Below are 72,089 nucleotides of genomic sequence, written 5' to 3'. Positions count from 1 at the left end.
CCGTAGTGAACGCCAACGCAAACTGCACCAAGTACGCGCACGCGCGCCATGCAAAACCGTAATTACCACCATGGCGCAACGGTACGCGAATGCTGACCCTAGCGGACATTCACTTAACGCCATCAAGCATGGCGGAAAGTACCATTCCGCCATGGTGAGAATTACGGCATCGTGAACCAACCGTAAATGGCCCTACTGAGTGCCTGTACACCACTCCCTGCCCACATTGCACAACACCTCGTAGGTGCAATGAAGTTACACAATGCAACCAGTGAAATGTACAAGTCACCCATGCATGCCAACGAACAAATGAATGTAGGGGCTCCAAGTGCCTTGTGAGTGGCCATCCATATTTGGCATGTCACCATTGCCGTACTGATGCAGCACAGGCACGTGAAGGTTCAAGTGCAGCAATATGAACTGAAACATGAGACAAAACAACAACAGGCCCCCATCGCTTGACACCAGTGTAAGGCAACATTCAAAGCAGTATCCTGAGGGAGACTGCACCAGCCCTGTACCCTTGCCAGTAAACAAACCAACCATCAGCATAAGCATGTACCACACAAGTTGGCAGAGTGACTGAGCAGCCAGGCTCATCTCAAGAGGGGCCAATGGGAGCTGCAGGGCACAGATGGCACGAATACAGAAGCTATTCCAATGGACATGACCTCAGTCTCCCTCCAAGAAACGCACGCAAACACAGGCACCTGTGACCAGCCATTTACTGATAATCACATCATTTCACCAATCCACCTGGCTGACCGGCATCTGTTACACAAAAGCTAATCCCCCGCCCCTGAGCATGACATCATTAAAACAGTCATAATGGCAGGCCCCATCCCTGACCTTACTGGGCTTCGTAGGCAAACGCGGCCAGTACAGTACCACGCAACTATACTCAGAAGCCGGAACCCAATGCAGATCTCCTCACAATACACCGCTCCACAAATAGGAATATGCTACATTACTTGCAAAGAATAACGCTACACGGTTGAAATCAGAATCAAATTTTAATGCACATCAAATTCACCAAGCCCATACAGCTATTAGGTCATAAACTCCAAAATATTTTTCATTACTGTGGGCTGCATCCGCAATAAATGACCAGCTTCTTCTTGTGTGACGCCCTGTTCCTTCATGGTACACAGGGGCTACATTCACGTTCAAAAAGGCAACATGGAAGCGCCGAGAACCGCAGGGCCGTCCCATTAGGTAGGCACTAGTCCAGCTGAAAGGCTGATATGTAGCTCCTAGCCACTAGTACTGCGTAAGGGCATGTGGCCCATTGGCGATCGTCCCATAAGATCGTAATGGTGCTCCACTGATTAACTCGAAGCAGCAGGTGTCGGGAGTAAAAGCCATCTGCAGGAGTGGCATACAGATGGCAGCGGCAAAAGGGGAGGAGATACCTGTCACCCAAATGAAATGAAAAAGAATAGCATGGGCATCAGAACTTCATTTGTATTACTCACTTCAATGATCACACTAAATCTACAGCCATATGCATGCTAGCCCACTCAAAAGGATTATTTCCACCCAAAAATCACTTGCGAATCATAACTATATAAATCGAGGTGAAAACACTATTACAAACGAGTGTTTGTGTGCATGCGTCTGTTAAGACAGAATCCATTAGATGGGATTCGTAACGTGCATAGACACAAGTGTTTGAAGGCGCGTCGAGACAGGGAGGGTTCAACAAGGGCAGATAGACGATGGTCCCACTATGGCAGCTCTGCATCACATAGCGCAGGGGAAGGGGATAGATCCCGAAAAGCCATGTACATGGCAAACTCTCAATTAAATCATCTGTCCATGCATCCATACATCATTCCCTCATCCCGGTATGAAAACGCCTGATTATTTACTCACATCACATTTGAAACTTCCATTGAGTCTGTGCGTAATGCAGTCTGCAAAATCCACTGTGCTCCAGCCCGGAATTCTAGTGTTGTGAAGTAACATGTATTTGGGAACGTCCTGCCTTATCGTCCACTACGCTATTGCGCATCCCATACTATTCATATCAATCATTGCATTCTCGCCATGGCCCCTGTCCCAAGGACATTAAACAATAGAACGTTATATTTGCAGTCAGACCTGTGGGCGTCTCCTCGCCGCTAGCTGAAAACCGAAAGCGCTGTCCTTCGAATTCCTCATTTGCAACATCACGTCGATAAGGCATCTGTGACCGCTTGAAATCACAAATTCATCCATGTAGTGCGGCAGTGTGTGAAAATGGCAACTGGCTTCACTCACAAATGGGACGCCCCGCCCGTCGGTGAACCTCGGTACAGTGCTGCATGAGGGTCCACCGTTAATCGAGTACTACATTCCACTGACCCTTCACAAATTTGTTCGCGACTGCAAAGATAGTATGTGAAACAATGGGACCATAGCAGAATGAACATATAAACCAATATTTCACTGCCATCGGGATTAAATACATGATTGTAATAGCAAGATGCCATGCGTCACATTGCAGCGTTGTGTGCGGGACGTGCTCGCCCAAAGGGGATTGCAGCTGGCACAGGTGGAATGAATCACCACAGGTGGAGACTATACAGCCTGAAAACACATAAATTGCACACCCAACCCCATCCCACAACCACACCCACTCCAAAATGCTACCGGCAGGACTAGCGATGTTGGCCCTGGGGGACCTGATAGCACTGCAAGTACTACAACTTCAAGAAGAAGACGAACACCAACTACTACAACAACCGGCCGCACAGAGGAGACGCAGGAGGAGGAGGAGGGCAAGGCAGGGCCAGCAAGGGCCACCAGCACAGCCACTACCACCACGCAGGCAGCCCGCAATCCCACGCCTCCGAGCTCATCCGTTCAACCTCACTGCTGAGCAGATCCACACCCCTACCGTTTGGACGGGGACACCATAACCGCCATTGTGAACATGACACACGCTGACCTTGTCAGCATGATAGATAGCCCAACCGCCATCCCACCCCTACTGAAGGTGGTGTCTGTACTCCACTTCCTGGCCACAGGCACCTACCAGCACACAGTCGGACAGTTGCATGGCATTTCACAGCCACTGTTGTCACGGACACTATCGCAAGTGCTTGATGCCCTCCTGAAGCACGCAGACGACTACATCTCTTTACCACGCTCGGAGCAGGAGATTACAAACACAAAAGTGGGATTCCATGCACTGGCCGGCATACCGGGTTGCATTGGTGCCATCGACTGCACCCATGTGGAATTGGTTGTCCCACATTCCATGGAGGCCCAGTACCGCAACCGGAAACAATATCATTCTCTTAATGTAAAGATGGTGTGTGACTCCAACAGGATCTTTACACATTGTTGTGCCCGATTTCCTGGATCAACCCATGATTCTATGGTCTTGAGGAACTCTACAATACCACGCTACATGGAGCGACACGCAGGGAACAGATCCTGGCTACTCGGTGAGTCTCATTTCATGCATGATAATGTGGGGTATGTGATGCGGCAACGACCTGGCAGGAAGGGGGGGGATGCGTACGTAGCAATGTCATTCCACAAACATCCTTTATTGTCCACATACAGGTGATGCCGGGTATCCACTGAAGAGATGGCTCCTTACACCACTCCGGAACCCACAGAACCAGCATGAGGAGGACTACAACCATGCCCACTCACGTACCCGTGTAGTCATTGAACAGGCATTCGGCCTACTGAAGGCTTGTTTCCGCTGCCTCAGCAGGTCTGGCGGGGCACTCCTGTACCGCCATGAGAAGGTTGCAAGGATGGTCATGGCATGTGTCATGCTACACAACATGTGCGTACGTAGAAATGTGCCCATGCCCCCTGACGCAGAACTGCAAGCACCTGAAGATGGTCATGATGAGGGTGGGGATGTGGCAGCACCTCAAGGAGTCCGCGAGGCACAGGAGGCCCGTGAAATTCGTCAGAATATCATAGATTCATGCTTCTAGCACTCACGCCTGGTGGCTGATACATGGACAAGGGACTTGTGGCACTGTGTGTGTCTGGAACATGCACAATGTGGACTGTACGCTAATAAAGGCCTCGTACACAAAGATCAATGTCCACACATCTCATTGGGTGATTATGTAATGTTTATAGCATATGTGAAATTATATTACACACCCCATCGACCCGCCACCCAAGAAAGCCCAACACCCCCCCCTCCACCCTCCTACCTCCCCCCCGAACACCAGTGTCCAAAGATGCTCATTGTCAGTGGGCAGACGCTATTGCAAGCCCCCTCTCCGGGTATCAGGGGCACCCCTGCCTGTGGAGCGCAGGTTCCTCCCAGATGTACGTTGGGGGCTGCCCTGGACGGAACTTGCAACGGATGATGTCTCTGCCTGCTCACGTCCATGCATGTCCCTAAGGGTTTGTGAGAGCTCAGTGAGCACACGGCGCACAGCGGCAAGTTCACCACATACGTCTTTGGACGTCGCATGCAGTTCCCCCCTCAGGCTCTTGGTGCTTCTCTCCATTTGTACCCTTAGTGTCTCTGTACTTCTCTCCATTTGTACCCTTAGTGTCTCTGTACTTCTCTCCATTTGTGCCCTAAGTGTCTCAGTAGATGTTTCTATGACTGCCTTAGAACCCCCACATTCATCAGCATGCTCCTTGAGGAGCGTGGCCAGTTGCTGCTGTTGCACGATCACCTGGTCGAGGGACTGTTGCCTCTGCTGGGCCATGGCCATTTGCGGTGGTGTCACAGAGGGGCTGATCACCTCATGTTGCCTTGCCACAGGGCTTGTGGGGGGTGGCCAGTCGTCGTCTTGTGGGTGCCCCTGCGTGGTATCCTCATGGTGTACGGGATGAAACAAACAGGGGGATTGAGACAGGTCATGGATGGGTCCTACATCGACAGCACCGTTTTCTGTGTCGGAGCATGCTGTCATTATTGCAGTGTCACCTATGGTGCTGCTGCCACCAGAAGCAGTGCCTTCTGTGGCATCCATTGGGGGGACCTGTGGTGCTGCTGTTGTGGGCATGCTGGCTGCTGGGGTGCCTGTTGAAGTCCCCTCCTGTGTGCTGCCACTTGATTTGTGCTGCTGCCGTGTCTTGATCCGTGCAGCTGAGGTGGAGGGTCTTTGGCCGTTGGTCTTGGCCCTCTTTGCAGGTGTGCTGGTAGGGGTGTCCTGGAGCTCGTCGTTTGAATCGGACCCTGTGGTGGAGTAAAGGAGGGCGAGCGTTATTTATGGGTCTGTGGAAATTGGAATGGCAATGTATCACATGCATTGGGGTGGTACCTGAGGGTGATTTGGGTCAGGGCCTTGGAGGTGGTTTCATTTTTGTGTGGATTGAGGATGCAGTTGTTTTGCAGCCTGCAGTTAGGGTGTGCATGCTGCACGTGTAGAGGGTGTTTTTAGGATTTTTAATTATTTATGTATTTAATGTGAGTTTTAAAGTGCACTATCAGGCCAATGTATGTGGACGTTCTCCTGGACATGTGTTTCTGTTGCACTATGTGGACACATGGTACTTCACATGATTGGACATTGTGGATTTAGCATTGTTTTATTTGGCCCACCTACCTGATTCTTCGGATGTCTGCACTCCTTTCTCCATCCCTCCGACTCCCTCTATACTCTCCATTCCAATGGTGGAGGCACAGATTTCTTCCCAGGGGGTCAACTTGATGGGTGATTCCGATCCTCCCCCGGTAGCTGTGGCAATGTTACGGTTGGCAAATAGTATGCTCCGTTCGCGTATCCGCAAGTCGTCCCATCGCTTTCTGCATTGCTGTGGGTTGCGGGGTGCGGTCCCCACCGCACTTACCCGCTGTGCCACCAGGGCCCATATGGACTTCTTGTTCGCAAGTGCCGTCCTGGTCATTTGCGTCGAGAAGACGACGGCAGCATTCTCCTGGAGGGTCTCTGTGAGCACGGTGAGTTCCTCATGGGAGAAGTGGACCTGCCGCTTGCGGTCGCACGCTTTTTTAGCAACTTTTCCCATTTTGATTGTTTTAACTAGGGTGGCTAACGGGTTGGGATGTGTCTCAGGGTCGGATTTTTAATGGTTGTGTTGGGATTCTGATTTTATAGGTGTACGGCGTACTGTTTCCCGTTCCGGCCCCATGTTTTTACTTCCGTTTCCGTATATTTATGGTCACCGTATTTTGCGATTACCGCTCATTACGGTGACCGCTATGATGGGTGGCGGAATTGCACCTAGGGCGCCGTACGACGGCGGTGAGGGGCGTTTTGGGGACATTTCCGCCATCGCGGACTTTGCACTTCCGCCATGGCGTAATGCTCGTGCCCGATGGGTCGGAATTAGCCGCACTTTACTCCATCGTGCAATGGCAGAAACGCTATTTACGCTATGGCGGTCAGGTCAGTTACTTTCCGCCAGGGTCGTAATGAGGGCCTTTGTACTTAGGAAAATCAACAATGGCAAATATATACAATTCTAAAGTGGTACCACCCTTTGTATTAGATATCATTAAAGTGCATCAACAATACTGTAACAATGTCACACAGATCAATAGAGTGAAACCAGCAATAGAGAGAGGAGAGAAAATAAGATGGTTGAGCAATAGGCAGAATACTGGCCCTATCACTAGACACAGTTCTGTGTGGAGATCCCCCCCACCTGGGCAACCTGTAAAATAAGGATATAGCACAAGCCCAGTCCATATATTGTTCTGCAAGTCTTATTCCCTCCTATAATGTTTTTACCCCCCAATGTACCTGGTGGAGTCGAGTTCTTCGAAGAGGCGTCGACAGATCCTTCTTGAGCGACCCCCTTTCAAGGGGGAGTCACGGATCGTCGAGAGGCGTCGAGAAGCGTCGAGGAACTCGGCATTCGGCGGCGGGGAATCGACGGCCCTTCTTGAATGCCTTCCCTTTCAAGCGGGAGACACGGGGCGTCGAACGTCCGTCGAGGAACTCGGCGTTCGGCGTCGGGGAATCGACGGCCCTTCTTGAATACCTTCCCTTTCAAGCGGGAGACACGGGGCGTCGAACGTCCGTCGACAAACAGGGTAGAACGGCTTCGATGAGGCGGCAGCTTCGTCCGAGCGGTGCTCGTCGGCGTCGGAGCGTCAGCGTCCTGCAAGACAGAGGCGTGCGGGGCACCTCGGTGACAATAGTTCTGGACCGCAAAGATTGTGGAGACGGAGGCCCAGCAAGGGCGTCGAGTCGTTCGAGTCTTTGTGGTCTTCGGGTGGCGGGAACCCCACCGGCAGGTTTCTCCTCGGCGCGTTGGTCGTCCTCGACTTTCTCCGGCAGGATAAAGCGGTCGACGGTGCGGACGAGGGAGTCCTTCGATTCGAATGTTCTTAGGCAAAGGAGCGGGCGGCTCCGGTCGTCGGCGGTACGGCGTCAAGTGGTCCCCACGGCTGGGCAACACAACTTCGACGGGCCTCCAGCGGTTACACAAACCTGCGAACCCTGGTCGACGGCAATGGACTTCGACGGCGGCGATGTCCGGGTGCTTCACTTCGATCTCCTCGGCGGTCCCGTCTCGGGTCGGCAGCCTTTCGAGGGTCTGTCTTCCAGGGCGCTTCGGCGAAGATGGAGCGGTGCTCGATGGTCCCTCGGAGCACGGGAAGAGGGCGCCTTACCAGGTCCTCTCTCGGGTCAGTCTTCGACGATTTCGGCAGCCTTCGGATCGGTCGAAGCAAATGCAACAGCAAGTCTTCTTCTTCCAGCTGGACGTCGAGGATCAGCAGTTCCAGTTACTCTTAGAGTGGAGACTCAACTCCAGAACGCTTCTGAACGCTTCTGAACGCTTCTGAACAACTACCAGTGGTGAGAGGTCACCAGATATACTATTCTGTCTCTCATCCACACTGCTGGCACACACTCAGCAGCCAATCATACAGAAGGGCATTCATGCAGTCAGTCAGCCAATCAGGCACACAGTGCATTCAGGCCACACTCCTCCCTTTCAGACACTCACAACAAGGAATGTGGATTGGGACAAGTGCCCAGCCATTCAACACTACACACTGCATTCAGGCCAGTTTCGGGCAGGGCTGTCTCAGTCTTTGTCTCTCATGCCAGAAACCAGACAACCACAACAAGGAGTGTATATTGGTCACACACTCCATTCACCCAGGTCCCACCCACAGGAGGTACCCACAACATACAGTCACTGGGAAGGCAGTCAGTCTAGCTGGGCCTTCACAACAACACCATATATGGAACTTCCACCCAACAGCCAGTCAGGGGGAAGGGACAGAGTCAGGGCTTCCCAGGACTTTGGGAAACAAGGTAACAGGCAATGGAAAGCAAGAGGCCACAGGGGCCATCTTGTTTCCTATCAGGAATCAACTGATCCCAATGGCAGGGCCTGGGTATCCCAAAAAGGAGGACACCCAGAGCACCTGTCAAATTCAGCATAGAGCTGCCACCAGCCCATACCCTGCTCTGTGGGCCACCTACAGGTGCCCAAAAACATACACTAGGGGCACAGGGTTGTACCCCTACCCATGGGTGCCATAAGGGTATCCCATGGGTCTGTTCACCAAACCAAAAAAGAGAGAGCTGCACTGCCAGGAGTCCCACATGGACTCCTGGGCAGAAAACATGACAGAACACACGATAAAAAGCAGTAAAGGACAAGGATTCAGAGGCCCTGTCCCTCTGATGCATTTCCAGCAGTCGCCCCACAGTCGCCCCCCCCAGACTGAGGTGGAGGGTGTCTAATCTCCCACGGGATAGACACCCTCATCCAGACGGTCAACATACCTTCTGGAAAGGCCATCTGCATTATCGTGACTCTTCCCTGGTCTGTGCTCTATGGTGAAGTCTAGCCCTTGCAGGCTAATGGACCACCTGAGCAATTTCGGATTCTCACCCTTCATCTGCATAAGCCACTTCAGGGGCTTATGATCTGTTTGGACCTTGAAGGTAGACCCCGTAAGGTAGGGCCTAAAACGCCTAAGGCTCCAAACTATGCTAAAACACTCCTTTTCAACAGTAGCCCACCTAAGTTCTCTACCCTTGAGTTGTCTACTGATGAATATGATAGGATGTTCTCTCCCTTTCTCATCTAACTGGGACAAGACAGCTCCAATTCCGGTGTCGCAGGCATCCGTCTGGACGATAAAGGGTTGGCTGTAGTCAGGCGCACACAACACAGGTGCCCTACACAGACTTTCTTTCAAGCCATCAAAGGCCCTCTGACAGTCTTCGGTCCAATTAACCTTCCTAGGCTGTTTGGGTGAAGTTAGAGCTGTCACGGGTGCTGCTATGGTTCCATAGTCTGCCATGAAATTGCAATAGTACCCAGTGAGACACAAAAAGGCTCTCACCTGGGTTTGAGTAGTGGGAGTCTCCCAGTTCTGTACATCCTGTACTTTACTGGAGAGAGGTTGGATTTGACCCCCTCCTACCTCATGACCGAGATATGTAACTTTCCCCTGAGCTACTGGCACTTGGTGGCCTTGATAGTGAGGTTAGCCCTTTTCAAGGCCTGCAACACCTTATCCAGATGTGTCAAATGCTCTTCCCAGGTGGAACTGTAGACGGCAATGTCGTCTAAGTAAGCCACACAAAAGGCTTCCAGCTGACTGAGCGCATGGTTGACCAATCTCTGGAAGGTGGCAGGGGCATTCTTCAACCCAAAAGGCATGACCCTAAACTGGTAGAGTCCCTCAGGTGTTGAGAAGGCCGTCTTTTCCTTGGCATGGTCCGTCAGAGCTATTTGCCAATAGCCTGAGGTAAGGACAAAGGTGCTCACAAATTTGGCAGCACCTATGGTGTCCACAAGCTCATCAGCCCTGGGCAATGGGTGCGCGTCAGTTTTGGTGACGGCATTGACTCCTCGGTTGTCCACACAGAACCTCCAATCCTTGGTACCCGCCTGGGAACTTGCCTTGGGGACAAGGACCACTGGACGGGACCAGGGACTGGTTGAGGGTTCAATAACACCCAGGTCCAACATCTTGGCGACCTCAGCCTGGATGTGGTTCTTGACGGTATCTGACATACGGTAGCACCTGCTTTTGACAGGCACACTGTCACCAGTGTCAATGTCATGCCTACACCACGGTGTAAGGCCTGGCGTCAGTGAAAACAGAGAGGCATACTGTTGGAGCAAAGCCCTGCAGGCCCTCTGTTGCTCTGTTGTCAAATCCGGAGAGAGATGTACTCCCTCCACTGAGCCATCCTGAGGGTTGCTATGCAGCAAATCAGGGAGGGGCTCACTCTCATCCTCTTCTTGCCCTGAAGCTAGCAAGAGACATGAGACTTCTGCTCGCCGGTGGAAAGGCTTGAGCCGGTTGACATGGAATATCTGAGGGGCTACCCCAGAGGCTCCCATGTCAACCAGATAATTGACTTCGCCCATCTTGGAGATGATCCTGAAGGGTCCAGTCCACTTGTCTGCCAAAGCTCTAGGCTTGGTAGACTCCATCACAAGGATTTCCTGTCCCGGAGTCCAATCCACTTGCGAGGCTTTAAGGTCATGCCAGTACTTATTCAATTCCTGGCTGGCCTTGAGATTTCCTGTTGCCTGACCCATCATCTGTGTCATCCTCCGTCTGAGGCCTAACACATAGTCCCCCACTTGCTTGGCGGGACCTTGAGGGGTGGCTTCCAAGCCTTCTCTGATCAAGGCGAGGGGCCCCCTCACGGGATGTCCAAAGAGTAACTCAAAGGGGCTGAAACCAACACCTTCTTGAGGTACCTCTCTCTAAGCAAACAGCAGGCATGGCAGCAGGAGATCCCATTTCCTCCTTAGGGGTTCTTCCAAAGCCCCTAGCATGCCCTTGAGAGTTTTATTAAATCTCTAAACCAGACCATTGGTCTGGGGGTGGTAAGAGGTGGAGAACTTGTAGGTTACCCCGCACTCTTTCCACATGGTTTTCATGTAACTAGACATGAAGTTGGATCCTCTGTCAGAGACAACCTCCTTGGGGAATCCAACACGGGTGAAAATGCCCAGGAGAGCCCTGGCAACCACCTTGGCAGTAACATTCCGAAGGGGTATTGCCTCAGGGTACCTGGTGGCATGATCTACCAAGTCCAGGATGAACCGATGTCCACCTGAAGTGGGAGGGTCAATGGGACCGACGATGTCGATGCCCACCCTCTCAAATGGTGTGCCAACCACTGGCAATGGCTGCAGTGGGGCAATGCCACTGCCTCCAGTCTTGCCAGACAACTGACAAGTTGGGCAGGTCCTGCAGTGGGACTCCACCTCTACTCCCATCCGTGGCCAGTTGAAATGGGCAGAGAGCCTCTGCTTAGTCTTCTTGGTCCCAAGATGACCAGCCAAGGGCACCTCATGCGCCAACTGCAGTAGGAAGGGCCTGTAAACCTGGGGTACCACCAACCTCTTGAGGGCACCAGGTTCAGGCTTAGTGGGCTCACTAACAAGGAGCTCACCCTCCCAATAAATCCGGAATGTCCTAGGCACTTCTCCTTGTGCCTGGGACAGGGCCTGTTTCCTCAGTCCCTCGAGAGAGTGGCACTCTCTCTGTCCCTTACAGAAGTCTTCCCGGGAGGGTCCCCCTTCAGCTAACAAGCATTGAAGGTCGGGATGATCCTCCGGGTTGAGAACCTCTCTTACAGGAGAGTCTTCTGTCTCTTCTCCCACAGGAGTTGAGTTTGGGTTTTCCACTGGACCCAGCCCGTCCGCAGCATGGATCCCAATGGGTGCTGTCGGAACAGCAGGAAGAGGAGGTGTTCCCTCCACAGAGGTGGCCTTCTTGGTCTTCCTTCTTCTTGCCTTAGGCCTCGTCTTTGGCTCGGGTACCTGACTCACAGCCAGACCCGGTGTCACCTGTGACCTAGTGACTGCAGCAGCAGTCATGGGAAGACCATCCGAGATCAACCCCAACTCTACTAGATCATTTCCTAACAGAATGTTAGCAGGGACATTGTCCTGAACCAGGACAGGAAGCTTTGCTGTCTTGTCTCCAATCATGAGTGTGACTAAGGCTACAGGCGATACTTTGGGAGGCCCACCAGCTAACCTGGTGGTTCTCAGAGGAGCACCTACATAGTCCTCTGGCTTGAGCAGGGTCCTGTCCACCACTGTCATGCTTGCCCCAGTGTCCCTCAAACCAGTAGAAGGCTGGCCATTCAAGAGGACACTTCTCAAAAACCTACGGGTGTTCTGTGGGATAGTCGCCAGTACTTCTGCATACTGGTCCCAGGCCCCAAGGGACACTAAGGAAATCTCTACCGGAGCACCAAATGTGATCCCGGTAGAGGAGGCGAGGACAGTGGCCTCCACCTCAGACACGGGGTAAGGGTAGGTCAGGCTGACAGCCTGTACTGCAAGTGCCTTACCTTTACACTTGGAGTCACCCCTTCTGTGATCCAGAGCCCCACAGTCCCAACAAGCGCCAGGAGTGCGGGGTACGGTACTGGAACCACTGGGAGCCTGCTTTGCAGCAGGTGGACCACTACTCTTATTCCCACCCACAGATGACTTATCCCCACTAGATTTTTGGGTCTTGGGAGAGGAAGGTTTGGGTTTACCCGACTGTGACTGCTTGTGGGACTCCTCAGCGTTCTGAGAGGCCCCCTTTTCTTTGTCCTTGTCCTTCCCACTGGAGTCCTTAGGGGACACCCGGTGGGAGACCCACTTGTCAGCCAACCTAGCCAGCTTAAAGGGGTCCAAAATGTTCTGGTCAGCCACATACTGACGCAGCTCTGGTGAACAGGCTTCAGAAAAAGGCTCAAAAAACAAGAGGTGGGACAATTCAACAAAAGTCTTAACCTTGTATCCATCGATCCACCCCATCATGTTCATGTGCGCAGCACTCACCCAGTTAACCCAAGACACATTCTCTCTTTTCTTAAAATCCCTGAACCTTCTAAGGTATTGGGTAGGTGTCTTGCCAAACTTGGCAATCAAAGCAGACTTCATACACTCATACTGACCCCTTTCTTCCACACTCAGCTTCAGAATACAGTCATATCCAGTTTGAGGCACTCTGCTTAACAAACACTTAGCCCAATCTCTTTTTATCAACATCATGAATCGCACAAGCCATTTCAAACGCTTCAATCCATTGGAGGATATCTGAACCCTCCACAAATACACCAACCAAATCTTTCATAAACCTGGTGGCTGGGGACCTGACACTCTCACTGGTTTTAGCTGAAGCCTCCACTCTAGCTTTCTCTAGCTGGATTCTCTGACATTCAGTGTCCTGGCTCTTGAGTTCAAGGTCCTTATTTCTGAGTTCAAGATCCCTATTCTTGAGCTCCACTTGTTGAGCCAATTCCTCTTTCTTAAGTTCAGCATCTATTTCCAACTTGCGGTATTCAAAGGCCAATTTCATCCTTAATAACTCAAGCTCCAAGTGTAAAGGACCGGTAGGGGGTGTCTGTACTTCTGCTCTCTATATGGTAGAAGAGAGGCACAGAAGACCCCAGCCAAGATTCTCTATTACGGTAGCAATGGGCGAGCAATCAAGGCCTAGCTTCTCAGGAGGTGATGCAGGCTGGTTCTTAAGTACAGTGTAGTCCCCAAGCCCCCACAAAGGAATGTCCACACTCTGTATTGGTTAGAACACAGTCTTTATATAATCAATATTCAAGGTTATGTACACTTATCATAATAACTCACTTTGTACTTAGGAAAATCAACAATGGCAAATATATACAATTCTAAAGTGGTACCACCCTTTGTATTAGATCTCATTAAAGTGCATCAACAATACTGTAACAATGTCACACAGATCAATAGAGTGAAACCAGCAATAGAGAGAGGAGAGAAAATAAGATGGTTGAGCAATAGGCAGAATACTGGCCCCTACCACTAGACACAGTTCTGTGTGAAGATCCCCCCACCTGGGCAACCTGTAAAATAAAGATATAGCACAAGCCCAGTCCATATATTGTTCTGCAAGTCTTATTCCCTCCTATAATGTTTTTACCCCCCCAATGTACCTGGTGGAGTCGAGTTCTTCGAAGAGGCGTCGACAGATCCTTCTTGAGCGACCCCCTTTCAAGCGGGAGTCACGGATCGTCGAGAGGCGTCGAGAAGCGTCGAGGAACTCGGCGTTCGGCGGCGGGGAATCGACGGCCCTTCTTGAATGCCTTCCCTTTCAAGCGGGAGACACGGGGCGTCGAACGTCCGTCGACAAACAGGGTAGAACGGCGTCGATGAGGCGGCAGCTTCGTCCGAGCGGTGCTCGTCGGCGTCGGAGCGTCGGCGTCCTGCAAGGCAGAGGCGTGCGGGGCACCTCGGTGACAATAGTTCTGGACCGCAAAGATTGTGGAGACGGAGGCCCAGCAAGGGCGTCGAGTCGTTCGAGTCTTTGTGGTCTTCGGGTGGCGGGAACCCCACCGGCAGGTTTCTCCGCGGCACGTTGGTCGTCCTCGACTTTCTCCGGCAGGATAAAGCGGTCGACGGTGCGGACGAGGGAGTCCTTCGATTCGAATGTTCTTAGGCAAATGAGCGGGCGGCTCCGGTCGTCGGCGGCACGGCGTCAAGTGGTTCCCACGGCTGGGCAACACAACTTCGACGGGCCTCCAGCGGTTACACAAACCTGCGAACCCTGGTCGACGGCAATGGACTTCGTCGGCGGCGATGTCCGGGTGCTTCACTTCGATCTCCTCGGTGGTCCCGTCTTGGGTCGGCAGCCTTTCGAGGGTCTGTCTTCCAGGGCGCTTCGGCGAAGATGGAGCGGTGCTCGATGGTCCCTCGGAGCACGGGAAGAGGGCGCCTTACCAGGTCCTCTCTCGGGTCAGTCTTCGACGATTTCGGCAGCCTTCGGATCGGTCGAAGCAAATGCAACAGCAAGTCTTCTTCTTCCAGCTGGATGTCGAGGATCAGCAGTTCCAGTTACTCTTAGAGTGGAGACTCAACTCCAGAACGCTTCTGAATGCTTCTGAACGCTTCTGAACGCTTCTGAATGCTTCTGAACAACTACCAGTAGTGAGAGGTCCCCAGATATACTATTCTGTCTCTCATCCACACTGCTGGCACACACTCAGCAGCCAATCATACAGAAGGGCATTCATGCAGTCAGTCAGCCAATCAGGCACACAGTGCATTCAGGCCACACTCCTCCCTTTCAGACACTCACAACAAGGAATGTGGATTGGGACAAGTACCCAGCCATTCAACACTACACACTGCATTCAGGCCAGTTTCGGGCAGGGCTGTCTCAGTCTTTGTCTCTCATGCCAGAAACCAGACAACCACAACAAGGAGTGTATATTGGTCACGCACTCCATTCACCCAGGTCCCACCCACAGGAGGTACCCACATCATACAGTCACTGGGAAGGCTCCAGTCAGTCTAGCTGGGCCTTCACAACAACACCATATATGGAACTTCCACCCAACAGCCAGTCAGGGGGAAGGGACAGAGTCAGGGCTTCCCAGGACTTTGGGAAACAAGGTAACAGGCAATAGAAAGCAATAGGCCACAGGGGCCATCTTGTTTCCTATCAGGAATCAACTGATCCCAATGGCAGGGCCTGGGTATCCCAAAATGGAGGACACCCAGAGCACCTGTCAAATTCAGCATGGAGCTGCCACCAGCCCATACCCTGCTCTGTGGGCCACCCACAGGTGTCCAAAAACATACACTAGGGGCACAGGGTTGTACCCCTACCCATGGGTGCCATAAGGGTATCCCATGGGTCTGTTCACCAAACCAAAAGAGAGAGTTGCACTGCCAGGAGTCCCACATGGACTCCTGGGCAGAAAACATGACAGAACACACGATAAAAAGCAGTAAAGGACAAGGATTCAGAGGCCCTGTCCCTCTGATGCATTTCCAGCATCACACCAAGGAATTGCTGGGGTTTGGAACAGAGGCAGCAGGAATGGCGGCATTCCCAGAAACAGATTCAGCAGAAACCTCAGGGGCAGAGTCCTCATTGGTTGCTTTCCCCCTCTCATCAAGAGTTTCACCATCAGTCTGGTAGTCCACCAGGGCAGCTATCAGCTCAGCCCTAGACTTATCCACAAAGTCTAACTCCCTGGCTTCACAAGCACTCTGGAGAGCCTCCAAGCTCATCCGAGTCAATTTGCCATTTGCAATAGACTCCATTGTTTGTAATGCAGTTATCTTGTACACAACTAAACCTTAATTTAATAAAGTGCAGATATTTTGTAAGTGGCACGGTTATACACTGATTCTTAAAACCATAAGCATCCCACCGCTGCCACCAGCTGTAAAGGACCGGTAGGGGGTGTCTGTACTTCTGCTCTCTATATGGTAGAAGAGAGGCACAGAAGACCCCAGCCAAGATTCTCTATTACGGTAGCAATGGGCGAGCAATCAAGGCCTAGCTTCTCAGGAGGTGATGCAGGCTGGTTCTTAAGTACAGTGTAGTCCCCAAGCCCCCACAAAGGAATGTCCACACACTGTATTGGTTAGAACACAGTCTTTATATAACCAATATTCAAGGTTATGTACACTTATCATAATAACTCACTTTGTACTTAGGAAAGTCAACAATGGCAAATATATACAATTCTAAAGTGGTACCACCCTTTGTATTAGATCTCATTAAAATGCATCAACAATACTGTAACAATGTCACACAGATCAATAGAGTGAAACCAGCAATAGAGAGAGGAGAGAAAATAAGATGGTTGAGCAATAGGCAGAATACTGGCCCCTATCACTAGACACAGTTCTGTGTGGAGATCCCCCCCACCTGGGCAACCTGTACAATAAAGATATAGCACAAGCCCAGTCCATATATTGTTCTGCAAGTCTTATTCCCTCCTATAATGTTTTTACCCCCCCAATGTACCTGGTGGAGTCGAGTTCTTCGAAGAGGCGTCGACAGATCCTTCTTGAGCGACCCCCTTTCAAGCGGGAGTCACGGATCGTCGAGCGGCGTCGAGAAGCGTCGAGGAACTCGGCGTTCGGCGGCGGGGAATCGACGGCCCTTCTTGAATGCCTTCCCTTTCAAGCGGGAGACACGGGGCGTCGAACGTCCGTCGAGGAACTTGGCGTTCGGCGTCGGGGAATCGACGGCCCTTCTTGAATGCCTTCCCTTTCAAGCGGGAGACACGGGGCGTCGAACGTCCGTCGACAAACAGGGTAGAACGGCGTCGATGAGGCGGCAGCTTCATCCGAGCGGTGCTCGTCGGCGTCGGAGCGTCGGCGTCCTGCAAGGCAGAGGCGTGCGGGGCACCTCGGTGACAATAGTTCTGGACCGCAAAGATTGTGGAGACAGAGGCCCAGCAAGGGCGTCGAGTCGTTCGAGTCTTTGTGGTCTTCGGGTGGCGGGAACCCCACCGGCAGGTTTCTCCTCGGCGCGTTGGTCGTCCTCGACTTTCTCCGGCAGGATAAAGCGGTCGACGGTGCGGACGAGGGAGTCCTTCGATTCGAATGTTCTTAGGCAAAGGAGCGGGCGGCTCCGGTCGTCGGCGGCACGGCGTCAAGTGGTCCCCACGGTGGGCAACACATCTTCGACGGGCCTCCAGTGGTTACACAAACCTGCGAACCCTGGTCGACGGCAATGGACTTCGACAGCGGCGATGTCCGGGTGCTTCACTTCGATCTCCTCGGCGGTCCCGTCTCGGGTCGGCAGCCTTTCGAGGGTCTGTCTTCCAGGGCGCTTCGGCGAAGATGGAGCGGTGCCCGATGGTCCCTCGGAGCACGGGAAGAGGGCGCCTTACCAGGTCCTCTCTCGGGTCAGTCTTCGACGATTTCGGCAGCCTTCGGATCGGTCGAAGCAAATGCAACAGCAAGTCTTCTTCTTCCAGCTGGGCGTCGAGGATCAGCAGTTCCAGTTACTCTTAGAGTGGAGACTCAACTCCAGAACGCTTCTGAACGCTTCTGAACGCTTCTGAACAATTACCAGTGGTGAGAGGTCCCCAGATATACTATTCTGTCTCTCATCCACACTGCTGGCACACACTCAGCAGCCAATCATACAGAAGGGCATTCATGCAGTCAGTCAGCCAATCAGGCACACAGTGCATTCAGGCCACACTCCTCCCTTTCCGACACTCACAACAAGGAATGTGGATTGGGACAAGTACCCAGCCATTCAACACTACACACTGCATTCAGGCCAGTTTCGGGCAGGGCTGTCTCAGTCTTTGTCTCTCATGCCAGAAACCAGACAACCACAACAAGGAGTGTATATTGGTCACACACTCCATTCACCCAGGTCCCACCCACAGGAGGTACCCACAACATACAGTCACTGGGAAGGCTCCAGTCAGTCTAGCTGGGCCTTCACAACAACACCATATATGGAACTTCCACCCAACAGCCAGTCAGGGGGAAGGGACAGAGTCAGGGCTTCCCAGGACTTTGGGAAACAAGGTAACAGGCAATGGAAAGCAAGAGGCCACAGGGGCCATCTTGTTTCCTATCAGGAATCAACTGATCCCAATGGCAGGGCCTGGGTATCCCAAAAAGGAGGACACCCAGAGCACCTGTCAAATTCAGCATGGAGCTGCCACCAGCCCATACCCTGCTCTGTGGGCCACCCACAGGTGCCCAAAAACATACACTAGGGGCACAGGGTTGTACCCCTACCCATGGGTGCCATAAGGGTATCCCATGGGTCTGTTCACCAAACCAAAAGAGAGAGCTGCACTGCCAGTAGTCCCACATGGACTCCTGGGCAGAAAACATGACAGAACACACGATAAAAAGCAGTAAAGGACAAGGATTCAGAGGCCCTGTCCTTCTGATGCATTTCCAGCATCACACTGACCCCCTGGTGGGGGCAGATCTTTGAACCTGGGCCCTGCCTGATGGTTGTTTCCTTATGGCGCTTTAGCACCTTGCTATTTTGAGGAAAGGTGCGATGACTGTTCGCACCTTACCCTTCCGTGGCTTTTGTGCTGCCGAGACTGCGTGTCTCCGTAGCTGGGGGGAAGGAGAGGAGCAGGCGCGGGGGGTTGGGGCTGCCCCTCTCCCAGCTGCCGATGGTAACAGCAGTTACCCTGCCTCGCTTGTGGGATTCCCATGCAGCATTACCCATAACTGCTGAACCCATATGCATGTATTAGTAATGGCCGAACCCCAAACCCTCACCCATAATGATAGGCTCACAACTTGTTTGAAGTGTTGGCAATAAAAAGGCCCTAGGATTTTATTGTACAGATATGGGTTATGACAATAACAATATCACATATCATGATGGCATCATACTTTTGGGCACCGGGTCCTGAGGTTACCCCCTCGCACCCGTGCCGCCACACACGGGCAGGTTCCCGGCTGACCGTGTTCCCCCAAGAGTATGCCCTAGAGACAGCCCCTGTGAGCAAGAGTTGTATTGATTTCCCGAAATAAATGCTCCATGCCCTGGCTAGACAGATGGGTGCCGTCATAGAGGAAAAGGTCTGGGTTGCCTAGTGTAATGGCTGGGTGTTTTATGAAACCCAGTCCTCTTGTTATACAGAATCTTTCTATCGTCCTGTTCAGTTTTCTTCTAGATATGTCTATAGAATTGTAGCAGTTGGCCCCTAGCCATTTCTTTCTTGGTAAAATGGCTGAGAAGTATATTTCCGTCCCCCTCCAGTTGTGTGAAATGCCTGCTATGGAGGAGCAGATTTCTTCGCATAGGATGCGTCTAGCTGTGTTAACTAGATCGTTGCCCCCTAGATGGATGATCAGGAATTCTGGGGGGTCCCTGTATGCCACCAGTTCTGCTAGTGTTTCGTGGACGTCAGCCCAGCGTAGGCCTCTGTATCCCCACCATGAAGTAATGGTGTCTCTGAACGGTGGCCCTTCTTTGGTCTCTTCAGCTCATCTGCCTGTCCTGAAAACGAATGAGTGGCCAACTATCCATGCAGATCGTAGTGTGGTCCTCGATTCACCTGTTGTTTCTGTGGTGGCGGGAGGTGGGGAAAAGAAAGAAAGTTTAGGGCGGAAGGCTATATCAATTTTGGTCTGATATATCTTTTATAACAGTCTGACTTCCATCCCCCTATGTTTTTCAGTAGTTGCGGTGCTAAACCTCCTTGCCATGCTGCAGTGGCGGCACCTATCGTGAAGGAGTGAGTGCCGAATTGTTTGGGATCCCACCCTGCTGTGCTGATTGCTTTTATCAGCACTCCTTTAAATTGGTAGCGGCTTAGGGCCGATGTATCCTTGTGGATTAAAAAACTCCCCCCTACTTTGGGTCGTTGCGCGTAATAGAGGTTGGTGATGGAAACTGGGCAGTTTGTTTCCTCGTCGATGCAACAAATATTGATGGTTCTTTTTGCACCCATTTTTGACTGTTGTATTTCTATGTTAACACTCTCTTGCCTCACCCTGATTTCCATGACACCCAGGCCGTTTGTGGCCTTGGTACTGGAAGCGAGTTCTTCCACCCGGAAAGCCCCGAAGTAGGCTAGGAAAAAAGCTGTTTTAAATAACTTTATCTCGTATGGGTGCCAACATATGGCTTCCAAATGGCTTGCTATCTGCACCAGTTTGCTGAAATCAAGGGGTCGGAGGGTGTCCACTTATGGACCCTCTATTCCGCCCTATCCCTTCATGGGATAAGAGATGAGGGCATTCTGGGTGGGGTCTGAATCGCCCCGAATTTTTGTAAAGTATGAAATTGCCACCAGGTGTATTTTTGCCCAATCCCTTTTGAAATCTTGTTCCCGGGCCCATTTTAAAAATACTTCTATATCTTTAATCGTTATAAGTTCTACGTGGTTTACACCTGTGGCCTTAAATACTGTTTGCAAACACTTACTGTACTGCGTTGCAGTGGTGCTTGCCACCGCCCTCTCTGCCATCTCTGTTAGGAAGCCTGTGAGGTTGTTGGCACCCGTTGTTGATGTGCCTGATTCTTGTTGGGCATTCCGGCCTGGGCTCTCTGGCGCTGGCGTTGATGCCAATGTGTTGCTGGAACCCCTTTTAGAGGTGCCTGCTTTGTATTGGTCCTCCCGGCCTGCACTCTCTGGTGCTGGCGTTGATGCCAATGTGTTGTTGGCACCAGTTTTAGAGGTGCCTGCTTTGTATTGGTCATCCCGGCCTGCACTCTCTGGTGCTGGCGTTGATGCCAATGTGTTGTTGCACCCGTTTTAGAGGTGCCTGCTTTTCATTGGGCATCCCGGCCTGTGCTCTCTGGCGTTGGCATTGATGCCGTTATTCTTGTCTTCCCATTATTCTCCAGCATTCTGCTGGTATTGGCGTCATCTGTTCTTGGGCGTGCGGCGCTAGCTCTCGGAATCTTGTCCACTGGAAACGAGATAAGGCATCAGCAATGTTATTATCTGTCCCTGAAATGTGCTTCGTTTTGAGTACAACGTTTACTTGTAGTGTGACTGTTGTAATGGCTCGTAATACTTTTAGTACTAGAGGGCATTTTGTAGACCTTCTGTTTATGGAGCCCACTACAGCCATGTTATCGCACCAGATCAAAAGTTCCGTATTCGCTAGTCGCCTGCCCCAGATGTGTAATGTTAGCCAGATGGAGAATATTTCTAGTAGGGTGACGTTTCTTGTCCACCCTGCTGTTTGCCATGAATGGGCCAGTGTCCTGCCACCCATTCGGAGTCTAGTATGGCTCCAAACCCCTTGCTCCCAGCTGCGTCGGTGTATAGGACCCTGTTTGACCGGGTATTTAAAGGCGTTCGCCAAAGTAAAACCCTGTTGAAATCTCTGAGGAATTTTCCCCATGTTTCCCTCCAGGTCTTGTTTCACCTCTCTGCCTATGTAACACTCACCTGATTCCCACGGAGGCGCAGGTCTGGCTTCGAGTGCTGATGCTTCTTCAATGGTGAAGCGCAGGACTCTGAAGATGGACAGGAAGGGCCCTCTACTCTGGCTTCTCCGGCTCGCAGGAATATTCCCCTGTGCGTGAAAAGGGAGTATTACCTACTGACTGAGTTATGATCAAGCCTCCCACTCTCTTCCAACCCTCCACGATACCCTGCCACGATTCCCCGTGAAGTCTCACCTTAGGGTCAGGAAGGATGAGCTCTCCATCCTGCTTCTGATGCAGGGGCGCGTTGAAACCCAGTTACATCACAGGATTGAGGTTTGATGGGAGTTCAGGTAAGCTTGACTATTCAGGTAAAACTCTGTAAAAGTTCTGTTGCAAGTTCAAAAGTCCAAGCTTAATAATAATGTTCATTGTCTTTTTGCAGCAAGCGCTAATGTTTATGTCTTTTTTCCCCTTAGGGGCCGGGGTTCGGAATGCCGGAGATATGGCACCGACCAGAAGTGAAATGTGCAGTTCCAGTTCCAGTAAATGGCAGGTTAGTTCTGGATGAGCGCTCGGGAACTGACTTTGCATACGCTCATTCAATGTCTGTCTTTTTTCCCCATAGGGGCCGGGGTCCGGAAAATGCCTGGAAGCGGCAAGACCCGAAATGAAATGAGGTAAGTCTTATTCCCTTCCTTCTCTCACCTCTTTGTCAGGACGAGGTGGGGGGGTCTGTACTTCCGCTCTCTATATGGCAGAGGAAAGGCACAGAGGACCCCAGCCAAGATTCTCTGATATGGTAACGATGGACGAGCAATCAAGGCCTAGCTTCTCAGGAGGTGATGCAGGCTGGTTCTTAAGTACAGTGTATCCCCAAGCCCCCACAAAGGAATGTCCACACACTGTATTACTGAAAACACAGTCTTTATATAATTAATATTCAAAGGTTATGTACACTTATCACAATAATGCACTTTGTGCTCCGGAAAATCAACAATGGTAAATATCTACAATTCTAAAGTGGTACCACTAATATTCGATTAGAGTGCATCAACAAGGCTGTGAAAATGCCACACGGATCAATAGCAATGAAACCAGCAATAGAGAGAAGAGAGAAAGCAGACGGATGAAACAATAGGCAGACGACTGGTCCTTGCTACTGGACACAGCTCTGAGTGGAGATCCCCCCACCTGGGCAACCTGTAAAATAACGATATATAAAACAAGCCCAGTCCATATATTGTTCAAGAGTCTCGTTCTCTCCCACAATGTTTTACCCCCCCAATGTACCTGGTGGAGTAGAGTTCGTCGGCGAAGCGTCGACCGATCCTTCTGGAGTGACTCCCTTTAAGGCAGGAGCCACGGATCGTCGAGAGGCGTCGCGGACTCGGGGTTCGGTGTCGGGGAATCGGCGGCCCTTCTTGAATGTCGCCCCTTTCAAGCGGGAGACACGGGGCGCCGAACGTCCGACCGTAAACCGGGTAGAACGACGTCGATGAGGCAGCAGGCTTTGATCCGAGCGGTGCTCGTCGACGACAGAGCGTTGGCGTCCTGCAAGGAAGAGGCGTGCGGGGGCACCTCGGTGACGATAGTTCTGGACCGCAAAGAGATGAAGAAGAACTGTGGCCCAGCAAGGGCGTCGAGTCGTCGGCGTCTCTGCGGCCTTTGGGTGGCGGGAAACCCACCGGTGGATACTCCTCGGCGCGTCGACGGTCAGGCCTTCTCCCACAGGAGACGGTACGGCGATGCAGACGAGAGCGTCCGTTGATCAAGTTAAAGTTCTTAGGCAAACGGGAGCGCGGCGGCTCCGGTCGGCGACGGCGGTCGTCGACAGTGGCGGACAACAGTCCGGGCGCTTCGCTCTGGGATTCCTCAGCAGTCCCCGTATCGGGTCGGCAGCCTGTCGTAGGTCTGTCTACCAGGGAGCGTTGGCAAAGGTCAGCTGTGCACGATGGTCCCTCGTAGCTCGGGAAGAGGGCGCCTTACCAGGTCCTCTCTGGGTCAGTCCTTGGAGACACAGCAGCCTTTAGATCGTGAAGGAGAGCCACGGCAATCCTTCTCTTCCAGCAGGGCCTCAAGGTCAAGCGTCAGTTACTCCAGTTACTCATCGTAGTGGACTTCAGCTTCTGAACAATTTCCAGTGGTGAGAGGTCCCCAGATATACTATTCGGTCTCTCATCCACACTGCTGGCACACACCCAGCAGCCAATCGTACAGAAGGGCATTCATGCAGTCGGTCAGCCAATCAGGCATGCAGGGCATTCAGGCCACTCTTCTCCCGCTCAGACACTCACAACAAGGAATGTGGATTGAGACAAGTACTCAGCCATTCAACTCTACACACTGCATTCAGTCCAGTTTCGGGCAGGGCTGTCTCAGTCTTTGTCTCACATGGCAGAAACCAGACAGCCACAACACGGAGTGCATATCGGTCACACTCCCCATTCACCCAGGTCCCACCCACAGGAGGTACCCACAACATACAGTCAGCGGGAAGGCTCCAGTAAGTCTAGCTGGGCCTTCACAACAACACCATATACGGAACTTCCACCCAACAGCCAGTCAGGGGGAAGGGACAGAGTCAGGGCTTCCCAGGACTTTGGGAAAACAAGGTATCAGGGGATAGAAAGCAAGAGGCCACCGGGGCCATCTTGTTTCCTATCAGGAATCAACTGATTCCAATGGCAGGGCCGGGGTACCCCAAAATGGCGGATACCCAGCGCACCTGTCAAATTCAGCATGTAGCTGCCACCAGCCCATACCCGGCTCTGTGGGCCACCCACGGGTGCCCAAAAACATACACTAGGGGCTCAGGGTTGTACCCCTACCCATGGGTGCCATAAGGGTATCCCATGGGTCTGTTCACCAAACCAAAAGAGAGAGCTGCACCGCCAGGAGTCCCGCATGGACTTCTGCGCGGAAAACACGACAGAACACACGATAAGAACAGAAAAAGGACAAGGATACGGAGGCCCTGTACCTCCGATGCATTTCCAGCATCACAGTCGCCCCCCCCAGACTGAGGTTAGGGTGCCTAATCTCCCACGGGATAGACACCCTCATCCAGACGGTCAACATACCTTCTGGAAAGGCCATCTGCATTATCGTGACTCTTCCCTGGTCTGTGCTCTATGGTGAAGTCTAGCCCTTGCAGGCTAATGGACCACCTGAGCAGTTTCGGATTTTCACCCTTCATCTGCATAAGCCATTTCAGGGGCTTATGATCTGTTTGGACCTTGAAGGTGGACCCCGTAAGGTAGGGCCTAAAACGCCTAAGGCTCCAAACTATACTAAAACATTCCTTTTCAACAGTAGCCCACCTAAGTTCTCTACCCTTGAGTTGTCTACTGATGAATATGATAGGATGTTCTCTCCCTTTGTCATCTAACTGGGACAAGACAGCTCCAATTCCGGTGTCGCAGGCATCCGTCTGGACGATAAAGGGTCGGCTGTAGTCAGGTGCACACAACACGGGTGGCCTGCACAGACTTTCTTTCAAGCCATCAAAGGCCCTCTGAGAGTCTTCAGTCCAATTAACCTTCCTAGGCTGTTTGGGTGAAGTCAGAGCTGTCAGTGGTGCGGCTATGGTCCCATAGTCCGCCATGAAATTGCGATAATACCCAGTGAGGCCCAAAAAGGCTCTCACCTGGGTTTGAGTAGTGGGAGTCTCCCAGTTCTGTACGTCCTGTACCTTACTGGAAAGAGGCTGGATTTGACCCCCTCCTACCTCATGACCAAGATAGGTAACTTTCCCCTGAGCTATCTGGCACTTGGTAGCCTTGATAGTGAGGTTAGCCCTTTTCAAGGCCTGCAACACTTTATCCAGGTGTGTCAAATGCGCTTCCCAGGTGGAACTGTAGATGGCAATGTCGTCTAGGTAGGCCACACAAAAGGCCTCCAGCCCACTGAGCGCATGATTGACCAACCTCTGGAAAGTGGCAGGGGCATTCTTCAACCCAAAAGGCATGACCCTAAACTGGTAGAGTCCCTCTGGTGTGGAGAATGCCGTCTTTTCCTTGGCATGGTCCGTCAGAGCTATTTGCCAATAGCCTGAGGTGAGGTCAAAGGTGCTCACAAATTTGGCAGCACCTATGGTGTCCACGAGCTCATCAGCCCTGGGCAATGGGTGCGCGTCAGTTTTGGTGACGGCATTGACTCCTCGGTAGTCCACACAGAACCTCCAATCTTTGGTACCCGCCTGGGAACTTGCCTTGGGGACAAGGACCACTGGACTGGACCAGCGACTGGTTGAGGGTTCAATTACACCCAGATCCAACATCTTGGCGACCTCAGCCTGGATGTGGTTCTTAACGGTATCTGACATACGGTAGCACCTGCTCTTGACAGGCACGCTGTCACCAGTGTCAATTTCATGCCTACACCAAGGTGTAAGGCCCGGTGTCAGCGAAAACAGAGAGGCATACTGCTGGAGCAAAGCCCGGCAGGCCCTCTGCTGCTCTGTTGTCAAATCGGGAGAGAGCTGTACTCCCTCCACTGAGCCGTCCTGAGGGTTGCTATGCAGCAAATCAGGAAGGGGCTCACTCTCATCCTCTTCTTGCCCTGAAGCTAGCAAGAGACATGAGACTTCTGCTCGCCGGTGGAAAGGCTTGAGCCTGTTGACATGGAATACCTGAGGGGCTACCCCGGAGGCACCCAGGTCAACCAGATAATTGACTTCGCCCATCTTGGAGATTATCCTGAAGGGTCCAGTCCATTTGTCTGCCAACGCTCTAGGCTTGGTAGGCTCCATCACGAGGACTTCCTGTCCCGGAGTCCAATCGACCTGCGAAGCTTTAAGGTCATGCCAATACTTATTCAATTCTTGGCTGGCCTTGAGATTTGCTGTTGCCTGACCCATCATCTGTGTCATCCTCCGTCTGAGGCCTAACACATAGTCCCCCACTTGCTTGGCGGGACCTGGAGGGGTGGCTTCCAAGCCTTCTCGGATCAAGGCGAGGGGCCCCCTCACGGGATGTCCAAAGAGTAACTCAAAGGGGCTGAAACCAACACCCTCTTGAGGTACCTCTCTGTAAGCAAACAGCAGGCATGGCAGGAGGAGATCCCATTTCCTCCGTAGGGGCTCTTCCAAAGCACCTAGCATGCCCTTGAGAGTTTTGTTAAATCTCTCAACCAGACCATTGGTCTGGGGGTGGTAAGAGGTGGAGAACTTGTAGGTTACCCCGCACTCTTTCCACATGGTCTTCATGTAACTCGACATGAAGTTGGATCCTCGGTCGGAGACAACTTCCTTGGGGAATCCAACACGGGTAAAAATGCCCAGGAGAGCCCGGGCAACCACCTTGGCAGTAATAGTCCGAAGGGGTATAGCCTCAGGGTACCTGGTGGCATGATCAACCAAGACCAGGATGAACCGATGTCTACCTGAAGTGGGAGGGTCCAGGGGACCGACAATGTCGATGCCCACCCTCTCAAACGGTGTGCCGACCACTGGCAATGGCTGCAGTGGGGCAATGACCCTGCCTCCAGTCTTGCCAGATAACTGACAAGTGGGGCAGGTCCGGCAGTGGGACTCCACTTCCACTCCCATCCGAGGCCAGTAGAAGTGGGCAGAGAGCCTCTGCTTAGTCTTCTTGGTACCAAGATGACCAGCCAAGGGCACCTCATGCGCCAACTGCATTAGGAAGGGCCTGTAAACCTGGGGTACCACCAACCTCTTGAGGGCACCAGGTTCAGGCTTAGTGGGCTCACTAACAAGGAGCTCACCCTCCCAATAAATCTTGAATGTCCTAGGCACTTCACCTTGTGCCTGGGACAGGGCCTGCGTCCGCAGACCCTCGAGAGAGGGACACTCTCTCTGCCCTTTACAGAAGTCCGCCCGGGAGGGTCCCCCTTCAGCCAACAAGCATTGAAGGTCGGGATGATCCTCCGGGTTGAGAACCTCTCCCACAGGAGAGTCTTCTGTCTCTTCTCCCACAGGAGTTGAGTCCGGGTTTTCCACTGGACCCAGCCCGTCCGGAGCATGGATCCCAATGGGTGCTGTCGGAACAGCAGGAAGAGAAGGTGTTCCTCCCACAGAGGTGGCCTTCTTGGTCTTCCTTCTTCGTGCCTTAGGCCTCGCCTTTGGCTCGGGTACCTGACTCACAGCCAGACCCGGTGTCACCTGTGACCTAGTAACCGCAGCAGCAGTCATGGGAAGACCATCCGAGATCAACCCCAACTCTACTAGATCATTACCTAACAGAATGTTAGCAGGGACATTGTCCTGAACCAGGACAGGAAGCTTTGCTGTCTTGTCTCCAATCATGAGTGTGACTAAGGCTATAGGCGATAATTTGGGAGGCCCACCAGCTAACCTGGTGGTTCTCAGAGGAGCACTTACATAGTCCTCTGGCTTGAGCAGGGTCCTGTCCACCACTGTCATGCTTGCCCCAGTGTCTCTCAAACCAGTAGAAGGCTGGCCATTCAAGAGGACACTTCTCAAAAACCTACGGGTGTTCTGCGGGATAGTCGCCAGTACTTCTGCGTACTGGTCCCAGGCCCCAAGGGACACTAAGGAAATCTCTACTGGAGCACCAAATGTGATTCCGGTAGAGGAGGGGAGGACGGTGGCCTCCACCTCAGACACGGGGTAAGGGTAGGTCAGGCTGACAGCCTGTACTCCAAGTGCCTTACCTTTACACTTGGAGTCACCCCTTCGGTGATCCAGAGCCCCACAATCCCAACAAGTGCTAGGAGTGCGAGGTACGGTACTGGAACCACTGGGAGCCTGCTTTGCAGCAGGTGGACCACTACTCTTATTCCCACCCACAGAGGACTTATCCCCACTAGATTTTTGGTTCTTAGGAGAGGAAGGTTTTGTTTTATTCGACTGTGACTGCTTGGGGGACTCCTCAGCTTTCTGAGAGGCCCCCTTCTCTTTATCCTTGTCCTTCCCACTGGAGTCCTTAGGGGACACCCGGTGGGAGACCCACTTGTCAGCCAACCTAGCCAGCTTAAAGGGGTCCAAAATGTTCTGGTCAGCAACATACTGACGCAGCTCTGGCGAACAGGCTTCAGAAAAATGCTCAAAAAACAACAGGTGGGATAATTCAGCAAAAGTTTTCACCTTGTACCCATCAATCCACCCCATCATGTTCATGTGCGCAGCACTCACCCAGTCAACCCAAGACACATTCTCTCGTTTCTTAAAATCCCTGAACCGTTTAAGATATTGGGTAGGTGTCTTGCCAAACTTGGCAATTAAAGCAGACTTCATACACTCATACTGACCCCTTTCTTCCACACTCAGCTTCAGAATACAGTCATATCCAGTTTGAGGCACTCCGCTTAACAAACACTTAGCCCAATCTCTTTTATCCACATCATGAATTGCACACGCCATTTCAAACGCTTCAATCCATTGGAGGATATCTGAACCCTCCAAAAACACACCAACCAAATCCTTCATAAACTTGGTGGCTGGGGACCTGCCACTCTCAATTGGTTTAGCTGAAGTCTCCCCTCGAGCTTTCTCTAACTGGATTCTCTGACATTCAGTGTCCTTATCTTTGAGCGCAAGATCCCTATTCTTGAGTTCCACTTGCTGTGCCAGCTCCTCTCTCTTAAGCTCAGCTTCTATTTCCAACTTGCGATATTCAAAGGCCAATTTCATCCTTAATAACTCAAGTTCCATGGAATTGCTGGGGTTCGGAACAGAGGCAGCAGGAATGGCGGCATTCCCAGAAACAGATTCAGCGACAACCCCAGGGGCAGAGTCCGCACTGGTTGCATCCCCCCCTTCATCAAGAGTTTCATCATCAGTCTGGTAGTCCACCAGGGCAGCTATCAGCTCAGCCCTAGACTTATCCACAAAGTCTAACTCCCTGGCTTCATAAGCACTCTGGAGAGCCTCTAAGCTCATCCGGGTCAATTTACCATTCGCAATGGTCTCCATCGCTTGTAATGCAGTTATTTGGAACACACCTAAACCTTAATTCAATAAAGTGCAGATATTTTGTAAGTGGCACGGTTATACACTGATTCTTAAAACCATAAGCATCCCACCGCTGCCACCAAGCTGTCAGGACGAGGTGGGGGGGTCTGTACTTCCGCTCTCTATATGGCAGAGGAAAGGCACAGAGGACCCCAGCCAAGATTCTCTGATATGGTAACGATGGACGAGCAATCAAGGCCTAGCTTCTCAGGAGGTGATGCAGGCTGGTTCTTAAGTACAGTGTATCCCCAAGCCCCCACAAAGGAATGTCCACACACTGTATTACTGAAAACACAGTCTTTATATAATTAATATTCAAAGGTTATGTACACTTATCACAATAATGCACTTTGTGCTCCGGAAAATCAACAATGGTAAATATCTACAATTCTAAAGTGGTACCACTAATATTCGATTAGAGTGCATCAACAAGGCTGTGAAAATGCCACACGGATCAATAGCAATGAAACCAGCAATAGAGAGAAGAGAGAAAGCAGACGGATGAAACAATAGGCAGACGACTGGTCCTTGCTACTGGACACAGCTCTGAGTGGAGATCCCCCCACCTGGGCAACCTGTAAAATAACGATATATAAAACAAGCCCAGTCCATATATTGTTCAAGAGTCTCGTTCTCTCCTACAATGTTTTACCCCCCCAATGTACCTGGTGGAGTAGAGTTCGTCGGTGAGGCGTCGACCGATCCTTCTGGAGTGACTCCCTTTAAGGCAGGAGCCACGGATCGTCGAGAGGCGTCGCGGACTCGGGGTTCGGTGTCGGGGAATCGGCGGCCCTTCTTGAATGTCGCCCCTTTCAAGCGGGAGACACGGGGCGCCGAACGTCCGACCGTGAACCGGGTAGAACGACGTCGATGAGGCAGCAGGCTTTGATCCGAGCGGTGCTCGTCGACGACAGAGCGTTGGCGTCCTGCAAGGAAGAGGCGTGCGGGGCACCTCGGTGACGATAGTTCTGGACCGCAAAGAGATGAAGAAGAACTGTGGCCCAGCAAGGGCGTCGAGTCATCGGCGTCTCTGCGGCCTTTGGGTGGCGGGAAACCCACCGGTGGATACTCCTCGGCGCGTCGACGGTCAGGCCTTCTCCCACAGGAGACGGTACGGCGATGCAGACGAGAGCGTCCGTTGATCAAGTTAAAGTTCTTAGGCAAACGGGAGCGCGGCGGCTCCGGTCGGCGACGGCGGTCGTCGACAGTGGCGGACAACAGTCCGGGCGCTTCGCTCTGGGATTCCTCAGCAGTCCCCGTATCGGGTCGGCAGCCTGTCGTAGGTCTGTCTACCAGGGAGCGTTGGCAAAGGTCAGCTGTGCACGATGGTCCCTCGTAGCTCGGGAAGAGGGCGCCTTACCAGGTCCTCTCTGGGTCAGTCCTTGGAGACACAGCAGCCTTTAGATCGTGAAGGAGAGCCACGGCAATCCTTCTCTTCCAGCAGGGCCTCAAGGTCAAGCGTCAGTTACTCCAGTTACTCGTCGTAGTGGACTTCAGCTTCTGAACAATTTCCAGTGGTGAGAGGTCCCCAGATATACTATTCGGTCTCTCATCCACACTGCTGGCACACACCCAGCAGCCAATCGTACAGAAGGGCATTCATGCAGTCGGTCAGCCAATCAGGCATGCAGGGCATTCAGGCCACTCTTCTCCCGCTCAGACACTCACAACAAGGAATGTGGATTGAGACAAGTACTCAGCCATTCAACTCTACACACTGCATTCAGTCCAGTTTCGGGCAGGGCTGTCTCAGTCTTTGTCTCACATGGCAGAAACCAGACAGCCACAACACGGAGTGCATATCGGTCACACTCCCCATTCACCCAGGTCCCACCCACAGGAGGTACCCACAACATACAGTCAGCGGGAAGGCTCCAGTAAGTCTAGCTGGGCCTTCACAACAACACCATATACGGAACTTCCACCCAACAGCCAGTCAGGGGGAAGGGACAGAGTCAGGGCTTCCCAGGACTTTGGGAAAACAAGGTATCAGGGGATAGAAAGCAAGAGGCCACCGGGGCCATCTTGTTTCCTATCAGGAATCAACTGATTCCAATGGCAGGGCCGGGGTACCCCAAAATGGCGGATACCCAGCGCACCTGTCAAATTCAGCATGTAGCTGCCACCAGCCCATACCCGGCTCTGTGGGCCACCCACGGGTGCCCAAAAACATACACTAGGGGCTCAGGGTTGTACCCCTAGCCATGGGTGCCATAAGGGTATCCCATGGGTCTGTTCACCAAACCAAAAGAGAGAGCTGCACCGCCAGGAGTCCCGCATGGACTTCTGCGCGGAAAACACGACAGAACACACGATAAGAACAGAAAAAGGACAAGGATACGGAGGCCCTGTCCCTCCGATGCATTTCCAGCATCACACTCTTATTCTTGTCTTTTTCTCTAGGCTCTGGGAAGTGGCTGTGTATCCGGATGATAGCTGCTGAAGATGGAGGAACCCAGGAAAGGCGAGTGAAATGCAGCGCTGCAGCGATCGTAACGAAATGCTTTTAAAAATAATGTCTTCCCTTTCAGGATCGTCGGTGATGTCTCCGTGGTGCAGATTTAGCTGGTAAGGTCTCTTGTCTCTCTTTGCAGGTGACCCAGGATGCTGACAGGCGTGGCTGAAGTCCACAAGCAGGAGCTGACACGGTGAGCGTCCAGCTGCGAGGAGCAGAACAACGCAAAGCGTGTGTTGCTGATCGGGTGTGGTTTAAATAGCTTTGGAAGAAGTCCCAAGTGTGTATCCTTCCTCCGATCAGGTATGTATCCTTCCCCGACCACACCCGGGTGGAAAGTAGTCCCACAGGTAAAGTAGTTCCATTCAGGCCTCAAGAGGGCCTTGATGTGGCAGCATGGTCTGCATCAGGTAAGTGCACATGAAAACACTTGCACACATGTCTAGCTTTATGAGCCTGGCGCCTAAGGCGCCAGGACAGAGGTCCAACATGAGCCTGGCGCCGAAGGCACCAGGACTGCGTCCAAAGGGCCCCAGCTTGGGCCCCCTGGCACTCCCCTGGGGGAAATGATGCCTGCCTCTGGGGTCGCTGGGTCGGACCTGGCTCCTTGGAGGTAGGCATCATGACAGTACCCCCCCCTCAAGGCCCCTCCCAAGGTTCTTCCCTCCGGGGGTTTGGGCTTGTTCGGAAATCTCTGGTGAAACCTTTGTACTAATCGAGGTGCGTGGACATGGTTACTAGGCTCCCACGATCTCTCTTGAGGTCCATATCCCTTCCAGTCAACAAGATAGAAGAGTTTTGACTTTACCACCTTGGAGTCTAAAATGTCTTTAACTTCGAATTCTAATTCCCCTTCAATTTGAACTGGATCTGGAGGCTTGGACAATCGGGTTCCTGGTTGTACTGGCTTCAAAAGTGATGCATGAAAAACTGGATGAATACACATGTTGGACGGTAGATCCAGTTTAAAGGCCACTGGGTTGATTATAGCTTTGATGGGATAAGGTCCTATGAATCTGGGATTGAAGGTTCGCGGGCCCTTGAGGGGTAAATGTTTTGTTGCTAGCCATACCTGGTCTCCTACTTGGTAAGGAGGAGCTCTACTTCGGTGCAAATCAGCGTTTTCTTTATACTTTTTCTTGGCTTGCTGTAAATGAGTTGCAGCTTCTTTGAAGGCTCGGGTTATTGTGGAATGCAGATGATTTACTGCGGGCATTTCCAGGGTCAGAGGTGGATCTAGGTCAGAGGTCCGAGGATGGTGACCATACAAAGTATAAAAGGGGGTTTGTCCGGTTCCAGAATGCACTGAATTGTTGTATGCATATTCTGCGATCCAAAGGATGTCTTTCCAATTTAACTCGGATTGGTGTAACATGCACCGAAGATATTGCTCGAGAGTCTGATTGGTTCTCTCCGTTTGTCCGTCGGTCTGGGAGTGGTGGCTGGTGGATAACCGCACATCTATTTGTGCTAGTTGGCAACACTTCTTCCAAAAATGTGAGATAAATTGACTTCCACGATCCGAGACTAATATGGAAGGGAAACCATGTATGCGAACTATATTCTCCAGGAATTCCTTGGCCAAGGTGGAAGCTGAAGGCAAACCCTTTAAAGGGATAAAGTGGGCCATTTTGGAGAATTGGTCCACAATTACAAGGATTGTGTTGTAACCAGCACAAGGAGGCAGGTCTGTTATAAAGTCCATTGACAGGGTGTGCCATGGCGCTGGTGGAATATCCAAGGGCTGAAGTAGGCCGGCTGGCCTTTTCTTTTGAGCCTTGTTTTGGGCGCAAATTCCACAAGACAGTACAAAAGACTTTATGTCTTTTCTCCAAGAAGGCCACCAGAAGTGGCGTTTGATTTTTTCCTCTGTTTTAGCGATACCAGGGTGTCCTTCCATTAAAGATTCATGATGATGGCCAATAACAAGTTCTTGCAATTCTTTACTTGGCAGAAACAACCGCTCCTGGAAGTAGGGTAAGTCATCCTTAACGGTGTAATGAGGACCCTTTTGACTCCATTCCAGTAAGGTTGAAGAGTCAAGAAGTTGTTTTACTTGCGCTTGGATATCCTCAATAGTTTGCAATGAAGTCAAGCCTAAGATTCTTTGCTCAGGTATGATGGGCACAGGTTCTAAGCTCGAATTAGGTTCTTCCATGCCAATCTGGGATAAGGCGTCCGCTTTTCCATTCTTGCAGCCAGGGCGATAGGTAATTACAAAATCAAATTCCGCAAAGAATAGAGCCCATCGGAGTTGTCGTGAAGATTGAGCTTTGGCCGTTTTTAAATACTGTAAGTTTCTGTGGTCCGTAATTACGGTGATGGTGTGTCTTGCCCCGAGAAGGTAGTGACGCCAAGCCTTGAAAGCAGATTTGATGGCCAGTAACTCTTTATCGGTAATTGCGTAGTTGATTTCAGGAGGAGAAAATGTTCTGGACCAAAAGGCCACTGGGTGTAGTTGGTTAGTTTTTGGGTCTCTTTGCGACAGGACAGCTCCCATGGCAGGATTTGACCGGCTGGATGCATCGGTTTCCACTATGTACGGGAGATCTGGGTGCGGGTGCTTCAATACAAGTGCAGAGGTGAATTTGGTTTTCAGGTCCTGGAAGCCTTGTTCGGCCTCAAGAGTCCATTCGAAGCGTTTGTTTTTCTTTAGGAGAGCGGTGATGGGTTGGACTGTTCGGGAAAATTCCGGGATGAATCTTCGATAGAAATTGGCAAAGCCGAGCATGCTCTGAACTCCCTTCACAGAGCTTGGAGATGGCCATTTGAGGATAGCGTCCACCTTTCGCGAGTCCATTCGGACTCCTTGAGGTGTCAGGATGAATCCGAGAAACTCAACTTCTGTGGTGTGAAAAACGCATTTTTCGAGTTTTGCAAATAATCTGTGCTGGCGCAGTTTCTCAAGAACTGCCCTAACATGTTTTCTGTGATCAGATTCTGAAGAAGAGTACACCAAGATGTCGTCAATGTAAACAATGACACAGACATCGATAAGTTCCCGAAGAACATCATTCATAAAGTACTGAAAGGCGGCAGGTGCATTGCACAAACCGAAGGGCATCACCTGATATTCGAAGAGCCCAAACTTGGTGCGGAATGCAGTCTTCCATTCGTCGCCTTCTTTTATGCGCACCAGGTGATAAACTCCTCGGAGATCTAACTTGGTGTACACACAAGCGTCTTTCACCTGGTCGATAAGCTCGGGGATCAAGGGCAGAGGATAACGATTCTTAATCGTTATTTGATTTAGGGCGCGATAGTCAATACACGTTCTAAGGTCGCCTTCTTTTTTCGGCACGAAGAACAGCTGAAGAGACAGGAGACTTGGACGGGCGAATAAAACCATTGGCTAGGTACTGATCTAAATACTGACGCAAATGCAGGTTCTCAGGTTCCGTAAGAGCATAAATCCTACTACAAGGTAGTTGAGCATTGGGTACTAGATCGATTTGGCAATCATAAGACCGATGGGGAGGTAACGTGTTAGCCTGTTCTTTCTGAAAAACGTCTTGGAATTCTTGGTATTCTGACGGTAGCTGTACAGGGGTGGAAGTTGCTGAGGCTAGACCCATAGCTGGATTTCTTGGATAACAAGTTGGTTCACAATCAGGAAAACTTATCTTCTTTGCTCGCCAGTCAATTCTGGGATTATGTGTTTCTAACCAAGGAATTCCAAGAATTACTTGAAATTGTGGGGCCTTGATAACATCAAACACGATTGCTTCCCCATGTCCATCCTGACCCACCAGTGTCACTTCAACAGTGGAATGCGTTACAGGCCCTGAGGCTATTTCGGTTCCATCTACTGTAGTAATGACATCTTGGGTTACTTTCGGGCGGAGAGGAAGTTTAATCCTGGAAGCCAATTCACAGTCTATGTAATTTCCAATAGCTCCACTGTCGATGTATACTTTTATAGCATGCAACTGCTGAGGCTGTTTTGGGTCCACGAGCACCATTGGCATGACAAACTGCGAGGTCAAAGAGTTCGTTTTCAAGCTCGGCAAGCGGACCCCTACGCTTGCCGGGCTAGGTAGTTTCCCGAATCAGGTGTCACTAATTCATTATCAGTAGCTCCAACCACCTTCTTAAGTGGTTTAACTGGACAATTTCGAAGAAAGTGACCGGAAGTCCCGCAATACAGACAAAGTTGCATTTGCCGCCTTCTCTCTCGTTCTTTCTGCGTTAATGGTCCTTTAACACCACCGATTTGCATAGGTTCAGATACGTCGATACTCTTGGAGTTAGCGTGGGTTTTGATCGGTGCTCGGTTTTCATACTTGAACCGATCTGCTTTTCTATTTTGAAGTCTGTGATCAAGTTGAACCACCAAGTCAATGTAGTCTGCGCAGACCTGGGGTGGGTTTACTATCTGAGCTAGAACATCCTTAAGCTCTCCGCGCAGGCCTCGATGAAACAATGTGATCCTTTTGCTTTCTGGCCATCCAGTTTCCACAACCAGTCTGTTAAAGGTGGCTATGTAGGACAGAAGATCCTGATTACCTTTTCGTAAAGATAGCAGTTCGTTATCAAGGGTCTGTCCTTGAGAGTGTCGAGCGAACAATCTTTCCATGCTGGCCTGGAAGCCCTGAAAATTCTGGAGAATGGGATCATCCTGATTTACCAATGGAATAGACCAATCGGCAGCACTGCCACTGAGGTAAGATAGTATAAAGGCTACCTTGGTCTTGTCGTTAGGGAAGGCTCCGGGTCTGCATAGAAAGTGTAAACGACATTGGTTCATAAAGACGGCATATTTCTTGGGATCCCCCGCAAAACGTTCAGGCGGGGCCAAAGGCATGTGTCCAGGTAGATTAATTTGTACCGGGTTACTCAAACCCATTGATGTGGAAATGTCTCCGGAATTAGGTAAAGGAGTGTGCCCTGCCTGGGCCTGTAATAATCTTTTGGCTAGGTCATCTGTTCTTTCCTTGGATAAGATCAGTTCTCTTTTGAGAGCGTTAGTCTCCTGGCGGGCTGAGTGCACCTCTGCCCGTAATTCCCCCAAAAGCTGGGCCAGCTGGTCAGTCTCGGAAGTCTCCATAGCGCCCGGGTGGGAAATTGTGGGTAGGCTTCGCGTTCTGTAACGCTCACCTGATTCCCACGGAGGCGCAGGTCTGGCTTCGAGTGCTGATGCTTCTTCAATGGTGAAGCGCAGGACTCTGAAGATGGACAGGAAGGGCCCTCTACTCTGGCTTCTCCGGCTCGCAGGAATATTCCCCTGTGCGTGAAAAGGGAGTATTATCTACTGACTGAGTTATGATCAAGCCTCCCACTCTCTTCCAACCCTCCACGATACCCTACCACGATTCCCCGTGAAGTCTCACCTTAGGGTCAGGAAGGATGAGCTCTCCATCCTGCTTCTGATGCAGGGGCGCGTTGAAACCCAGTTACTTCACTGGATTGAGGATTGATGGGAGTTCAGGTAAGCTTGACTATTCAGGTAAAGCTCTGTAAAAGTTCTGTTGCAAGTTCAAAAGTCCAAGCTTAATAAAAATGTTCATTGTCTTTTTGCAGCAAGCGCTAATGTTTATGTCTTTTTTCCCCTTAGGGGCCGGGGTTCGGAATGCCGGAGATATGGCACCGACCAGAAGTGAAACGTGCAGTTCCAGTTCCAGTAAATGGCAGGTTAGTTCTGGATGAGCGCTCGGGAACTGACTTTGCATACGCTCATTCAATGTCTTTGTCTTTTTTCCCCATAGGGGCCGGGGTCCGGAAAATGCCTGGAAGCGGCAAGACCCGAAATGAAATGAGGTAAGTCTTATTCCCTTCGTTCTCTCACCTCTTATTCTTGTCTTTTTCTCTAGGCTCTGGGAAGTGGCTGTGTATCCGGATGATCGCTGCTGAAGATGGAGGAACCCAGGAAAGGCGAGTGAAATGCAGCGCTGCAGCGATCGTAACGAAATGCTTTTAAAAATAATGTCTTCCCTTTCAGGATCGTCGGTGATGTCTCCGTGGTGCAGATTTAGCTGGTAAGGTCTCTTGTCTCTCTTTGCAGGTGACCCAGGATGCTGACAGGCGTGGCTGAAGTCCAGAAGCAGGAGCTGGCACGGTGAGCGTCCAGCTGCGAGGAGCAGAACAACGCGAAGCGTTTGTTGCTGATCGGGTGTGGTTTAAATAGCTTTGGAAGAAGTCCCAAGTGTGTATCCTTCCTCCGATCAGGTATGTATCCTTCCCTGACCACACCCGGGTGGAAAGTAGTCCCACAGGTAAAGTAGTTCCATTCAGGCCTCAAGAGGGCCTGGATGTGGCAGCATGGTCTGCATCAGGTAAGTGCACATGAAAACACTTGCCCACATGTCTAGCTTTATGAGCCTGGCGCCTAAGGCGCCAGGACAGAGGTCCAACATGAGCCTGGCGCCTAAGGCACCAGGACTGCGTCCAAAGGGCCCCAGCTTGGGCCCGCTGGCACTCCCCTGGGGGAAATGATGCCTGCCTCTGGGGTCGCTGGGTCGGACCTGGCTCCTTGGAGGTAGGCATCATGACAGCCTAGCCGGATATGCAAGTGTGGTTTGGTGAGTGATTTGATTTTGAACTCCAGGCTTCTGGCAAATATCCTTCCTTGAGGTATTATTTTGGATGCGAAATTGAGGCTGCCTGCAAAGGATTGTATTTCCTTTACGGTCCTCTTTTGTCTTCTTATCAGGTTTTGTATTTTTGCCAGGAGTTCTGATATTTTTGTTTTGGGGATTCTGCGAGTCCCTGTGCTGAGTCTATTTCGATGCCCAGAAAAATTATGTTTGTGTCTGGTTTGGTGGTTTTTCCCTTCGCTAGGGAAACTCCCCACTGTGCGGCCATGTGCTTGAGTTTTGCTAAAGCCTGGGCGCATTCCTCGGAGTTTGGTGGCCCTATGACCATGAAATCGTCTATTGAAAAAAGGAACTGAATTGTTCAAATAGTGCACAGGATACTGCGTACCCCATGGGGAGGCATCTATCTTCGTAGAATTTGTTGTTAAAAGTGAAACCTAGCCACTGCTGTGACTCTGGTTGGACTGGCAAGAGTCTGAAAGCAGATTTGATGTCCAGTTTGGCCATCAAAGCATTTCTGCCGCACTCTTGTATGAGCCTTACCGCCTCTTGAAAATGCGTGTAAGATGCCGCGGATTCTGTGTGTGGGATGCCGTCGTTTAAAGACTGGCCTTTAGGGTAGGAGAGGTGATGAATTAGTCTCATTTTTCCGGGTTCTTTTTTGGGGACCAGGCCTAGTGGAGATATTAAATTGTCCTTTAAGGGCATGAAGTCCCAGGGACCTGCTACCCTTCCTAGTTGCAGTTCTTTCTTGATTTTGGTTTCTACTATCTGAGGGTTGTCCGTGGCTGACTTTAGGTTCATCGGGATGTGTTGTGACCCAGTGCCCTTAAATGGGATGAAAAACCCTTTGGTGAAACCTTGCGATATTATCCTGCTGGTTTCCTTGTCAGGGTAGCTGTTTAGGGCATCCCTAAAATTGCCTGGGTTGATGGGCGTTGGTCCTGGTTCTAAAGCTGGGATATTATTCTTTCTTGGCTGGTAGTCTGGTGCAGTTGCTTGCTGCATGGTCGCCGTTGCAGTTTGTGCAGGCGTGTTTGTACCAGCATTCTTTGCCCCATGTACACTGGTTTTTCCCAAAATTTCTGCATGGGATGTTGGATTAGACAGCCTGCTGTTTGTTCTGTCTGTGGGCATTATTTTTAGCCACCCAAGGCTGGTTCCTCCAAAAGGGCTGCTCCCCTTTTGTGGATTTATCATTGTCATGGGATTTGCTTACTTGGGAATTTTTGCTATTTTTGGAAGAAGACTCCATGGTATCTTCTTCCTGGGGAGGTTCGGCGTTGAGGGTGTATAAATCGTTCTGGACTTCATCCCACTCAATGGCCGGCCTTTCTGACATGCTCCTCCTAAATCTAATGTCGTATGCAAGCCATGTCTTCCCCCTCTGTGTTACTTTTATTTCCCTTATTTTATCAATTTATGCCCAGATCTTCCTGCCATCCAAAGGAAATTTTTCTTCGTATATTGTTGCTAAAAACGCAAAGGCCTGTAACCAATTGTCCCAGTTTTGTTCGACCTGGGCGTTTCTGGCATTAGCTTTTTCTTCTATTTTTTTGGGGTCTCTGAAAGCGTCTTTCCCTTTGTGCTGGGCTTCTATTAAGGAAAAGATTTCTATACATTCTTTGGCCCATATGGCTTCTTTTATTGTGGTATCAATGTTCCATGCCAGGCATCTTTTGTATCTATTTAATATCTCTGTTTGGATGGATTTCATTTTCTGGTCTAATTGTGCATTACAGATTGTTACAATGTCAGTTGTATTGCTGCCGGGTGTCCCTGTCGCGCCCGTGTTGTCTGTGCCTGGAGTTGTCCATGCTTTTAGGGCACCTGTTGGATCAGTTGCTGGAGTTGTGGAGGCTGTTGTATTTATAGCTGTGGGGGCTATTGGCAACTGCTGTGCTTGTTGTGGCGGGATTGCTATAGGTGGTGTCACGGGTGGGTTGACAATCGTTATTGTAGGTTCTATTGCGATGGTGGGGTTTGAGGCCCCAGGTTCCCTTGTGGGCGGTGTCTGTTTCCCCCTTATTTCTACCATTAGATGCTATGATTCCGCGACATTCTCGCATAGTTCTGACAATTTTTTGGTACCTTTTCTGGCACCTTTGGATATTTTTCTCCTTTTTAATGGTGCAGAAACCTCCTCCTGGCTGGGTGGGCTGGTAATTCTTTCCCTGGGTAGGCTGTACATGTTTTCTCTAACCCATGCCCATCCGTAGTGCTCTGCCGCTTCAATGGCTGCTAGCAATTGTGGTGATTTGGGCTTGCCCGTGTTTTCCGTTTGGACCTCATGATTTTCTATGCCTGCTTAAACGTGTTGAATTGGAAGCCGTCCGCGCCGTGCTGTTCGTGTGCCGCTTCTCCCTCGTTCACACTGGTTTTGGGGATGATTCCGCAGCACGCGTCTTTGTTTGTTTTGTTTTGAACACACCCGCCGCTCGCTTTTCATTCTATGCCGAAAATGTTGAAGTTGACAGCGTCCGCGCTGGCCGTTCGGTTGCCGCTTCTTCCTTCGTTAAAGCTGTATTGCAATTGCTTTGAACAGTAAAGTGTTCGGGAAGGAAAAAGACACTGCGATGTACAGCGAACTTCAAGAATTGCTAAAGAAGCAAGAAGATTTGGAAGACACTGATTAAACAGTGAACCTCCTGTTTGCTTGGGTCCCCGTTCAGGGTCCACAAACAGATTGTGTTTACTCTGAGCATGCTGCTCTCATTTATAGGACCCAGGAAGGCCCTGGGTCTTTGTTGTGTATGTGGTGGGGGCCGCTGTTGTCGCAGCCCCCGGCCGGATAGCCGACTGTCTGACCTCCTGGTGGGGGCAGATCTTTGAACCTGGGCCCTGCCTGATGGTTGTTTCCTTATAGCGCTTTAGCACCTTGCTATTTGCAGGAAAGGTGCAATGACTGTTCGCACCTTACCCTTCCGTGGCTTTTGTGCTGCCGAGACTGCATGTCTCCGTAGCTGGGGGGAAGGAGAGGAGCAGGCGCGGAGGTTTGGGGCTGCCCCTCTCCCAGCTGCTGATGGTAACAGCAGTTACCCTGCCTCGCTTGTGGGATGCCCACGCAGCATTGCCCAGTTGCTCCACTCTGCTTGCTTATCCTCGCTTGCACTATTTATCCTTGCTTACCTTGCTCAGGTGGCTACACTGTTAACACAACCATGCGCGCACTTGTCAAGAAATGTTCATTCAGCAACTCCCAAAAATGAAAAGGGAATTCAGGACAGAGGGACGTAAGGCTGCAAGTCAGCCAAGTAAACTTGCATCAGAATTGAACACGAGGGAGTTGGGAACACAAACAAACGATAGGTGAGGACGGTGTAAGAGGTGAAGATCATAGAGTAAGAGCTCTTTGGCAAATTGTAGGCTTCTTTGAAGTTATTTTTGAGAGACGTGGACGAAGACCTAGGTCTCTCTAAGAGACATTCAGCCAGGAAATGGATGATTGATGGTATGGAGTACCATACAGCTTCCACCACACCAATGAGCATGGATGGGGAGGAGCCGCAAACGTTGCCACTATGCCCTTTTTCATCGAGGCAGCATTTGGAAATACCATGAGTAACACAATTACAACATGTAACCCCAAAAGAGAAAGCAAAGTCTCTGCTTTATATTAATGGCCTTCCAAGAGAGTCCCCCAAAAGAAGCCCACAGCAAATATATACAGGAGACATGATAATAGCAGTGATGCTCCTCCAATAGAAGATCTCTGCGTACAGTAGAGGATCGGGAATAGACCCTCAAGACCTTGACCCAGGTCAAGTTGCTTGCAATGGAGGAGCCCCCAAGGAGTGAAGTCTTGAGGCTCAGTGCTTATGTTTATGTTTAATGCTTGTAACGCGCTGCAGCCCGCAGGGCTCAAGGATCAACTCCATAGGGAAATCAACAGCAGAAACCGATCCCCTAAAGGAATTCTCCAATCAAGTTGTAGTTCCCAATGTTGTCTCTATCTATGCCCTAGAAAAACATGAAAACCAGGACTCTGCAAGTCCAATCTCATACCCAGTCAATAAGCAAGATGCTGCAAAAAACCAACACGCCAAACCAACGTCTAGTATCCCCTCGCTGGGCAAAATGCAGATGCAGAAGCCACTGCACAATCTGCAGCCACGCCAAACTAAGAGGCCAACATGGTCAGCCATAAACCCTTCGAACAACAGGAATATGAATGCAATGGCCCCTTTGTTTTGGTGAGGTAGAATGCTTGGAAACATCCGGAAGTTGGCAAGCAGGAAAATGCCAGCAGTGAGGAGTAAAAACTTGCAGTATCCTCACAAACATCAGTGCTCATAAGAGTACAAAGCTCCAATGGTTGGAATCCCTCCACAATAACATTTTGGAGTGGCTAAGAAAGAAAAGACAGAGCCTGGTTTGCTCTGCCCAGGGGATCTCAAAACTTTATGAAGAGTAAATATTTTTCATGGGTACGCACTAAATGATGGCATCATTATTGGATGTGGAGGAGTAAATCTACCAGAGGCGTTGAAGACAAGCCAAGAACTCGGTAGGAGCTGCTACAATCTCATATTACTATTCGACTGGCCCAATAAATATGGAGAACTCCAAGGGGCAAGCGCAAGGCCCACAAATTCAAAGAATGGATACATTTCTTATTTTTGTATTTGTTATTTTGTGTGGTTTTAAACAAACCTTTACAAGAACAGAACAAAGGAAAAGAAAATGTCATACCAGTTCAAATTATTGCTTAGAGCATATGAAAGTTAATAGTTATCAGAACATATAAAAGTTAATAAGATACATTTCTCTCTTTAAACAATATACAACCATTATATTCCATAGCATAGCACATATATGAAAATGAATAAATCCATTGCATAGCACATATATGAAAATGAATAAAAAATATATAAATGAAGCTCATACCGGTAAGGAGTTAGAGAAGTCAGGAGTCAGAGAGACATAGTGGACTTTAAAAGTGTGGTATTGAGATTGTAAAAATGAAACAAATTTCTCTTTTGAAAAAGATTACACACCTGTAAGAATCTAACCACCCAAGGGGCATGGCCACTGACGTTACACCCAACATCTTCCACCACAAATTCTCAGAGTCCACACAAGCTAAATTGTGCACACATTTCCCAAAGTCAAGGATATGCTCTGGTAGCAATGCAGGGCATATCAACAGCAGATGATGAACATTCTCACAACATCTGCAATAGGCCAAATCAGGGGTGACACCACTGCGTATACATGCTATTTCATTTGTTAAGAGGATATAAAATGAAAACCACATACAATTGTTTCTCCACCCTTTGTCTGGGAATTTCATCAAATATGATTGAGCGATACTGTCAGGACGAGGTGGGGGGGTCTGTACTTCCGCTCTCTATATGGCAGAGGAAAGGCACAGAGGACCCCAGCCGAGATTCTCTGATATGGTAATGCTGGTCGAGCAATCAAGGCCTAGCTTCTCAGGAGGTGATGCGGGCTGGTTCTTAAGTACAGTGTATCCCCAAGCCCCCACAAAGGAATGTCCACACACTGTATTACTGAAAACACAGTCTTTATATAATTAATATTCAAAGGTTATGTACACTTATCACAATAACGCACTTTGTGCTCCGGAAAATCAACAATGGTAAATATCTACAATTCTAAAGTGGTACCACTAATATTCGATTAGAGTGCATTCAACAAGGCTGTGAAAATGCCACACGGATCAATAGCAATGAAACCAGCAATAGAGAGAAGAGAGAAAGCAGACGGATGAAACAATAGGCAGACGACTGGTCCTCGCTACTGGACACAGCTCTGAGTGGAGATCCCCCCACCTGGGCAACCTGTAAAATAACGATATATAAAACAAGCCCAGTCCATATATTGTTCAAGAGTCTCGTTCTCTCCCACAATGTTTTACCCCCCCAATGTACCTGGTGGAGTAGAGTTCGTCGGCGAGGCGTCGACCGATCCTTCTGGAGTGACTCCCTTTAAGGCAGGAGCCACGGATCGTCGAGAGGCGTCGCGGACTCGGGGTTCGGTGTCGGGGAATCGGCGGCCCTTCTTGAATGTCGCCCCTTTCAAGCGGGAGACACGGGGCGCCGAACGTCCGACCGTGAACCGGGTAGAACGACGTCGATGAGGCAGCAGGCTTTGATCCGAGCGGTGCTCGTCGACGACAGAGCATTGGCGTCCTGCAAGGAAGAGGCGTGCGGGGCACCTCGGTGACGATAGTTCTGGACCGCAAAGAGATGAAGAAGAACTGTGGCCCAGCAAGGGCGTCGAGTCGTCGGCGTCTCTGCGGTCTTTGGGTGGCGGGAAACCCACCGGTGGATACTCCTCGGCGCGTCGACGGTCAGGCCTTCTCCCACGGGAGACGGCACGGCGATGCAGACGAGAGCGTCCGTTGATCAAGTTGAAGTTCTTAGGCAAACGGGAGCACGGCGGCTCCGGTCGGCGACGGCGGTCGTCGACAGTGGCGGACAACAGTCCGGGTGCTTCGCTTTGGGATTCCTCAGCAGTCCCCGTATCGGGTCGGCAGCCTGTCGTAGGTCTGTCTACCAGGGAGCGTTGGCAAAGGTCAGCTGTGCACGATGGTCCCTCGTAGCTCGGGAAGAGGGCGCCTTACCAGGTCCTCTCTGGGTCAGTCCTTGGAGACACAGCAGCCTTTAGATCGTGAAGGAGAGCCACGGCAATCCTTCTCCTCCAGCAGGGCCTCAAGGTCAAGCGTCAGTTACTCCAGTTACTCGTCGTAGTGGACTTCAGCTTCTGAACAATTTCCAGTGGTGAGAGGTCCCCAGATATACTATTTGGTCTCTCATCCACACTGCTGGCACACACTCAGCAGCCAATCGTACAGAAGGGCATTCATGCAGTCGGTCAGCCAATCAGGCACGCAGGGCATTCAGGCCACTCTTCTCCCGCTCAGACACTCACAACAAGGAATGTGGATTGAGACAAGTACTCAGCCATTCAACTCTACATACTGCATTCAGTCCAGTTTCGGGCAGGGCTGTCTCAGTCTTTGTCCCTCATGGCAGAAACCAGACAGCCACAACACGGAGTGCATATTGGTCACACTCCCCATTCACCCAGGTCCCACCCCCAGGCGGTACCCACAACATACAGTCAGCGGGAAGGCTCCAGTAAGTCTAGCTGGGCCTTCACAACAACACCATATACGGAACTTCCACCCAACAGCCAGTCAGGGGGAAGGGACAGAGTCAGGGCTTCCCAGGACTTTGGGAAAACAAGGTATCAGGTGATAGAAAGCAAGAGGCCACCGGGGTCATCTTGTTTCCTATCAGGAATCAACTGATTCCAATGGCAGGGCCGGGGTACCCCAAAATGGCGGATACCCAGCGCACCTGTCAAAGTCAGCATGTAGCTGCCACCAGCCCATACCCAGCTCTGTGGGCCACCCACGGGTGCCCAAAAACATACACTAGGGGCACAGGGTTGTACCCCTACCCATGGGTGCCATAAGGGTATCCCATGGGTCTGTTCACCAAACCAAAAGAGAGAGCTGCACCGCCAGGAGTCCCGCATGGACTTCTGCGCGGAAAACACGACAGAACACACGATAAGAACAGAAAAAGGACAAGGATACGGAGGCCCTGTCCCTCCGATGCATTTCCAGCATCACAGTCGCCCCCCCCAGACTGAGGTTAGGGTGCCTGATCTCCCACGGGATAGACACCCTCATCCAGACGGTCAACATACCTTCTGGAAAGGCCATCTGCATTATCGTGACTCTTCCCTGGTCTTTGCTCTATGGTGAAGTCTAGCCCTTGCAGGCTAATGGACCACCTGAGCAGTTTCGGATTTTCACCCTTCATCTGCATAAGCCATTTCAGGGGCTTATGATCTGTTTGGACCTTGAAGGTGGACCCCGTAAGGTAGGGCCTAAAACGCCTAAGGCTCCAAACTATACTAAAACATTCCTTTTCAACAGTAGCCCACCTAAGTTCTCTACCCTTGAGTTGTCTACTGATGAATATGATAGGATGTTCTCTCCCTTTGTCATCTAACTGGGACAAGACAGCTCCAATTCCGGTGTCGCAGGCATCCGTCTGGACGATAAAGGGTCGGCTGTAGTCAGGTGCACACAACACGGGTGCCCTGCACAGACTTTCTTTCAAGCCATCAAAGGCCCTCTGACAGTATTCAGTCCAATTAACCTTCCTAGGCTGTTTGGGTGAAGTCAGAGCTGTCAGTGGTGCGGCTATGGTCCCATAGTCCGCCATGAAATTGCGATAATACCCAGTGAGGCCCAAAAAGGCTCTCACCTGGGTTTGAGTAGTGGGAGTCTCCCAGCTCTGTACGTCCTGTACCTTACTGGAAAGAGGCTGGATTTGACCCCCTCCTACCTCATGACCAAGATAGGTAACTTTCCCCTGAGCTATCTGGCACTTGGTAGCCTTGATAGTGAGGTTAGCCCTTTTCAAGGCCTGCAACACTTTATCCAGGTGTGTCAAATGCGCTTCCCAGGTGGAACTGTAGACGGCAATGTCGTCTAGATAGGCCACACAAAAGGCCTCCAGCCCACTGAGCGCATGATTGACCAACCTCTGGAAAGTGGCAGGGGCATTCTTCAACCCAAAAGGCATGGCCCTAAACTGGTAGAGTCCCTCTGGTGTGGAGAATGCCGTCTTTTCCTTGGCATGGTCCGTCAGAGCTATTTGCCAATAGCCTGAGGTGAGGTCAAAGGTGCTCACAAATTTGGCAGCACCTATGGTGTCCACGAGCTCATCAGCCCTGGGCAATGGGTGCGCGTCAGTTTTGGTGACGGCATTGACTCCTCGGTAGTCCACACAGAACCTCCAATCTTTGGTACCCGCCTGGGAACTTGTCTTGGGGACAAGGACCACTGGACTGGACCAGGGACTGGTTGAGGGTTCAATTACACCCAGATCCAACATCTTGGCGACCTCAGCCTGGATGTGGTTCTTAACGGTATCTGACATACGGTAGCACCTGCTCTTGACAGGCACGCTGTCACCAGTGTCAATTTCATGCCTACACCACGGTGTAAGGCCCGGTGTCAGTGAAAACAGAGAGGCATACTGCTGGAGCAAAGCCCGGCAGGCCCTCTGCTGCTCTGTTGTCAAATCGGGAGAGAGCTGTACTCCCTCCACTGAGCCATCCTGAGGGTTGCTATGCAGCAAATCAGGAAGGGGCTCACTCTCATCCTCTTCTTGCCCTGAAGCTAGCAAGAGACATGAGACCTCTGCTCGCCTGTGGAAAGGCTTGAGCCTGTTGACATGGAATACCTGGGGGGCTACCCCAGAGGCTCCCAGGTCAACCAGATAATTGACTTCGCCCATCTTGGAGATGATCCTGAAGGGTCCAGTCCACTTGTCTGCCAAAGCTCTAGGCTTGGTAGGCTCCATCACAAGGATTTCCTGTCCCGGAGTCCAATCCACTTGCGACGCTTTAAGGTCATGCCAGTACTTATTCAATTCCTGGCTGGCCTTGAGATTTGCTGTTGCCTGACCCATCATCTGTGTCATCCTCCGTCTGAGGCCTAACACATAGTCCCCCACTTGCTTGGCGGGACCTGGAGGGGTGGCTTCCAAGCCTTCTCGGATCAAGGCGAGGGGCCCCCTCACGGGATGTCCAAAGAGTAACTCAAAGGGGCTGAAACCAACACCCTCTTGAGGTACCTCTCTGTAAGCAAACAGCAGGCATGGCAGGAGGAGATCCCATTTCCTCCGTAGGGGCTCTTCCAAAGCACCTAGCATGCCCTTGAGAGTTTTGTTAAACCTCTCAACCAGACCATTGGTCTGGGGGTGGTAAGAGGTGGAGAACTTGTAGGTTACCCCGCACTCTTTCCACTTGGTCTTCATGTAACTCGACATGAAGTTGGATCCTCGGTCAGAGACAACCTCCTTGGGGAATCCAACACGGGTGAAAATGCCCAGGAGAGCCCGGGCCACCACCTTGGCAGTAATAGTCCGAAGGGGTATAGCCTCAGGGTACCTGGTGGCATGATCAACCAAGACCAGGATGAACCGATGTCCACCTGAAGTGGGAGGGTCCAGGGGACCGACAATGTCGATGCCCACCCTCTCAAACGGTGTGCCGACCACTGGCAATGGCTGCAGTGGGGCAATGACCCTGCCTCCAGTCTTGCCAGATAACTGACAAGTGGGGCAGGTCCTGCAGTGGGACTCCACCTCTACTCCCATCCGTGGCCAGTAGAAATGGGCAGAGAGCCTCTGCTTAGTCTTCTTGGTCCCAAGATGACCAGCCAAGGGCACCTCATGCGCCAACTGCAGAAGGAAGGGCCTGTAAACCTGGGGTACCACCAACCTCTTGAGGGCACCAGGTTCAGGCTTAGTGGGCTCACTAACAAGGAGCTCACCCTCCCAATAAATCTTGAAGGTCCTAGGCACTTCACCTTGTGCCTGGGACAGGGCCTGCGTCCGCAGACCCTCGAGAGAGGGACACTCTCTCTGCCCTTTACAGAAGTCCGCCCGGGAGGGTCCCCCTTCAGCTAACAAGCATTGAAGGTCGGGATGATCCTCCGGGTTGAGAACCTCTCCCACAGGAGAGTCTTCTGTCTCTTCTCCCACAGGAGTTGAGTCCGGGTTTTCCACTGGACCCAGCCCGTCCGGAGCATGGATCCCAATGGGTGCTGTCGGAACAGCAGGAAGAGAAGGTGTTCCTCCCACAGAGGTGGCCTTCTTGGTCTTCCTTCTTCGTGCCTTAGGCCTCGCCTTTGGCTCGGGTACCTGACTCACAGCCAGACCCGGTGTCACCTGTGACCTAGTGACCGCAGCAGCAGTCATGGGAAGACCATCCGAGATCAACCCCAACTCTACTAGATCATTACCTAACAGAATGTTAGCAGGGACATTGTCCTGAACCAGGACAGGAAGCTTTGCTGTCTTGTCTCCAATCATGAGTGTGACTAAGGCTACAGGCGATAATTTGGGAGGCCCACCAGCTAACCTGGTGGTTCTCAGAGGAGCACTTACATAGTCCTCTGGCTTGAGCAGGGTCCTGTCCACCACTGTCATGCTTGCCCCAGTGTCTCTCAAACCAGTAGAAGGCTGGCCATTCAAGAGGATACTTCTCAAAAACCTACGGGTGTTCTGCGGGATAGTCGCCAGTACTTCTGCGTACTGGTCCCAGGCCCCAAGGGACACTAAGGAAATCTCTACTGGAGCACCAAATGTGATTCCGGTAGAGGAGGGGAGGACGGTGGCCTCCACCTCAGACACGGGGTAAGGGTAGGTCAGGCTGACAGCCTGTACTCCAAGTGCCTTACCTTTACACTTGGAGTCACCCCTTCGGTGATCCAGAGCCCCACAATCCCAACAAGTGCTAGGAGTGCGAGGTACGGTACTGGAACCACTGGGAGCCTGCTTTGCAGCAGGTGGACCACTACTCTTATTCCCACCCACAGAGGACTTATCCCCACTAGATTTTTGGTTCTTAGGAGAGGAAGGTTTTGTTTTATTCGACTGTGACTGCTTGGGGGACTCCTCAGCTTTCTGAGAGGCCCCCTTCTCTTTATCCTTGTCCTTCCCACTGGAGTCCTTAGGGGACACCCGGTGGGAGACCCACTTGTCAGCCAACCTAGCCAGCTTAAAGGGATCCAAAATGTTCTGGTCAGCAACATACTGACGCAGCTCTGGCGAACAGGCTTCAGAAAAATGCTCAAAAAACAACAGGTGGGATAATTCAGCAAAAGTTTTCACCTTGTACCCATCAATCCACCCCATCATGTTCATGTGCGCAGCACTCACCCAGTCAACCCAAGACACATTCTCTCGCTTCTTAAAATCCCTGAACCTTTTAAGATATTGGGTAGGTGTCTTGCCAAACTTGGCAATTAAAGCAGACTTCATACACTCATACTGACCCCTTTCTTCCACACTCAGCTTCAGAATACAGTCATATCCAGTTTGAGGCACTCTGCTTAACAAACACTTAGCCCAATCTCTTTTATCAACATCATGAATCGCACAAGCCATTTCAAACGCTTCAATCCATTGGAGGATATCTGAACCCTCCAAAAACACACCAACCAAATCTTTCATAAACTTGGTGGCTGGGGACCTGCCACTCTCAATTGGTCTAGCTGAAGTCTCCACTCGAGCTTTCTCTAACTGGATTCTCTGACATTCAGTGTCCTTATCTTTGAGCGCAAGATCCCTATTCTTGAGTTCCACTTGCTGTGCCAGCTCCTCTTTCTTAAGTTCAGCATCGATTTCCAACTTGCGATATTCAAAGGCTAACTTCATCCTTAATAACTCAAGTTCCATGGAATTGCTGGGGTTCGGAACAGAGGCAGCAGGAATGGCGGCATTCCCAGAAGCAGATTCAGCGACAACCCCAGGGGCAGAGTCCTCACTGGTTGCATCCCCCCCTTCATCAAGAGTTTCACCATCAGTCTGGTAGTCCACCAGGGCAGCTATCAGCTCAGCCCTAGACTTATCCACAAAGTCTAACTCCCTGGCTTCACAAGCACTCTGGAGAGCCTCTAAGCTCATCCGAGTCAATTTACCATTCGCAATGGTCTCCATTGCTTGTAATGCAGTTATTTGGAACACACCTAAACCTTAATTCAATAAAGTGCAGATATTTTGTAAGTGGCACGGTTATACACTGATTCTTAAAACCATAAGCATCCCACCGCTGCCACCAAGCTTGTCAGGACGAGGTGGGGGGGTCTGTACTTCCGCTCTCTATATGGCAGAGGAAAGGCACAGAGGACCCCAGCCGAGATTCTCTGATATGGTAACGCTGGTCGAGCAATCAAGGCCTAGCTTCTCAGGAGGTGATGCGGGCTGGTTCTTAAGTACAGTGTATCCCCAAGCCCCCACAAAGGAATGTCCACACACTGTATTACTGAAAACACAGTCTTTATATAATTAATATTCAAAGGTTATGTACACTTATCACAATAACGCACTTTGTGCTCCGGAAAATCAACAATGGTAAATATCTACAATTCTAAAGTGGTACCACTAATATTCGATTAGAGTGCATTCAACAAGGCTGTGAAAATGCCACACGGATCAATAGCAATGAAACCAGCAATAGAGAGAAGAGAGAAAGCAGACGGATGAAACAATAGGCAGACGACTGGTCCTCGCTACTGGACACAGCTCTGAGTGGAGATCCCCCCACGTGGGCAACCTGTAAAATAACGATATATAAAACAAGCCCAGTCCATATATTGTTCAAGAGTCTCGTTCTCTCCCACAATGTTTTACCCCCCCAATGTACCTGGTGGAGTAGAGTTCGTCGGCGAGGCGTCGACCGATCCTTCTGGAGTGACTCCCTTTAAGGCAGGAGCCACGGATCGTCGAGAGGCGTCGTGGACTCGGGGTTCGGTGTCGGGGAATCGGCGGCCCTTCTTGAATGTCGCCCCTTTCAAGCGGGAGACACGGGGCGCCGAACGTCCGACCGTGAACCGGGTAGAACGACGTCGATGAGGCAGCAGGCTTTGATCCGAGCGGTGCTCGTCGACGACAGAGCGTTGGCGTCCTGCAAGGAAGAGGCGTGCGGGCCACCTCGGTGACGATAGTTCTGGACCGCAAAGAGATGAAGAAGAACTGTGGCCCAGCCAGGGCGTCGAGTCGTCGGCGTCTCTGCGGTCTTTGGGTGGCGGGAAACCCACCGGTGGATACTCCTCGGCGCGTCGACGGTCAGGCCTTCTCCCACGGGAGACGGCACGGCGATGCAGACGAGAGCGTCCGTTGATCAAGTTGAAGTTCTTAGGCAAACGGGAGCACGGCGGCTCTGGTCGGCGACGGCGGTCGTCGACAGTGGCGGACAACAGTCCGGGTGCTTCGCTTTGGGATTCCTCAGCAGTCCCCGTATCGGGTCGGCAGCCTGTCGTAGGTCTGTCTACCAGGGAGCGTTGGCAAAGGTCAGCTGTGCACGATGGTCCCTCGTAGCTCGGGAAGAGGGCGCCTTACCAGGTCCTCTCTGGGTCAGTCCTTGGAGACACAGCAGCCTTTAGATCGTCAAGGAGAGCCACGGCAATCCTTCTCCTCCAGCAGGGCCTCAAGGTCAAGCGTCAGTTACTCCAGTTACTCGTCGTAGTGGACTTCAGCTTCTGAACAATTTCCAGTGGTGAGAGGTCCCCAGATATACTATTTGGTCTCTCATCCACACTGCTGGCACACACTCAGCAGCCAATCGTACAGAAGGGCATTCATGCAGTCGGTCAGCCAATCAGGCACGCAGGGCATTCAGGCCACTCTTCTCCCGCTCAGACACTCACAACAAGGAATGTGGATTGAGACAAGTACTCAGCCATTCAACTCTACATACTGCATTCAGTCCAGTTTCGGGCAGGGCTGTCTCAGTCTTTGTCCCTCATGGCAGAAACCAGACAGCCACAACACGGAGTGCATATTGGTCACACTCCCCATTCACCCAGGTCCCACCCCCAGGCGGTACCCACAACATACAGTCAGCGGGAAGGCTCCAGTAAGTCTAGCTGGGCCTTCACAACAACACCATATACGGAACTTCCACCCAACAGCCAGTCAGGGGGAAGGGACAGAGTCAGGGCTTCCCAGGACTTTGGGAAAACAAGGTATCAGGCGATAGAAAGCAAGAGGCCACCGGGGCCATCTTGTTTCCTATCAGGAATCAACTGATTCCAATGGCAGGGCGGGGGTACCCCAAAATGGCGGATACCCAGCGCACCTGTCAAAGTCAGCATGTAGCTGCCACCAGCCCATACCCAGCTCTGTGGGCCACCCACGGGTGCCCAAAAACATACACTAGGGGCACAGGGTTGTACCCCTACCCATGGGTGCCATAAGGGTATCCCATGGGTCTGTTCACCAAACCAAAAGAGAGAGCTGCACCGCCAGGAGTCCCGCATGGACTTCTGCGCGGAAAACACGACAGAACACACGATAAGAACAGAAAAAGGACAAGGATACGGAGGCCCTGTCCCTCCGATGCATTTCCAGCATCACAGATACACACCCTCTAATGACTGCAGCACAGATGGGCATATAAGGTATGTTTCCCAAAATCTTCCCTCGTTTGTAGCCAATCCCTCAGTAGTAAAAACAACTTTACTTTCGCCGGGTTCTCAATCAGCACCTCCCTAGATAACTTTAACCTACACAAATGACTAAGACAAAGCTCCCATAATTCACAAAGAGGCAGGCCACATCTCACAGGCTCTGCTCTTCCCAGGTCAGAATACAGGGAAGTTGAGGGAGAACACAACAATGTTCGAAATAGAGCCAGTTCGTGCTGACTCGTTACTAAGACAGGAGGGGATAACATACAACACTCTTCTCCATATCAGGGCTTCATAGAAATCCAATAACCATGCAGGGAGCACTTCTAGCCATATAACAGCTTTGGCAAAACTTTCCCAATAGAAGATTTCAACTCAGGCACCATAGAGAACCTGCCATATTTGGCGTTGACTGTAACCACCTGTGCAGTCAACAATATAGCTTTCTTTTCCAAAAAGTCCCAGAGGAAAGTCTTTTGAGGATGAGCCAAAATCGGAATACCCAGGTACCTAATGTTGTCAGTAGTGGCCAATTTGGCATTATTAACCCTTTAAGTGCAATGGGTATTTCTCCCCAGTGCCAGGGCCTTTTTTGGTGATTTTGGTATGTGGCCATTCAATGGCTTGTAACTTTTTTGTTACATGAGATATCTCGGCTTAATTTGGCTCCTTTTTTTCCCACATGTAGGCGGTCGTAACGCCACCCAGGAATCCCAGGTTGCTGTAGGGGGGTGAGAGAAAATAAGGAAAAAGTGCGAAACTTTTGGGTTTTTTCAAAAAATGCCAATAAAATGATGTACAAAGAAGCCTGTGGTTTTTTCCTTGTAAGTGCTAGGAACAAATGGTTTGCTGTGCTGAGTTCCCCAATTTCGTGGCTTTCAGGAACAGGTTGAGTGGAAATGGAAAAAAATTATTTTGATGTGGTCATCAACCGTTTTGTGAGAGGTAGGCGATTTTTGCCATTTTTGCCAATTGGACATGCATGGACGGAATTGAAGAAAAGGGCAGGAAAGCCAAATTGGAGGACAGAAAGGCATATATTTCTGAAAAGTAGACTAAATTCCAAGTTTAGGAAGGGGTGATTTGCATAGGTCAGGCAACAACTAGGTAGGGGAAACTGCCATCGAATGGGGGAAAAGCGGGAAAATGACTGAAAAAAAGGGTATGTGTTGGACATGGTTGGCTTGGTACGGCAATGGCTTCTATGAATTTTGAGAAAAGCAATGCTCCGCTACATTCCCCCGGCTCTTGCAGTTAGGAGAGCATACAATTTTTGTAGTGTTTTTACAAAACAAGCAATACCACAAGCCAAACACTGAGCCATGGTACACAGGAGTTTTACGCTCACGGCCTGACCAGACGCACTTAGCATGTGTAAATTGGGAAAACCAATGTGGTGAGGAATGGCAGCCATACATTTTTTGAAAGAGCACAGGCAGACCTTTTCAAGGGTATGTGACTTGTGCAGGTTACAAAAGTGTATGGTGGCTAAAGCAGCGACTAAATGTAGGTCACATTTGGGAAAAGAAAGGGTTGTGAGACAAAGGGCACCAGCAAATGGGTCAAAACGTTATGAAAACCACACAAACACAACACATGGCCTACCGTCCCGCGTTCCCACAGGTGTCCCGATGAAAACGGTACCTCACATGCGTGGGTGCACCTACCTGGCCGCCAAGGGGAAAGCCTAAAACACAAGTAACCCCAAGTCTGTTTTCAGAGCGAAATCTCAGACATTCTGCTGACTGGCACAACATACAGATATGAGCCTCGGGTGTCCAAGCCACTGAGGAAAACAGGGAACCCCATGCATTTCCAAAAAGAGGACACCCGTGGGAATCTGCAGAGGTATGATTTGCGCACATCGCCCCAGATTTTATTACCCAGACAGCCCTGCAAAGTCCAAAATGTGGGGAAAAAAACGCTTTTTCCGCACATTTCGCTCGACGCACCCATAGAAACACGCCCCCAACAACACATGGCCTACTGTCACGCGTTCCCACAGGTGTCCCGATGAAAACGGTACCTCACATGTGCGGGTGCACCTACCTGGCCGCCAAGGGGAAAGCCTAAAACACAAGTAACCCCAAGTCTGTTTTCAGAGGGAAATCTCAGACATTCTGCCGACCGGCCCAACGTACAGATATGGGCCTCGGGTGTCCAAGCCACTGAGGAAAACGGGGAACCCCATGCATTTCCGAAAAGAGGACACCCGTGGGAATCCGCAGAGGTATGATTTGCGCACATCGCCCCAGATTTTATTACCCAGTCAGCCCCGCAAAGTCCGAAATGTCGGGAAAAAAATGCTTTTACTGCACATTTCGCTCGACGCACCCATCGAAACACGCCCCCAACAACACATGGCCTACCGTCACGCGTTCCCACAGGTGTCCCGATGAAAACGGTACCTCAAATGTGTGGGTGCACCTACCTGGCCGCCAAGGGGAAAGCCTAAAACACAAGTAACCCCAAGTCTGTTTTCAGAGCGAAATCTCAGACATTCTGCCGACCGGCACAACGTACAGATATGGGCCTCGGGTGTCCAAGCCACCAAGGAAAACGGGGAACCCCATGCATTTCCGAAAAGAGGACACCCGTGGGAATCCGCAGAGGTAGGATTTGCGCACATCGCCCCAGACAGCCCTGCAAAGTCTGAAATGTGGGGAAAAAACGCTTTTTCCGCTCATTTCGCTCGACGCACCCATCGAAACACGCCCCCAACAACACATAGCCTACCGTCACGCATTCCCACAGGTGTCCCGATGAAAACGGTACCTCACATGTGTGGGTGCACCTACCTGGCCGCCAAGGGGAAAGCCTAAAACACAAGTAACCCCAAGTCTGTTTTCAGAGCGAAATCTCAGACATTCTGCCGACCGGCACAACGTACAGATATGGCCCTCGGGTGTCCAAGCCACCGAGGAAAACAGGGAACCTCATGCATTTCCGAAAAGAGGACACCCGTGGGAATCCGCAGAGGTATGATTTGCGCACATCGCCCCAGAATTTTTTACCCAGACAGCCCCGCAAAGTCCGAAATGTCGGGAAAAAAAATACTTTTTCCGCACATTTTGCTCGACGCACCCATCGAAACATGCCCCCAACAACACATGGCCTACCGTCACGCGTTCCCACAGGTGTCCCGATGAAAACGGTACCTCACATGCGTGGGTGCACCTACCTGGCCGCCAAGGGGAAAGCCTAAAACACAAGTAACCCCAAGTCTGTTTTCAGAGCGAAATCTCAGACATTCTGCCGACCGGCACAACGTACAGATATGGGCCTCGGGTGTCCAAGCCACCGAGGAAAACAGGGAACCCCATGCATTTCCGAAAAGAGGACACCCGTGGGAATACGCAGAGGTATGATTTGCGCACATCCCCCCAGATTCTATTACTCAGATAGCCCAGCAAAGTCCGAAATGTCGGGAAAAAAACGCCTATTCCGCACATTTCGCTCGACGCATCCATCGAAACACGCCCCCAACAACACATGGCCTACCGTCACGCGTTCCCACAGGTGTCCCGATGAAAACGGTACCTCACATGTGTGGGTGCACCTACCTGGCCGCCAAGGGGAAAGCCTAAAACACAAGTAACCCCAAGTCTGTTTTCAGAGGGAAATCTCAGACATTCTGCTGACCGGCACAACGTACAGATCTGGGCCTCGGGTGTCCAAGCCACCGAGGAAAACAGGGAACCCCATGCATTTCCGAAAAGAGGACACCCGTGGGAATCCGCAGAGGTATCATTTGCGCACATCGCCCCAGAATTTATTACCCAGACAGCCCTGAAAAGTCCGAAATGTGGGGTAAAAAAAAGCTTTTTCTGCACATTTCGCTCGACGCACCCATCGAAACATGCCCCCAACAACACATGGCCTACCGTCCCGCGTTCCCACAGGTGTCCCGATGAAGACGGTACCCCATATGTGTGGGTGCACCTACCTGGCCGCCAAGGGGAAAGCCTAAAACACAAGTAACCCCAAGTCTGTTCTCAGAGGGAAATCTCAGACATTCTGCCGACCGGCACAACGTACAGATCTCGGCCTCAGGTGTCCAAGCCACCGAGGAAAACAGGGAACCCCATGCATTTCCGAAAAGAGGACACCCGTGGGAATCCGCAGAGGTATGATTTGCGCACATTGCCTCAGAATTTATTACCCAGACAGCCCTGCAAAGTCCTAAATGTGGGGAAAAAAAAGCTTTTTCCGCATATTTCGCTCGACGCACCCATCGAAACACGCCCCCAACAACACATGGCCTACCGTCACGCGTTCCCACAGGTGTCCCGATGAAAACGGTACCTCACATGTGTGGGTGCACCTACCTGGCCGCCAAGGGGAAAGCCTAAAACACAAGTAACCCCAAGTCTGTTTTCAGAGGGAAATCTCAGACATTCTGCCGACCGGCACAACGTACAGATATGGGCCTCGGGTGTCCAAGCCACCGAGGAAAACAGGGAACCCCATGCATTTCCGAAAAGAGGACACCCGTGGGAATCCGCAGAGGTATGATTTGCGCACATCGCCCCAGAATTTTTTACCCAGACAGCCCCGCAAAGTCCGAAATGTCGGGAAAAAAACACTTTTTCCGCACATTTCGCTCGACGCACCCATCGAAATACGCCCCCAACAACACATGGCCTACCGTCCCGCGTTCCCACAGGTGTCCCGATGAAAACGGTACCTCACATGCGTGGGTGCACCTACCTGGCTGGCAAGGGGCAAGCCGAAAACGCAAGCAACCCCCAGTCTGTTTGCAGAGGGGAATCTCAGCCATTCTGCCGACCGGCACAACATACAGATATCGGCCTCGGATGTCCAAGCCACCAAGGAAAACGGGGAACCCCATGCATTTCTTAAAAGAGGACACCCGTGGGAATCCGCAGAGGTATGATTTGCGCACATCGCCCCAGATTTTATTACCCAGACAGCCCTGCAAAGTCCGAAAAGTCGGGAAAAAAACGCTTTTTCCGCATATTTCGCTCGACGCACCCATCGAAACACGCCCCCAACAACACATGGCCTAATGGCCTACCGTTCAGCGTTCCCACAGGTGTCCCGATGAAAACGGTACCTCACATGCGTGGGTGCACCTACCTGGCTGGCAAGGGGCAAGCCGAAAACACAAGTAACCCCAAGTCTGTTTTCAGAGCGAAATCTCAGACATTCTGCCGACCGGCACAACGTACAGATATGGCCCTCGGGTGTCCAAGCCACCGAGGAAAACAGGGAACCCCATGCATTTCCGAAAAGAGGACACCCGTGGGAATACGCAGGGGTATGATTTGCGCACATCGCCCCAGATTTTATTACCCAGAAAGCCAAGCAAAGTCCGAAATGTCGGGGAAAAACGCCTTTTCTGCACATTTCGCTCGACGCACCCATCGAAACATGCCCCAACAACACATGGCCTACCGTCACGCGTTCCCACAGGTGTCCCGATGAAAATGGTACCTCACATGTGTGGGTGCACCTACCTGGCCGCCAAGGGGAAAGCCTAAAACACAAGTAACCCCAAGTCTGTTTTCAGAGCCAAATCTCAGACATTCTGCCGACCTCCACAACGTACAGATATGGGCCTCGGGTGTCCAAGCCACTGAGGAAAACAGGGAACCCCATGCATTTCCGAAAAGAGGACACCCGTGGGAATCCGCAGCGGTATGATTTGCGCACATCGCCCCAGAATTTATTACCCAGACAGCCCCGCAAAGTCCGAAAAGTCGGGAAAAAAACGCTTTTTCTGCACATTTCGCTCGACGCACCCATCGAAACACGCCCCCAACAACACATGGCCTACCGTCACGCGTTCCCACAGGTGTCCCGATGAAAACGGTACCTCACATGTGTGAGTGCACCTACCTGGCCGCCAAGGGGAAAGCCCAAAACACAAGAAACCCCAAGTCTGTTTGCAGAGGGGAATCTCAGCCATTCTGCCGACCGGCACAACATACAGATCTGGGCCTCGGGTGTCCAAGCCACCGAGGAAAACAGGGAACCCCATGCATTTCCGAGAAGAGGACACCCGTGGGAATCCGCAGAGGTATGATTTGCGCACATCGCCCCAGAATTTATTACCCAGACAGCCCTGAAAAGTCCGAAATGTGGGGTAAAAAAACGCTTTTTCTGCACATTTCGCTCGACGCACCCATCGAAACAGGCCCCCAACAACACATGGCCTACCGCCCCGCGTTCCCACAGGTGTCCCGATGAAAACGGTACCCCAAATGTGTGGGTGCACCTACCTGGCCGCCAAGGGGAAAGCCTAAAACACAAGTAACCCCAAGTCTGTTTTCAGAGGGAAATCTTAGACATTCTGCCGACCGGCACAACGTACAGATCTGGGCATCGGGTGTCCAAGCCACCGAGGAAAACAGGGAACCTCATGCATTTCCGAAAAGAGGACACCCGTGGGAATCCGCAGAGGTATGATTTGCGCACATCGCCCCAGAATTCATTACCCAGACAGCCCTGCAAAGTCCGAAATGTGGGGAAAAAAACGCTTTTTCTGCACATTTCGCTCGACGCACCCATCGAAACACGCCCCCAACAACACATGGCCTACCGTCCCGCGTTCCCACAGGTGTCCCGATGAAAACGGTACCTCACATGTGTGGGTGCACCTACCTGGCCGCCAAGGGGAAAGCCTGAAACACAAGTAACCCCAAGTCTGTTTTCAGAGCGAAATCTCAGACATTCTGCCGACCGGCACAATGTACAGATATGGGCCTCGGGTGTCCAAGCCACAAAGGAAAACGGGGAACCCCATGCATTTCCGAAAAGAGGACACCCGTGGGAATCCGCAGAGGTATGATTTGCGCACATCGCCTCAGAATTTATCACCCAGACAGCCCTGCAAAGTCCGAAATGTGGGGAAAAAAACGCTTTTTCCGTACATTTCGCTCGACGCACCCATCGAAACACGCCCCCAACAACACATGGCCTACCGTCACGCGTTCCCACAGGTGTCCCGATGAAAATGGTACCTCACATGTGTGGGTGCACCTACCTGGCCGCCAAGGGGAAAGCCTAAAACACAAGTAACCCCAAGTCTGTTTTCAGAGCGAAATCTCAGACATTCTGCCGACCGGCACAACGTACAGATATGGGCCTCGGGTGTCCAAGCCACCGAGGAAAACAGGGAACCCCATGCATTTCCGAAAAGAGGACACCCGTGGGAATCCGCAGAGGTATGATTTGCGCACATCCCCCCAGATTCTATTACTCAGACAGCCCCGTAAAGTCCGAAATGTCGGGAAAAAAACGCCTTTTCCGCACATTTCGCTCGACGCACCCATTGAAACACGCCCCCAACAACACATGGCCTAATGGCCTACCGTCCAGCGTTCCCACACGTGTCCCGATGAAAACGGTACCTCACATGCGTGGGTGCACCTACCTGGCTGGCAAGGGGCAAGCCGAAAACGCAAGCAACCCCCAGTCTGTTTGCAGAGGGGAATCTCAGCCATTCTGCCGACCGGCACAACATACAGATATGGGCCTCGGGTGTCCAAGCCACCGAGGAAAACAGGGAACCCCATGCATTTCCGAAAAGAGGACACCCGTGGGAATCCGCAGAGGTATGATTTCCGCACATACCCCCAGATTCTATTACTCAGACAGCCCCGTAAAGTCCGAAATGTCGGGAAAAAAACGCCTTTTCAGCACATTTCGCTCGACGCACCCATCGAAACACGCCCCCAACAACACATGGCCTACCGTCACGCGTTCCCACAGGTGTCCCGATGAAAACGGTACCTCACATGTGTGGGTGCACCTACCTGGCGGCCAAGGGGAAAGCCTAAAACACAAGTAACCCCAAGTCTGTTTTCATGGAGAAATCTCAGACATTCTGCCGACCGGCTGTGATGCTGGAAATGCATCGGAGGGACAGGGCCTCCGTATCCTTGTCCTTTTTCTGTGCTTATCGTGTGTTCTGTCGTGTTTTCCGCGCAGAAGTCCATGCGGGACTCCTGGCGGTGCAGCTCTCTCTTTTGGTTTGGTGAACAGACCCATGGGATACCCTTATGGCACCCATGGGTAGGGGTGCAACCCTGTGCCCCTAGTGTATGTTTTTGGGCACCCGTGGGTGGCCCACAGAGCTGGGTATGGGCTGGTGGCAGCTACATGCTGAATTTGACAGGTGCGCTGGGTATCCGCCATTTTAGGGTACCCCGGCCCTGCCATTGGAATCAGTTGATTCCTGATAGGAAACAAGATGGCCCCGGTGGCCTCTTGCTTTCTATCGCCTGATACCTTGTATTCCCAAAGTCCTGGGAAGCCCTGACTCTGTCCCTTCCCCCTGACTGGCTGTTGGGTGGAAGTTCCGTATATGGTGTTGTTGTGAAGGCCCAGCTAGACTTACTGGAGCCTTCCCGCTGACTGTATGTTGTGGGTACCGCCTGTGGGTGGGACCTGGGTGAATGGGGAGTGTGACCAATATGCACTCCGTGTTGTGGCTGTCTGGTTTCTGCCATGAGAGACAAAGACTGAGACAGCCCTGCCCGAAACCGGACTGAATGCAGTATGTAGAGTTGAATGGCTGAGTACTTGTCTCAATCCACATTCCTTGTTGTGAGTGTCTGAGCGGGAGAAGAGTGGCCTGAATGCCCTGCGTGCCTGATTGGCTGACCGACTGCATGAATGCCCTTCTGTACGATTGGCTGCTGAGTGTGTGCCAGCAGCGTGGATGAGAGACCAAATAGTATATCTGGGGACCTCTCACCACTGGAAATTGTTCAGAAGCTGAAGTCCACTACGACGAGTAACTGGAGTAACTGACGCTTGACCTTGAGGCCCTGCTGGAGGAGAAGGATTGCCGTGGCTCTCCTTCACGATCTAAAGGCTGCTGTGTCTCCAAGGACTGACCCAGAGAGGACCTGGTAAGGCGCCCTCTTCCCGAGCTACGAGGGACCATCGTGCACAGCTGACCTTTGCCAACGCTCCCTGGTAGACAGACCTACGACAGGCTGCCGACCCGATACGGGGACTGCTGAGGAATCCCAAAGCGAAGCACCCGGACTGTTGTCCGCCACTGTCGACGACCGCCGTCGCCGACCGGAGCCGCCGTGCTCCCGTTTGCCTAAGAACTTCAACTTGATCAACGGACGCTCTCGTCTGCATCGCCGTGCCGTCTCCTGTGGGAGAAGGCCTGACCGTCGACGCGCCGAGGAGTATCCACCGGTGGGTTTCCCGCCACCCAAAGACCGCAGAGACGCCGACGACTCGACGCCCTTGCTGGGCCACAGTTCTTCTTCATCTCTTTGCGGTCCAGAACTATCGTCACCGAGGTGCCCCGCACGCCTCTTCCTTGCAGGACGCCAACGCTCTGTCGTCGACGAGCACCGCTCGGATCAAAGCCTGCTGCCTCATCGACGTCGTTCTACCCGGTTCACGGTCGGACGTTCGGCGCCCCGTGTCTCCCGCTTGAAAGGGGCGACATTCAAGAAGGGCCGCCGATTCCCCGACACCGAACCCCGAGTCCGCGACGCCTCTCGACGATCCGTGGCTCCTGCCTTAAAGGGAGTCACTCCAGAAGGATCGGTCGACGCCTCGCCGACGAACTCTACTCCACCAGGTACATTGGGGGGGTAAAACATTGTGGGAGAGAACGAGACTCTTGAACAATATATGGACTGGGCTTGTTTTATATATCGTTATTTTACAGGTTGCCCAGGTGGGGGGATCTCCACTCAGAGCTGTGTCCCGTAGCAAGGACCAGGCGTCTGCCTATTGTTTCATCCGTCTGCTTTCTCTCTTCTCTCTATTGCTGGTTTCATTGCTATTGATCCGTGTGGCATTTTCACAGCCTTGTTGAATGCACTCTAAATCGAATATTAGTGGTACCACTTTAGAATTGTAGATATTTACCATTGTTGATTTTCCGGAGCACAAAGTGCATTATTGTGATAAGTGTACATAACCTTTGAATATTAATTATATAAAGACTGTGTTTTCAGTAATACAGTGTGTGGACATTCCTTTGTGGGGGCTTGGGGATACACTGTACTTAAGAACCAGCCCGCATCACCTCCTGAGAAGCTAGGCCTTGATTGCTCGACCAGCGTTACCATATCAGAGAATCTCGGCTGGGGTCCTCTGTGCCTTTCCTCTGCCATATAGAGAGCGGAAGTACAGACCCCCCCACCTCGTCCTGACAAGCTTGGTGGCAGCGGTGGGATGCTTATGGTTTTAAGAATCAGTGTATAACCGTGCCACTTACAAAATATCTGCACTTTATTGAATTAAGGTTTAGGTGTGTTCCAAATAACTGCATTACAAGCAATGGAGACCATTGCGAATGGTAAATTGACTCGGATGAGCTTAGAGGCTCTCCAGAGTGCTTGTGAAGCCAGGGAGTTAGACTTTGTGGATAAGTCTAGGGCGGAGCTGATAGCTGCCCTGGTGGACTACCAGACTGATGGTGAAACTCTTGATGAAGGGGGGGATGCAACCAGTGAGGACTCTGCCCCTGGGGTTGTCGCTGAATCTGTTTCTGGGAATGCCGCCATTCCTGCTGCCTCTGTTCCGAACCCCAGCAATTCCATGGAACTTGAGTTATTAAGGATGAAGTTGGCCTTTGAATATCGCAAGTTGGAAATAGAAGCTGAGCTTAAGAAAGAGGAGCTGGCACAGCAAGTGGAACTCAAGAATAGGGATCTTGCGCTCAAAGATAAGGACACTGAATGTCAGAGAATCCAGTTAGAGAAAGCTCGAGTGGAGACTTCAGCTAAACCAATTGAGAGTGGCAGGTCCCCAGCCACCAAGTTTATGAAAGATTTGGTTGGTGTGTTTTTGGAGGGTTCAGATATCCTCCAATGGATTGAAGCGTTTGAAATGGCTTGTGCGATTCATGATGTTGATAAAAGAGATTGGGCTAAGTGTTTGTTAAGTAGAGTACCTCAAACTGGATATGACTGTATTCTGAAGCTGAGTGTGGAAGAAAGGGGTCAGTATGAGTGTATGAAGTCTGCTTTAATTGCCAAGTTTGGCAAGACACCTACCCAATATCTTAAAAGGTTCAGGGATTTTAAGAAACGAGAGAATGTGTCTTGGGTTGACTGGGTGAGTGCTGCGCACATGAACATGATGGGGTGGATTGATGGGTACAAGGTGAAAACTTTTTCTGAATTATCCCACCTGTTGTTTTTTGAGCATTTTTCTGAAGCCTGTTCGCCAGAGCTGCGTCAGTATGTTGCTGACCAGAACATTTTGGACCCCTTTAAGCTGGCTAGGTTGGCTGACAAGTGGGTCTCCCACCGGGTGTCCCCTAAGGACTCCAGTGGGAAGGACAAGGATAAAGAGAAGGGGGCCTCTCAGAAAGCTGAGGAGTCCCCCAAGCAGTCACAGTCGAATAAAACAAAACCTTCCTCTCCTAAGAACCAAAAATCTAGTGGGGATAAGTCCTCTGTGGGTGGGAATAAGAGTAGTGGTCCACCTGCTGCAAAGCAGGCTCCCAGTGGTTCCAGTACCGTACGTCGCACTCCTAGCACTTGTTGGGATTGTGGGGCTCTGGATCACCGAAGGGGTGACTCCAAGTGTAAAGGTAAGGCACTTGGAGTACAGGCTGTCAGCCTGACCTACCCTTACCCCGTGTCTGAGGTGGAGGCCACCGTCCTCCCCTCCTCTACCGGAATCACATTTGGTGCTCCAGTAGAGATTTCCTTAGTGTCCCTTGGGGCCTGGGACCAGTACGCCGAAGTACTGGCGACTATCCCGCAGAACACCCGTAGGTTTTTGAGAAGTGTCCTCTTGAATGGCCAGCCTTCTACTGGTTTGAGAGACACTGGGGCAAGCATGACAGTGGTGGACAGGACCCTGCTCAAGCCAGAGGACTATGTAAGTGCTCCTCTGAGAACCACCAGGTTAGCTGGTGGGCCTCCCAAATTATCGCCTGTAGCCTTAGTCACACTCATGATTGGAGACAAGACAGCAAAGCTTCCTGTCCTGGTTCAGGACAATGTCCCTGCTAACGTTCTGTTAGGTAATGATTGTAAAGACTGGTAGGGGGGTCTGTACTTCCGCTCTCTATATGGTAGAGGGGAGGCACAGAGGACCCCAGCCAAGATTCTCTAATATGGTAACGATGGACGAGCAATCAAGGCCTAGCTTCTCAGGAGGTGATGCAGGCTGGTTCTTAAGTACAGTGTATCCCCAAGCCCCCACAAAGGAATGTCCACACACTGTATTACTGAAAACACAGTCTTTATATAATTAATATTCAAGGGTTATGTACACTTATCACAATAACGCACTTTGTGCTCAGGAAAATCAGCAATGGTAAATATCTACAATTCTAAAGTGGTACCACTAATATTAGACCTCATTAAAGTGCATTCACAATACTGTTAAAATGGCACACAGATCAATAAGAAGGAAACCAGCAATAGAGAGAGGAGAGATAACAGAGGGTTGAAACAATAGGCAGAATACTGGCCCCTACCACTGGACACAGTTCTGTGTGGAGATCCCCCCACCTGGGCAACCTGTAAAATAAAGAGATATAACACCAGCCCAGTCCATATATTGTGCAATAGTCTATTTCTCTCCTATAATGTTTTTACCCCCCCAATGTACCTGGTGGAGTCGAGTTCTTTGAAGAGGCGTCGACAGATCCTTCTTGAATGACCCCCTTTAAAGCAGGAGTCACGGATCGTCGAGAGGCGTCGAGAAGCGTCGAGGAACTCGGTGTTCGGTGTCGGGGAATCGACGGCCCTTCTTGAATGCCTTCCCTTTCAAGCGGGAGACACGGGGCGTCGAACGTCCGACAACAAACAAGGTAGAACGGCGTCGATGAGGCGGCAGGCTTCGATCCGAGCGGTGCTCGTCGGCGTCGAGACGTCGGCGTCCTGCGAGGAAGAGGCGTGCGGGGCACCTCGGCGACACTAGTTCTGGACCGCAAAGATTGTGGGTGACGGTGGCCCAGCAAGGGCGTCGAGTCGCTCGAGTCTTTGGGGTCGTGAGGTGGCGGGAAACCCACCGGCGGATTCTCCTCGGCGCGTTGGTCGTCCTCGACTTTCTCCGGCGGGACAAAGCGGCCGACGATGCGGACGAGGGAGTCCTTCAAGGCAAATGTTCTTAGGCAAGGAGCGGACGGCTCCGGTCGTCGGCGGCACGGCGTCAAGTGGTTCCCACGGCGGGGCAACACAACTTCGACGGGCCTCCAGCGGTTACACAGACCTGCGAACCCTGGTCGACGGCAATGGACTTCGACAGCGTCGATGTCCGGGTGCTTCACTTCGATCTCCTCGGCGGTCCCGTCTCGGGTCGGCAGCCTTTCGAGGGTCTGACTTCCAGGGCGCTTCGGCGAAGATTCAGCGGTGCTCGATGGTCCCTCGGAGCACGGGAAGAGGGCGCCTAGCCAGGTCCTCTCTCGGGTCAGTCCTCGACGATTTCGACAACCTTCAGTTCCGTCGAAGCAAATGCCACAGCAAGTCTTCTTCTTCCAGCTGGACGTCGAGGATCAGCAAATCCAGTTACTCTTGAGTGGAGACTCAGCTTCTGAATGCTTCTGAACAATTTCCAGTGGTGAGAGGTCCCCAGATATACTATCCTGTCTCTCATCCACACTGCTGGCACACACACAGCAGCCAATCACACAGAAGGGCATTCATGCAGTCAGTCAGCCAATCAGGCACACAGTGCATTCAGGCCACACTCCTCCCTTTCAGACACTCACAACAAGGAATGTGGATTGGGACAAGTACCCAGCCATTCAACACTACACACTGCATTCAGGCCAGTTTCGGGCAGGGCTGTCTCAGTCTTTGTCTCACATGCCAGAAACCAGACAACCACAACAAGAAGTGTATATTGGTCACACACTCCATTCACCCAGGTCCCACCCACAGGAGGTACCCACAACATACAGTCAAAGGGAAGGCTCCAGTCAGTCTAGCTGGGCCTTCACAACAACACCATATATGGAACTTCCACCCAACAGCCAGTCAGGGGGAAGGGACAGAGTCAGGGCTTCCCAGGACTTTGGGAAAAACAAGACAACAGGCAATAGAAAGCAAGAGGCCACAGGGGCCATCTTGTTTTCTATCAGGAATCAACTGATCCCAATGGCAGGGCCTGGGTATCCCAAAATGGAGGACGCCCAGAGCACCTGTCTAATTCAGCATGGAGCTGCCACCAGCCCATACCCTGCTCTGTGGGCCACCCACAGGTGCCAAAAAAACATACACTAGGGGCACAGGGTTGTACCCCTACCCATGGGTGCCATAAGGGTATCCCATGGGTCTGTTCACCAAACCAAAAGAGAGAGCTGCACTGCCAGGAGTCCCAAATGGACTCCTGGGCAGAAAACATAACAGAACACACGATAAAAGGCAGAAAAGGACAAGGATTCAGAGGCCCTGTCCCTCTGATGCATTTCCAGCATCACAGTCGCCCCCCCCAGACTGAGGTGGAGGGTGTCTAATCTCCCACGGGATAGACACCCTCATCCAGACGGTCAACATACCTTCTGGAAAGGCCATCCGCATTATCGTGACTCTTCCCTGGTCTGTGCTCTATGGTGAAGTCTAGCCCTTGCAGGCTAATGGACCACCTGAGCAATTTCGGGTTCTCACCCTTCATCTGCATAAGCCACTTCAGGGGCTTATGATCTGTTTGGACCTTGAAGGTAGACCCCGTAAGGTAGGGCCTAAAACGCCTAAGGCTCCAAACTATGCTAAAACACTCCTTTTCAACAGTAGCCCACCTAAGTTCTCTACCCTTGAGTTGTCTACTGATGAATATGATAGGGTGTTCTCTCCCTTTGTCATCTAACTGGGACAAGACAGCTCCAATTCCGGTGTCGCAGGCATCCGTCTGGACGATAAAGGGTCGGCTGTAGTCAGGCGCACACAACACAGGTGCCCTACACAGACTTTCTTTCAAGCCATCAAAGGCCCTCTGACAGTCTTCAGTCCAATTAACCTTCCTAGGTTGTTTGGGCGAAGTTAGAGCTGTCAGGGGTGCAGCTATGGTTCCATAGTCTGCCATGAAATTGCGATAGTACCCAGTGAGGCCCAAAAAGGCTCTCACCTGGGTTTGAGTAGTGGGAGTCTCCCAGTTCTGTACGTCCTGTACTTTACTGGAGAGAGGTTGGATTTGACCCCCTCCTACCTCATGACCAAGATAGATAACTTTCCCCTGAGCTATCTGGCACTTGGTGGCCTTGATAGTGAGGTTAGCCCTTTTCAAGGCCTGCAACACCCTATCCAGATGTGTCAAATGCTCTTCCCAGGTGGAACTGTAGACGGCAATGTCGTCTAAGTAAGCCACACAAAAGGCTTCCAGCCCACTGAGCGCATGGTTGACCAATCTCTGGAAGGTGGCAGGGGCATTCTTCAACCCAAAGGGCATGACCCTAAACTGGTAGAGTCCCTCAGGTGTTGAGAAGGCCGTCTTTTCCTTGGCATGGTCCGTCAGAGCTATTTGCCAATAGCCTGAGGTAAGGTCAAAGGTGCTCACAAATTTGGCAGCACCTATGGTGTCCACGAGCTCATCAGCCCTGGGCAATGGGTGCGCGTCAGTTTTGGTGACGGCATTGACTCCTCGGTAGTCCACACAGAACCTCCAATCCTTGGTACCCGCCTGGGAACTTGCCTTGGGGACAAGGACCACTGGACTGGACCAGGGACTGGTTGAGGGTTCAATAACACCCAGATCCAACATCTTGGCGACCTCAGCCTGGATGTGGTTTTTGACGGTATCTGACATACGATAGCTCCTGCTCTTGACAGGCACGCTGTCACCAGTGTCAATTTCGTGCTTACACCACGGTGTAAGGCCCGGTGTCAGTGAAAACAGAGAGGCATACTGCTGGAGCAAAGCCCTGCAGGCCCTCTGCTGCTCCGTTGTCAAATCGGGAGAGAGTTGTACTCCCTCCACTGAGCCATCCTGAGGGTTGCTATGCAGCAAATCAGGAAGGGGCTCACTCTCATCCTCTTCTTGCCCTGAAGCTAGCAAGAGACATGAGACCTCCGCTCGTCTGTGGAAAGGCTTGAGCCTGTTGACATGGAATACCTGGGGGGCTACCCCAGAGGCTCCCATGTCAACCAGATAATTGACTTCGCCCATCTTGGAGATGATCCTGAAGGGTCCAGTCCACTTGTCTGCCAAAGCTCTAGGCTTGGTAGGCTCCATCACAAGGATTTCCTGTCCCGGAGTCCAATCCACTTGCGAAGCTTTAAGGTCATGCCAGTACTTGTTCAATTCCTGGCTGGCCTTGAGATTTGCTGTTGCCTGACCCATCATTTGTGTCATCCTCCGCCTGAGGCCTAACACATAGTCCCCCACTTGCTTGGCGGGACCTGGAGGGGTGGCTTCCAAGCCTTCTCGGATCAAGGCGAGGGGCCCCCTCACGGGATGTCCAAAGAGTAACTCAAAGGGGCTGAAACCAACACCCTCTTGAGGTACCTCCCTGTAAGCAAACAGCAGGCATGGCAGGAGGAGATCCCATTTCCTCCTTAGGGGCTCTTCCAAAGCACCTAGCATGCCCTTGAGAGTTTTGTTAAATCTCTCAACCAGACCATTGGTCTGGGGGTGGTAAGAGGTGGAGAACTTGTAGGTTACCCCGCACTCTTTCCACATGGTTTTCATGTAACTAGACATGAAGTTGGATCCTCTGTCAGAGACAACCTCCTTGGGGAATCCAACACGGGTGAAAATGCCCAGGAGAGCCCTGGCAACCACCTTGGCAGTAACAGTCCGAAGGGGTATTGCCTCAGGGTACCTGGTGGCATGATCTACCAAGACCAGGATGAACCGATGTCCACCTGAAGTGGGAGGGTCAAGGGGACCGACGATGTCGATGCCCACCCTCTCAAATGGTGTGCCAACCACTGGTAATGGCTGCAGTGGGGCAATGATCCTGCCTCCAGTCTTGCCAGACAACTGACAAGTGGGGCAGGTCCTGCAGTGGGACTCCACTTCTACCCCCATCCTTGGCCAGTAGAAATGGGCAGAGAGCCTCTGCTTAGTCTTCTTAGTCCCAAGATGACCAGCCAAGGGCACCTCATGCGCCAACTGCAGTAGGAAGGGCCTGTAAACCTGGGGTACCACCAACCTCTTGCGGGCACCAGGTTCAGGCTTAGTGGGCTCACTAACAAGGAGCTCACCCTCCCAATAAACCTTGAATGTCCTAGGCACTTCACCTTGTGCCTGGGACAGGGCCTGTTTCCTCAGACCCTCGAGAGAGTGGCACTCTCTCTGTCCTTTACAGAAGTCTGCCCGGGAGGGTCCCCCTTCAGCTAACAAGCATTGAAGGTCGGGGTGCTCCTCTGGGTTGAGAACCTCTCCCACAGGAGAGTCTTCTGTCTCTTCTCCCACAGGAGTTGAGTTTGGGTTTTCCACTGGACCCAGCCCGTCCGGAGTATGGATCCCAATGGGTGCTGTCGGAACAGCAGGAAGAGAAGGTGTTCCCTCCACAGAGGTGGCCTTCTTGGTCTTCCTTCTTCTTGCCTTAGGCCTCGCCTTTGGCTCGGGTACCTGACTCACAGCCAGACCCGGTGTCACCTGTGACCTAGTGACCGCAGCAGCAGTCAGGGGAAGACCATCCGAGATCAACCCCAACTCCACTAGATCATTACCTAACAGAATGTTAGCAGGGACATTGTCCTGAACCAGGACAGGAAGCTTTGCTGTCTTGTCTCCAATCATGAGTGTGACTAAGGCTACAGGTGATAATTTGGGAGGCCCACCAGCTAATCTGGTGGTTTGCAGAGGAGCACCTTCATAGTCCTCTGGCTTGAGCAGGGTCCTGTCCACCACTGTCATGCTTGCCCCAGTGTCTCTCAAACCAGTAGAAGGCTGGCCATTCAAGAGGACACTTCTCAAAAACCTACGGGTGTTCTGTGGGATAGTCGCCAGTACTTCTGCGTACTGGTCCCAGGCCCCAAGGGACACTAAGGAAATCTCTTCCGGAGCACCAAAGGTGATTCCGGTAGAGGAGGGGAGGACAGTGGCCTCCACCTCAGACACGGGGTAAGGGTAGGTCAGGCTGACAGCCTGTACTCCAAGTGCCTTACCTTTACACTTGGGGTCACCCCTTTTGTGATCCAGAGCCCCACAGTCCCAACAAGTGCCAGGAGTGCGGGGTACGGTACTGGAACCACTGGGAACCTGCTTTGCAGCAGGTGGACCACTACTCTTATTCCCACCCACAGAGGACTTATCCCCACTAGATTTTTGGGTCTTAGGAGAGGAAGGTTTTGGTTTACCCGACTGTGACTGCTTTTGGGACTCCTCAGCTTTCTGAGAGGCCCCCTTTTCTTTGTCCTTGTCCTTCCCACTGGGGTCCTTAGGGGACACCCGATGGGAGACCCACTTGTCAGCCAACCTAGCCAGCTTAAAGGGGTCCAAAATGTTCTGGTCAGCCACATACTGACGCAGCTCTGGTGAACAGGCTTCAGAAAAATGCTCAAAAAACAAGAGGTGGGACAACTCAACAAAAGTTTTCACCTTGTATCCATCAATCCACCCCATCATGTTCATGTGCGCAGTACTCACCCAGTCAACCCAAGACACATTCTCTCTTTTCTTAAATTCCCTGAACCTTTTAAGGTATTGGGCAGGTGTCTTGCCAAACTTGGCAATCAAAGCAGACTTCGTACACTCATACTGACCCCTTTCTTCCACACTCAGCTTCAGAATACAGTCATATCCAG

This window comes from Ambystoma mexicanum, chromosome 12, assembly GCF_040938575.1.
Source record: "Ambystoma mexicanum isolate Mex_15411 chromosome 12, UKY_AmexF1_1, whole genome shotgun sequence".
NCBI classification, from domain to species: Eukaryota; Metazoa; Chordata; class Amphibia; order Caudata; family Ambystomatidae; genus Ambystoma; species Ambystoma mexicanum.
The sequence above is the reverse complement of the archived record's forward strand: the minus strand, read 5'-3'. Positions refer to the sequence as shown.